A 62,462-nucleotide genomic window follows, 5' to 3' on the forward strand; every position below is an offset into this window, starting at 1 on the left:
TTTTTTTTTTTAGCTAATTTCAAGGTTTAATTTGTTACATTTAGTTAAATTAGAGCATGACCACACAATTAATTTCAACAAATCTTACTAAAACAAATTTTACTTGTTTCATTCTCATAATTGTTCACTTATAACAATGAAAGACATATTGTATTCCATTTTTAACTTAATTGAGAAGTACATTTTTTCTCTTGAAAACTTGTATCAGCATTTTATCTCATCCCAACTTTATCTTGCATGCAAATTGATAAACTCTTGAATGTAGCAGAAACATTTCAGTTTTTATGAATGAAAGTTCAATCCCAGTTGAGCCTCAGTTAAGTGTCTTTTCACAGGGAACCAGCATTTAAACTGCAATTCCCACCAAAAACATTTGCTATAGCAGCAGAAACACGCACACAAACAGCATCCTGCACACATGTCAAGGACAATAGACACCCTGCCAACAACAACACATCCGTGTTAACAGCTTTCTCAGGCAGATTCCAGTTTATGGAAAGTTGTCGTTTGATTGTTGGTGACACATTTAGTGCTATCTCCATATTTAGTCTATCTTCAGGGACATGAAAAGTTTCAAAACATATACAGAGCTGGATAAATAAAGTTAACAAAGGGGCTATAAAAGGAGAAATGCTGTAAATTTAAAAATTATTACAGAATAATAAACATCTCTTTATCAGCATAGATGGTATCGGATCTAGTGTATGTTTCTGGGGCACAGACAGGAACAAGGAGAAGGTGTGTGGGAGCATCGCTGCCGCTCAGCGCAGAGGTCGGAGGTTAAATTCCAGCGTGTGTGGGGGGCTGGGGAGGCCTGCGGGGAGGTAGGGGGGTTGTCATCACACAGGCAGGAGATACAGGAGTTGTACACTCATGGATAATTTCTGCTACTCGTCTCAGCTCTAGGTGGGGCAGGAACTTGTCCTAAACATTCCCCAAAGACAGGAAATGAGCAAGTCAACGGACCTGCTTCTTCTCAGGACCGGCGAGAGCTGCACACACCCTGCATTTAACCTTGTTATCTAATATCCACAATTATTCTGGGTCCCTTTGGATCTGACCAAACAGGGCTGCAGATGCTTTCAACTTTTCAGGAGTGGGGAAACAAACATCTGGATTTTTCTAAGAGACGCTGGCTAACTATCAGGGCCCAGAACATCAGCAGAAACCCTTCCTACACCGTTCTCCCTAAAATACAATCCACCAATCAACTTTCTTCAGAGTTATTCTTGTTTTTAATTCTTTTCTGTTTTTAGAAGTGACACAACAAGAATAATCAAACTAGAGCTAAAGCAGCCAGTTCTCCGAGCACTGGAGCCATGAACTCAGGTGCTGCCAATTAGCCCACTGATTAACAGCACCTGGGGTTACCGAAAGGTCAAACCAAGGTTGTGTCCGAAATCCCTCCCTAACCCCTAACTACTAATAAACTATGAAGTGCAGGACTATATAGTGCCCTGGATTTTAAAGGTAATTCGGACACGGTGCTCACTGCTTTTCTTTCGGTTTTTTTTTTTTTAAAAACGGGTATGACGTCATCGATATTACGAAGCGAAAATCGAATAAAAATGAACATTTTACAATGTTTATTTATGACTCCACTGTGTTCTGATGGTGAAAATGTTGATGGTTTATTCAAATATTGCATTTAAACATGTTTTTTTGTTCGAAAGTGTTCGACCGCAATGCATTGTAGTCTATATTTGCTAATCTAGTGACCATCGATGTACACTAGTTTTTCGCAGACTTCTGGGAAATTTCGAGTGCACTCAATTTGGAATTAGTAGATTCAGACAGCACTAGAAAATGGCAAACGCACTATACAGTGCACTATAAAATGAGTGGGGGGCAATTTGGACAAAGCACAAGAGTCCATATTAAAAGCAATATAAATCAATGTTTCATTGCCAAAGAAGATTGATCAACTTGTTAAGGTCACGACTAATAAATTAACTCAGCTTCTTATCCCACAAATGCAATTTTTATAAACAAATGTACTACTTCAAGGAAACTACAAAGACATCACAACAGTATACTATCTCAAGATGCATTTTTACAACAGAAAGTTCTCAAACTTATTTTTTTCATGTTCTAAAGTGTCACTTTCTGTTATCTTCTTTTAATTATTGTGTATTTGTTTCTTTATTTTGTTTCCTATTGGGTCTTTCTTCTATAATGTACATTTTTCAAGCCACTCTCTCCACCATTAAAAACAGAATTGGCCCTAGGGGATAAATAAAGTTGTTTTAATTGAATCGAATCCATCTTCAAAACATGGTGAATCCTTTTTGCTGCTAGAGCCACCCCAGCTACTGCGAGGCGAAGGTGGAGGTACAAACATCGACTGCAATGTAAAACAGAGAACTAGACAGAGTGACTGCGACGTCATCCATAGAAAATGCCTTACTACCGGTTCCAACGAAATGAAGTCAATTCAGTCGCCATTTTACCACAATACAGACTTCACCATTTTGGAGCCAGACAACGTTGGTAAGCAGGGATTGGTCCAAGTCGGTCTGAGTCAACATTTCTATGGCAACCAACATCACTGATCAGGAGTGAGCTTGTTGGAAAACCACACCCCTTTCACTGAAAGCAGGCACAGAAGAATCTGTCAATCATATGTTTGAAATGTTCTAGGTGGGGGGGCGTCACTTACTTTTATCGAGGCATCTGATTGGTTAGTTACTAACTTAAATAACTTAAAGAAAAAAAAAAAAAAAAACGATTATCAAGAACATGTTAAAAAGAGGTATAAGAGAAAGAATGGTCATTCTGACAAATGCAATGACTGAGTAATAGCTGACTACTTATTTCTCTATTGAAGTCTATGGGATTTCAATGGGACCAGTGGGTATTTCCTATTTGGAATGCAGAGGGAGGGGTTACTCAATCCAGCTCTCATATACAGTCTATGGAGAACATGCAAACTCTACACAGAAATGACCCAGCTGGGATTTGAACCAGAGCCATCAGCAAAAACACACAAAAGATCATAATTTCTAATTTTTTCCCCTAAATTTAAACCAGTCCATTCATTCAAATAGAATCAGATCTTAATCATCGTTTTCCTCTCAGAGGAACAGGAAGGGGTGACCGAGTTCCTATTTTTGTCCCTGGGGTGTAGTGGTCTTCCTTTTGTTTGATTTTTTTAAGGAGCAGGCCATTGTTCAGACCCCCCCACTCCTCCCCATGTCCCACAAGAGAAGAGGAAAAAGGTCACAGCCTTTCGACCAATCAGAGAGCAGAGATCCTTCCAGCTGAATGCGAACAGACCAATTAACTACAAGAGATTTAAATCAAACCGTTATTCATTCCAGACCATGGTGTAGGTGGAGGCACCTGTTAACTGTTGTTTACCGACGCCCACTGAAGGCTAATGCCCGGGCTGCAGACCCGCATTCACAGGTGTCCTCTCAGGATTAGATAAACCCTGACAAACGGAGGAGGTTCCTCCAGGTCAATGCTCTGCTGATGGTCGCAGGCCGTTTCCTGAACAGACCTTTCCTCCCAAAAGCCGCCACATTTCCGGCTTTTCTAACGCGCATTCCTTCACATTGACTCATTATTTTGATAAAACAAATCAAGTCCGAATATAGTATCTGTTTTTATGATGTTTGAAAAAGTCAACCATAATTTAAGGATGTTCATATCTTTTTTCTTACATTTTTTCAAATATATGCAGGTTTAATGTTATTTATTAATAAAAAAAAATATCCTTTTTTGGTCCATTCAAGTTCTTTGCTAGCTTAAAAGCTGTCCTAAAAACGTAGTAACTGAAAAATGGCTCGATATTAACACAACGCACGATACACACAGCACAAAAACAGACCAACAAAATACAAATATGAAACAAATAATTAATACATAATGATATTTATTCCTAAATTTAGACTAGAGACCAAACTCAGGCTGCTAGTAGTAGTAGCGGAGTCTTCACATCCAGCAGTCTCCGGGTGAGCTGAAGTTTATACGCTCAACCTGTTGCTGTCGAGAAAGTGGGCGAACACCTCTCAAAAATCTTCATGAAATAAATCAAACTCACCGAGTGCTCCCAGTAGAGTGGCCGCCCGGTAAAATGTCATGATACGGTCCGTTATCAGAGCGAATTCATCGGTACGTTTTTCATGTCGTAGCTCGCGAGGAACCTGCTGCCTCCGGCTGCTTCTAACGGGACTGAACCATTTCTGAGAGAGGTGAGTCCAGGCGCACGCGAAGAGGGGAGAGGCCCGCGAGCCCCGCGCCGTGCGTGGGATCAACCGGGTGTAGTAACAATGTTGTTAATAATACATTAAAGAATAAGAACGTCATCACACATGTTGCGTTTGAAAAACTTTAATAAGCGCTTTAAAAAAAAAAAGAAAGAAAGAAAGAAAAAAAACAGCATAAAACTTCTCAACAAACACATCACATTTCACAATTTCAATGATTACTTTTAGGATTTTTTTGTTATTTAGCATTAATATTTGATTATTTGAATGTTACATCCATTAACTGTATATAGAGAACTGGACAAAGTGACCCCCCCCCCCTCCCTGTATCAAGAATCCAAAATTGACAGATTCCTCCAAGCTCCTTTCAGTGGAAGAGGTGTGGACTTCGAACAGTAATCTCTGGCCTGGTTTGGCGAGAGCCGAAGGTAATGCTTTTCCTACGGGGGACCTCAATGCTTGTTATGTCCAGTTCTTATTAAATGGTCTATGATTGCAAGTTATAAACTGACCAATCAGATACCTTATTAAAACCAAGTGGTTCCAGACAGCCCCCACCTTAAACGTTTCTGCCGTGCTGCTTTTAGTGTAAGAGGTCTGGACTTCTGACAAGCTCACTCATGATTGGGGACAGTAGTTGGCATAGAAACATTGACTCAGACCGACTTGGACTAGTCACTGTCGTCTAGCTCCAACATGGCGAAAACTGTATCCCAGAAAAATGGTGATTGAATTGCCTTCATTTTGCTGGAGTTGGAGGTAAGGCATTTAGGTGGCATCACATGTGCTCAGTCCAGTTCCTATATACAGTCAATGGTATTATCTACACAACAGCATAATTATAGGCCACTCAGGGACGTAATCTCAATCACGTGACCACGTCGACTGCTTTTTAGCTAGTCAGCTTTAAAGGAGTTGAGATTACTTAACCAATGAAAGGTGAGGAAACCCTTCTTTGAAGTGACTCCGTGACCCAGAAACTGAACATGTATTCTATTAGAGTCCATTTCTATGCCATAAAGTTACAATAATGTGGCGTTAGGAGCCTGTGCACATCTCAATAAACAAACCCACACTCTCTTCTTTTTTTGCGATAAATGTAAGATATTTTGATGGATTCCATTTGCCAAACATAAGTTCAATAATTATTAAGTACTCTAGAAAATAAAATAAAAAAAGATATCAAAATGATAAGAAAAAATGAGGTCATAGTAAGGATCCTTTGAAGAACAGTGGGGTTTGTTAGAGCTTTACAGTGTTTGTTGTTTCAGAATTCACATTATTTCATTACATGTCCAATGATACGAATTCTTACTCTGTTCTTTGTCCAATCAAATCAATGCTTATGTGAAACAATCTGAGATCCTCTTGCCATCAGTGGAGTAAGTTTTAAAAAGAGTGGCTAAAACAGCGTTATTGCTACTTCAAAGATGAAAAACAAAGCAATTACCATACTCCCAAACGCCTTTCAGTAACTCAGAAATACGTATCTAATCTCTGTAGTGACGATCACTGTAATGGTCGCCACGGTCACTACCCTGGTACTGATCACTGTGATCATCAAGGCGATCACGACTACCGGCATAACGGTCTCGTCTATCATCAAGGCGATCACGGCTGCCATAGCGTTCACTACGATCATCCAAACGATCGCGACTGCCATAACGTTCACCACGATCGTCTAGACGATCGCGACTCCCATAGCGTTCACTACGGTCATCTAGACGATCCCGACTCCCATAGCGTTCACCACGATCGTCTAGACGATCACGACTGCCACCATAGCGTCCACGTTGATCATCAAGGTTATCGCGACTACCATAGCGTTGGCGATTATCAAGGGGATCCCGACTGCCGTAGTTTTCACGACGATCGTCCAGGCGATCTCGACTTCCATAGTGGTCACGTTGGTCATCAAGATGTTCCCTACTTCCACGATAGGTATTATGTTGGCTGTCCTGATAACGCACTGAGTCAAAATCACTGCCCTTGCCATCTTTGACCCCCACGCTACTGCTTTTATAACTGAACTGATCGACATCAAGCAGTTCTCCCGTTTCCCCAGTATTGTCATTTCTTTGAAGAACAGCAGTTAGAACTTCTTGATGGCTGATGGTTTTTTTCGCAGTGTTGGACTTGTCTTCCCTGTCCAACTCTTCAACTACTGGATCGTCTTTGTCAGAAAATTCAATGTCACCTGGTGAACTGAAAGACAAACAAGACAGATTTGAAAGTTTAACAAGCAAGCCTCATGATAGCAAACGTTATGTATAAATAAAAAACTAACAAAAAAAGCAACATACCCTTGAACATATTTGCCTTTTTTGTTCTTTCTCTTGCAAAAGCAAAAAATAAGAATCCCAATAACCAGTAAACCTGCAAGAACTCCTCCAATTATACCAACGGTAGCTCCAATGTTCATACTACCTACAAGGATGATAAAAAAACAATTGACTTAGTCCAAGTCCTAATTCTCTCATTGTGTTTGCTGCTTAGTTTAACATTTTCTATTATAAAACATCCTTATTCACATTTATCAGATGCTCAACTTCACACTACACTTCAACTGTAAGACAGGGTGGTAAAAAATCCAGAAAATCACATTGTATGGTTTTTAAATAATTGATTTGTATAATATTTAAGAAATTAATGAGAGGAGGAATGGAGCCACGTACAGTGAGATTTTAGATAAATCCTCCTTCTAACAGTGACAGCATTGAAGATAAAACACGTCTGGATCTTAGAGCATGACAATAATCCCAAACATATCCAATGAACAATGAAGGTGTGGCTATATAAAAAAACATTACGGGGTTCTGTGGTGTTCTAGCTAGTTTCTGGACCTCAATCCAATAGAGAATCTGTGGACGAAGTTGACAGTCTGTGTTGTCTAGCAACAGTCCCCAAAGGCCATAGCTTTTGAGAAGATCTGAATGGAAGAATGGACCAAAATAGCAAATCCAGTGTGGGAAAACCTGCTAAAGACCAAAAGGAAACAAATCCAAATCCTTATGTTCTTCTTCATTATACAAATAAATTCTTTAAAAATCAAACATTGTGATTTTCTGAATTCTGTCTTGACATCCTGTAAAAATGTCTCTATGGTAACAGTTAGACAGCTTGCAGAATTTGTGACTAACAAATACTTTTACCATGTTACAAATGGTGCTAAGCAGTGAAACCTTTTTTTTATCAGCCTTGAAAACTCTTTTTGTAAACTCTATCTGAAATCTTCCTGAAATATTTAATGGTTACCAGTAATTAGATAACATTATGCGGAACAGTGGACGGATGTGATGTCATTGGATTTATCAGTTTTGCTGCTTTAGTTAACAAGGTATGGAGAGAAAACAGTCTCACCTCAGATTTGTTTGCATAAGTGGTTTTGTGTGTGCATAACAAGCGATTCGTGTTTAATTTTTTAAGATTTGTGCATATATTAAATTTTTGTAATTTTAGTTTGTGCATGATTTGTGCACAAACAAATCCAAAGTTATGCACAAATCAAGAATTCCGCACAGACAAATCCAAAGTTATGCACATAAATCAAGAATTATGCATGTATAAATCCAAAGTTATGCACTCAAATCAAGACTTACACTTGCATAAATCGAAAGTTACCCACATATCCCAATTACACGTGCACAAATCTAAAGTTATGCACACAAATCAAGATCTATGCATGCACAAATCCAAAGGTATGCACACAAATCAAGAATTATGATCGCAAAAGTTCAAATTTACCCACAAATCATGATTATGCGCGGACAAATCTAAAGTTATGCACACAAATCAAGAATTACGCGCACACAAATCCTAAGTTATGCACGCAAATCAAGAATTACGAAGGCAGAAATTCTAAGTTATGTACACAAATCAAGAATTAGGCGCGCACAAATCCAAAGATTTGCACAAATAAAGAATCATGCATAAACTGGGTGAGTCTATTTTCTCTCCATAACAAGACCTCTATTTTGTCCCACGAGTGTCATTTATACCTCCATTCTGAGAACTCAAACAAAGATGGTTCTTATTTTCAGTTTACCAAAAATTTTAAAAACACACACAACTAGCAAACATATTTTACAAAACTGTAAAAACATTAGCCTTTTTGTGTTACACCTCAAAAAGACATCACAAATATTGGAAACCATAAATTATGTTCATTACTATCCTGTGACTGTGAATAAAACGGAGCAAACATCTTAACACAGAAAAAAATCATGATCAAACCCGCTTTAATTCCTCTATAATCCTGCATTTTGATTATTAAACTCACTAGGAACAACAGCCACTGTAACATTACAGGTGGCAACATCAATTGAATTCCTCGATGTGCAGATGAAGTACCCAGAAGTCTCTCTTGAAATATTGTAAAGAGACAGAACTCCGTCTTCTGCCAGAAAAAAGGACAATTCAAAGAATTAGAAATAATTGCCAAAAAGAAAACATCTTTTAAGTCAGTAAAAGTTGGTGCCTGCAAGTCCTACTTTGAGTTGTCTTAGGAGGGAATTGCCTGGGAATGTTTTCCACACTGAAGGTTGTCCACGTGTAGACTGGTTTTGGAGATCCCTCTTCAGACATGCAGGTGAGGTTGATGTCGTGGTAATACTCCACTTTTCCCTGAATCCTGCAGATTGGTGGAGAGGGAGGCTCTGGAAGAGAGAAGATAAATATATATATTAAAACAACTTTTAAAATGAGCTTAATTGATGCAAAGATGCAAGTTAATATCAAATTTGTGTATAGTTTGAACCGATCCTTCTACATATTTCTTTTTGTGTACATCAGTGGATGTTTAGGATTGCAAAATCCAGTCGACCTAACTTGGACTGGAGCTTGTTTCCTGCCTGGAATCCTTTTATCCCAGCGAAGAGATGAGGTTTCATGGTCAAATCTAAATGTGACTGTGTAAAGTGCTACATTTAGACAACAGCATCATCTACCTTAGATTTTATACCACTTATAATGGGCTTTAGAAATCAGATAGCAGAAGCTGTGCACACCTCCATCAGCAGCTGCAGCCAGGATCTTGATTTGCTTTAATGGACTTTATCCATCCATCATTCATCCATTTTCTGTACCTGCTTCCTGTTCAGGGTCACAGGGAGGCAGAGGCTAAGCTACTCTCAGGTGTAGGTAGGGTGCACTCAACGACCAAATTCACACGAATGGACAATTTAGAGTCAGTGATTAAACTTTGAAGCATGTTTTGAAACTGTGGGGAGAAACCCAGAGAAAATCCAAACATGCATGTTTGGGTGTGTTGCTGAGGGAAGTAAATTGATGTTGCTATGTAACAAGTGTCATGTTATGGGCAAGACTGTAGGTTTAGCATGATAACACCCTATAGTAAATAAACTTTTCCATATATAAAGTATATTAATATCGACAAAATAGCAACTCTTAAATCATATCTAAATTTATTTATGTACATAGATTTGTTTTTATCTGGTAATATGTTTAAATGGAAATAATTAAAATACTTTGAGATTTCTGCTTTGGCATTTTCATAGGTGATCTGAGAACATCAATGAACAGCTTCCTTCAGTCTGTGATTTCCAATTTAAATGGAAACTATGGAGAGAAAATAGACTCATCCTGAGCTGTGCGTGCATAATTCTTGACTTGTGCGTAACTTTGGATTTATGTGTGAGTAAATCTTGATACAAAACGTTTTGTGCATAAGTACAAACATTATGAAATAAAAAAATGCAAATTACTTATGCACAAACTAAAATTACAACAGCTTGAAACTAACTTTACACACAAATTTAAAAAAAATACGCACAATTTGCTTGTTACACACACACAAAACCAGGTTTATCTGAGGTGAGACTCTTTTCTCTCCATGGAAATCACAGTTGGAGATGTCATGAGCCTTTTTTGGTTCCTCTTAAATGGACAGAAAGTCAGCATCAGTGTGTGAATGATTACCCAGCACTAAAACAGAAGTGGTGGCAGCTGTTATTCCCTCGTCATCGCCGGATATTTTGACACTGCATTGGTAGGTGCGGCTGTCCTTCATGGTCACCCCTGTTAGTCGGAGCGTGCTGGTTCTTCTCTCGATGTTAACTTCCAAGGAGGCCCTGCCTTCATAGTTAGGCGCAATGTCCACAGGAGTGTTCAGAAAGTAGGACGCCACAGATTTCTGAGGAGGTCAACACAAACAGAAAGTGTGCTCAGCTTGGTGTGGGTTCAACGTCCAGGCGCGGTGAAACGCTGAAGGGATAATGGAGGGAGTGGCACACTGTGCAAACTGTGCAGCTACTGAGAAGCGTTTATGATTTTTTATGCTTTCAGTCTTTCACTTCAGTCAGAAGGAATAAAGAGTTGATTCCAAAAAGTTCATTTTTTTGAGTGTATAATTTAGGGTATGGATTTGTCTTTTTGAAGTAAAGTTTTACAGCCAGGGGCGGAGCTACAGGGGGGCAACTGCCCCCATGAACTAAAAGCTTTGCCCCCCCCAGTTTTTGAATCTTCAAAAACTTGTTTTAAGCATAAGAAAAAGCAATAGAGAGAAAAAAAAAACTCTTTCAATTTGTGTGTGCGTAATTCTTGATTTGAAACAATACATTTTGTATTTAACTGTGTGTACTTGCAATGGTGTATTTACATGTACGAAATTAACAAAATACAATTTACACAAACACAAAATAAAATCATCCCTACAATCTGCTCCCTGGGTGTGGAGAAGGACCTGGTGATGCCTGCTGGCTGGGGGACGGCACTCCAGGAAGAGCTCCGTGCTTTCGCTGTGTACGCGGACAGGGGTGCTGCCATCTCTAAAGTACTCAAAACTTTATTTTTTTAATCTTCCAGAGCTCATTGCTCCCTCGCGGCAGCACCCCTATCCCCTCATACAGCAAAAGAAAAAATAAAAATAAAGGAAAAAAAAACAGATCTAGCTAGAAAAGTTGCATTTTCTGCAATAATTCTAGCTTTTTACTGAAAGTAGTCGCTGAAGATGCTGAAGCTTTTTGCTGAAAATGGTGACGCAATTTACTTTAATTTCTGAAGGGATTTGCTGAAAATGCAAAAGCTATTTACAAAATGTTAAATTTGCTAAAAGACAGGAAATTTTATTAAAGAACTATGAAAAAGCGCTAAAGTTGATCTATATTTCAGAAAAACTTGTAGTAAAATTGCTTAAAAATCGATAATACATGCCAATTTTGCAAACATATTTAGTGTGTTGCCTAAATAAGAAATAAACTCTAAATTAGCCCCCCAAAAAAACCTTAGTAGATGCCAAATTAGCCCACCCAAAAAAGCTAGCTTGCTGGTTGAATACTAGCTAAACTCAAAAATAGTCTAAAATTCTCAGTAAACTAAATTAGTCTTAAACTTTAGCATGTTGCTAAAATTGAAGCTAAACTCTAAATTAGCCCAAAAAACCGCCAGTAAATAACAAATTAGCTCAAAATGTTAGCTTGTTGCTAAAATATTAGCAAAACTTCAATTTTTTAAAATTACTATAAAAGATTGAAACATAGCTCATGGATATATTTAAAGGCTTGTTGCTAATCCACTTAAAATTTTGAAATTTGAAGACTTTCTTATTCATTTCTTTTGCTCAGTATTTCAAAAATCATTAAGTTTATGAAGACCAAAAATACAATGCGTAATCTCCTGAACGAGCTGAACGTTTTGATACTGATCGCTGAAATCGCTGTAAGTGTGATTGAGGTTTTATGTGAAGAAAAAAGGTACGGAAAGGAGAAGGGGAATCACTATAGTGTGAATGCTTACTAAGCAATCACACAATTTTATTTTGTATTTTGTCACTTCTTTTTACTTGAATACACAATTGCAAGTGCACACAATTATGCACAAAATGTATTGTATGAGTAATAAACCAAGAATTTTGCACACACAAATCGGTGGAGTCTATTTTCTCTCCATAAATAGCTGATTGGCCAAAAGAACTCCTGTTTTATTAATAATATAACAATAAAACTTTCTAAAACACCATTTTTGATCCTTTCATTTGTAATGGCCGTCCACTTTGCCACCCTTTCAAAGTCTTCTGCCCCGCCCCGTGATCAAATGTTCTAGCTCCGCCCCTGTCCACACCTTTAAATATATTTTCTACATCTGTCTTAAGAAACTATTTTCAGAATTCCTGTTTCACCAAATTAAGGAGGATTTGTGTTTGTGAGTCATCAGAGAAGCAGGAGGCGGTTGATACTCATCCACCCACTGAATGATCTCGGCACAAAGGTCATTACTATCACACAAACGACGTCACATTTCAACAACGATCAGGGATGTTTCCATTTTGTTGTTAACATTAAAGGGGAAAACAACCCTTAAAAAAATATTTTTGAGCCACTTAAGCTGCAAAAACTGATCTTAAGAAAATAAAAAGTATTTTTTGAAGATAAAAATTCTTATTATCTGTATTAGTCATATTTCTTCAGCAAATTATTCTTAGTTTGAGGAAACATGTCTTAATGACTTGAATTTCTTTCTAAAACTAAGAATTCTTGGTAAAACTAATTTTCTCAGGCCATCGGCAGATTTATTTTTTTTAACTTATTTAAAGATCTACCAATGTGATAAGAAAGTTTTACTTATTTCTAAGGGGCTTGTTTTTACAGTGTACAACATTTTAGAATCTTTCAAAAATGCATTTTTTTCTAATTTTTCTCTCCTATAAGAACCTTTAATCCGTCTGACTAAACCTGAAACATGAATAAAGACATTAAGAATTATTTTCTTAATAAACATTACACTATATGCATTTCCGTCTCACCAGTGGTGTCCCAGCAACATCAGGTTGAGCATCCCAGCTGAGGAGGAAGTTGTTGGCAATAGAAACTGCTGGGATGAAATTGCAGGTCAACTCCACATCTTGTCCCTTTGCAACCTTATATTCCACCTCCGGGATGGAAACGTGCAGCCCCCAGCAGCACGAAAACGCTGGAAATCAAAGGAAAACCACACATCACCACTTAAAGTAAGGTGTTTCTCAGTCGTGGAGTCGTATAGAGCTGGTTAATGATTAACATCAGTGTTACTGCAACAAAGACAGGAGAGCAGATCTTCAGAAACTCAAAAGAATTCACCATAAAGCCTACCTGAGAGGACAAGAATCAGCGCTTTCCATTCAACAAGTGTTCTTGATGTCATTTCTGTCAGAGGAGAAGAACATCGATTAAAAGAAATGAGAGAACGAATGATCTCAGTGTGGGTGTGGAGGCCTGAATAACCTTCACTCAGCACTGAGAGGTATGGAGAAGTGGACTCTTCCAGGTAATAAGTTAACATTATGGGTCACATGTCACAGGAGATCCAATCATTGATCCGTTTTCCTTTTGAATGAGTATTTGAATCAGAAAAGTCATAAGGGACTTTCTAGGAAGCCGTACGCTTAACTAACAGATAAGAATATTAAAATGATGCAATGATATTCAACTCAGAAAAAAAATAGGGGTATGATGGTTAAGGCGTGCCAATAAAAATGGTATCTTTTGTGTTTTTAACATGTTTTTGTGGCCTGTATAAAGAAAATTAAGCTTAAAATTGCATTTCTGAGCATTTCTTTATTCAATTGAATCAAGAGCAGAAGAAAAACTTCAGTTTAAAAAAGATTATAGCTCTCTGCTCTATTCTGATTAATCCACTTGTAGACAACTAGATCCATGTGCATCTTTGTTTTGCTGCGCTAATAAATGAAATATATCCTTTTATTTTAAGTTCACATTTTTTATAAAAAAAAAAAACATTTGTTGTTATGGTAGTATTTTTCTTCAAAATTGTATCTGAGAGCATGAACTTTACCTTTCAGATGACACTAAATTGATGTCATCTCTGGATTTGGGAGGAAGTCTAGTTTTATAGGTTGACTGGTTCTTTATTTGAGTGAACGTGTCAGCACAGTTTTGAACCATCAAACATCTGAGCGACTTAACTTATTTTCTGTTTCGGACAATTTTTGGTCTAAACTTTTAAACTATTGAGAGAAATCTGTTGTTTTAAGGTGTGTTTACCTCAGTTCAAAAACCTAATTTCACCTTTGCTCATTCCTTAACCCTAAAACAATTAGCCCAACCAAGACAAATTCCATTAAAAATAGATTTTTGTGCTGCTTTTATCCTTACACTGTCATTTTTTAATAATGTGGATCCTTTCCAAAAATGAGAATATAATTGAAAACTGTTTTCATTTCCATAATAATATTCAAAAAATTAAACGTTCATAGAATACAGACTCAGAGTCCACTGGTTAATACATTTTAAGTATTTGTTTCTTTATTTTTACATAAATTGGGGTTCAAACTCATAAAATTCACAGACTTTAAAAATCAGAATACCCTGCAGAAAACTGCCCACATTTTTCAGGATGTGAATGTTTTAAACTGAATTTCAACAATTAATCATCTACATTCTAAGCACATGTCCCCAGATTATATTTCATTAAATTGGTTCAGTTTGGTTCCATAAAGAGAGGAATTCAGACTTCTATCCAGAAGAGCATCACTGATCCTCTCCATAGTCTGGGTAAAGACACCAAAGACTAAATGAGTTCTGCTGTTCACAGAGTGCTGCTGTGAAGTAGATCAACAGAAAGTCTAACGGAAGGACAAAAGCAGAAGACGCAGCAGCAAAAGAGACGACTGTGGACTTCAGGACATTATTAAAAGATTCAAGAACCTGCAGACGCCCAGAAAGAGTGGAATGAGGAGGAGAGCAGCTTTTAAAAACATCCACATTCAGGAGATGGACCACAACTGTCGGGTTCCTCGTTCAGGACTCTTCTGAGCCTGAACCAACGGAGGAAACGTCTCGACTGTTGTCCAGTGATCCCAGATCCTGTTTTCTGATGAGAGGTTTTCATTTGGGAATCAAATTCCAAAGATGAAGAAGACTAGTGAGGAGCAGAACCCAATGGAATGGTTAATGTTTGAAAAGTTATAGATTTTGTGTTTAAGCGTCACCAGTGAACCCTCAGACATGAAAGGGTTAATACCACAGACCATCACTTTTTATATCAGTGATATTTGAAGATAATTTGGTGTCAAATCTTTGAGAACATTATTTAAAATGAGGTGCAAGCTGCAATCTTTTCTCCTGTTTCATCAGTTTAAGACCCAATTGACTATTTTTAAGCAAATTGACGCTTTAAATTCAATAAAAGTGTATTTAAGATGCCTTGCAAAACTGTTTTCTGCTACCTAAATACAAACATACCACCAACATTTCTTTTCTGAAATATTTTCCTTATTCTCACACATGGAGTGTGATATCATCACAGTCCACAACTTCTACAAAGTGAAATAGAAAAATATCTACTTCTGCAACAGGAGAAGTAGAATTACTCCTCTTCTCAAATTTGCGAAGATGACTAAATGTGAATTAGTCTTTCAGAGAGCTTCAACATTCCTGGAAGGTGAGTGTGTTCTGCAGTGAGTCAGCTGCTGGTGTTGTGTCTTTAGTGCTTCCTGCAGGCTGCAGCATTGCACCGACAATCACACCGGACACTCACACACATGAGCGCCGTGTGTTCCACACCCTGTTCAAAGAACACACAGTTCACAGCGTGAACAAAACCTAATAAACCTTTATTACCTTTCGTCTTTTATCTAGAGAGGAAGAGTTTCAGGTGAAGGGTCATGCATTTCTCAAAGGATACTGAATAAAAAAGGATTTAATACCATTATTAGGTTTGGTGGAGCCTCTTTGGAGGATACAGGTGGATGAGCTTCATCACCACCTTGGTTTTTTGTACTGTAAACTCAAATTTTAAATTCTTGGGGAGAGTCCAATAAAACCATTAAATTCAGAACAGATTCCAAAATATATATTTTCTTTAACTCTTTAACAAGACTAATACAGCAAAAAAAGTCAGAGACTCTTGTGCTATATTTATTAAATGAGAAATCTGGATCAGGACACTGATTATTATTCTCAAGGTTCCCTCAATTGCATGTTTTCCCAAGGCATTTTTTATTTTCCCACCTGGGATAGTTCTATGTCGCACCAAATTATTATTTTTTCCATGTGTGTTTTTAAGTCCCATGAAGAGAACAAGCAGGAAACAATTCTTCACAGCTTTTCTCACGCTGAGGGAAATGATGCATTCTAGAAGTTTCTCATAACCAGTCTGCTGTCATCACTTTCTCTACTAAAAAATAAACAAGCTGAAAACGAAAACAAAAGCTCCGTGAGACAGTTGGTTGGACAATCCAAAACATAACCGAGGAGTAACGGTGAGACGCTGTGAGAAAGACCGGTAAGTTAAAGCCGAGTCTGGTGCACAAAGCCTGAGGCAACGAGTGACTGACAATGCTGTGGAGAAGACCTGGAACACTTGAACTGCATGAGACAGCTCCACCACATCAGATTAGAAAGTATGGCAAGCCAAGTGGGACAAAAAAAAAAAAAAAACTTTGACCAGAACAAACTCACATGCAATAATGTCTCCTAAATGATTTATTTATGCGACACACCCCTAAAAATAGCATGAAAAGATATTTTCAAAATAAAATAAAACAAAAAATATATGAAACGGATCAATCACTTGCATATGAGTTTTGTCCTGTGTAATTTATTTAGTGGTATTAACAATAAACCTAATAACAATAAAGATTATGTACGAAGGGTGTGAGATAAAGTTCACTTTCACTCTTTCCAACTGTTCATCTAAACATTAACTCACACATCAGTAAAACATTTGTTGTCAGTTAAATATGGAATCATGAAAAAGTCCCTTAAACTTTTAGAGGTGTGAGCTTAAACAAAGAAAACACAATTTCCTTTGTTTCATAGCTTATAATCATTCATTAGTTTATTATATGTTCTTGTGTTGAGCTTTTCATCTTCTAAAACAAATATTATTATTAATAGAGATGTTGAAAGATAGAGTTGGAATAAGTAAAAAATTAAATTTTATTAAATTGCACCTACAACTTAAAAGACTGATGAAAATAGTGTTTTTAATATATTCTTGTTTCATTTTTCTGATTATGGACGACATATATTAAAACAGATTTTTCACCTACACAATATAGCTGGGATCAAAAACTCTTTATCTAAAAGTGATGCTGTAAAACTCCTCCATGCATTTGTGATGTCTAGACTGGATTACTGTAACTCTTTATTAGCAGTGTGCCCTAAAAAAAAGTTTTCAGCTTGTCCAGAATGCAGCAGTGAGATTGTTAGCAGGAACTAGCAGAAGAGAACACATCTCTGCAGAAACTATGTCCTAGAAAACAACCGTTGATTTTTCCTTTTGGCTAAAAACGTCAATATCACAAAAAATAAATAAATAAATTAAAAAAAACACTGGAAACACTTTTCCATAGCTCAAACGATGATCGTAATGGAACATATAGTTATTTTTAATTAAATTTCATGATTTAATAGAACAAAATAAGTGCTGGACGTCAATGGAAAAAATTCTGATTTTATCCAACTTCATTACACAAGTTTAGACTTTAATTCAATTTCATGCAGTATTAAATTGCTTGTTTTAAACTACTTTTAATTCATTCATTTATTCATTTATTCATGAATGAATACTTTAATTATTGTTTTAATTTTGGCATGACATAACAAGAAATACAAACTAATCAAAGGCTAAACTGTCAATAAGGAAATTAGAAATTCATACATCAAACTAGAAGTTAAAGTAACTAATTTAATTAAAATTGAGCAAAGATTTATTGAAAATATTATTATTATTATTAATAGTCTATTAAAAAGGAACAGTTTAATTTGTAAAAACTCATGATTACATATTGTTTAAAAAACAAGAATAAGCTAATATTGCCTAGCACAATTACCTTTGGGTAATCCTATCCGGTCCGCCAGATCATTTTATAAATGGTAAATGGCGTTTACTTGTATAGCGCTTTCTACCCTCCTTTGAGGGCCCAAAGCGCTTCACAGTCACAGACCCATTCACCCATTCACACACACACTGGTGGTTTCTCCGCTGCCGAACACTGGCGCCAACCTCCCACCAGAGGCAATTTGGGGTTCAATGTCTTGCCCAAGGACACTTCGACACATGGGCGGGCAAGGCGGGAGTCGAACCCGCTCACTTCTGATCAGGAGTCGACCGCCCTACCGCTGCACCACAGTCGCCCCAATTATTATTATTATTATTAACAGCCTGATGATATCTTGTAACATCCCAGAATATATATTTTATGGAGAGCAAGATATTGAAAGTTATTTAAGGTTTAGGTTGATTTATTCTGGAATAATATTCCTGCCTTTTTACATTTCTATTTATGTTAAAAAAGTTAAAATTTTAAAGTTTTTGACATTTTTTTTTTATGTATTCAATAAATGTTTGTTCTGTTTGGCCCACAACCTGCTGTGTGTTTTGGTTTTTGCCCCCCTGTGTGATTGAGTTTGACACCCCTGAATTAAAGCATCAAAGCAGACTTTTCTTTTAGTGTTTGGCAGCTGTAGGTGTTTCAATTTTAATTTTATTCGTAAAGAACTTGAATTTTGTTGGCAGTTCAATACTTTTACAGACCTTTAAATCAAGTATTTTCTGTAAAAAATATTGTGATTAAGATTTTTTTTTTATTAATTTGTTCATATTTTTAACCTAACTCTATTGGTGAGATATAATTGCATTTTTTTAATGCAATTTGTCAGGAAAAACTGCAGTTTGGGATGTGAAAGTAATAAAACAAACTATAAGATAAACATGCAATAAATGTGTTTTTAATTTTAAAAAACTTTACAAAAATAAAATGAATAATTAGAATTTTTATCCTAAAGTCTCTTTTTTGGTTGATGATTAATTGTAAGCTATACTATTGCACTGTATTCTTTTGAAGCCCTTTGTTTCCCACATTGACAAAACCCTGGAAGTCTGCAGTTCTTTTCTTCTGCTCCAGGGAAATAGAACTTCTGTTTGACACCAAAATTTATTAGGGGATTTTTTAAGAAACAGTTAGCTTCTGGAAAAACCAGTAAGTCAGTTGAGCCCCCATAAACCAGTTCTCACCCTGTGTACCGTGTCTGATAATTGTCATCTTTGTTTTGCAGATCCATCTGAGGCCTCCTCAGCTGTGTTGTGCCTCAGGACGAACTTTATCAGGAGATGCATTCCTTGCAGATGTGAACATGTTTGGCTGAGAATCACTGAATTTGAAGAGTATTTTATTTTATTTTAAATATACTCGGTAATAAAGTCTTATAAACCTCATCCCAGAAAACAGCCCCTAAAGGTTGTGACGCATGACCTACTCTAGCTGTCACAGAATCATCCCAGTCACACTTGGAATTAGTCAAACTATCAAAACCTGGCTAACATGCAACACACGAGGGATTTTCCCAGCATGCCGTTAACTGTCTTCATGCTGTTTAATGATCTGGAAAAGAAATAAAAACTGTATTACTTGGCAGAAACACAAAAATGTCGTCTAAATGAAATGTTTCAACAACATTGAGAACACTAATGATTCATATTGTGTGGGTGATTTCAGTATGTGTGACAGGTAAACAACCAGTTGTTGATGTAACAAAGAATACATTTCAGGTACGGGTAGTTTTATAGGTGGTTTTCTACATAATATTAGTGGTGTTTCTGTAGAAACCAGCAGTTAGTTATGATGCAGACATGACATAGTGTTGTTTTAATGAAATGATTGATAAGTGGGTCCAAACATGTTTGTCGTAAAGTGAACAGTAGGGGTGGAACGGTTAATCGGTTAACCGATTTTCATTCCTGTGGTTCAACCAGGTGGATTTATCTGAGGGAAGCTGATAATCAAATTGAAAAAAAATGTTTAAAAGGGAGATAAATCATTAATCAAAGATGGAAAATGCCATTTGGATTGAAGCACAGTAGGTTTATTTTACTAAAGCTTAAAAATGAGCATCACATCAGTGAGTAAAAACACTTTGAATTTAGCACAGACATGTGACCATACTCTGTGATAGAATGTTCTAATCATTTATTATTTTGATGTGCAAAAACAACATTGGGCTGAACTTTATGAAATGTGAATGGATTTGACATTATTTCGTCTTTACACTTGATTATGTTGCAACAGGAATCTGGAAAACTTCACTGTTCAGTATCAGGTATTTATCTTTGAGTCTTAATGGTTGAAGTTTTTGCTAAAGATGTCCTGGATCCATATTAGATCATTGAATCCGGTAATTAAAATAAAAAAAAATATCAACTATGAATCGTATCATCAACTAAAAACCACAAAATAAATCAAATCGTTGTTGAAATTAATGGATTGAACAGAATTGTCTATTATGTATGATGAGACTCTTATTTTTTTTAAGATTATAAGAGGGTAAGACTGTCTTTTGTTGAGCAAATTTAAAAATTACACTGGCTAATTCTAGGTGCTTAAAGTCCCACTCTAGATCTTTTGATCTATTGTAAAGTGATTTTTAAAATTATGATTTTGACATTTTCTGCCAAAATAAAAAATAATTAAATTCACTTGCGCCACCGTGCAGCCCAGCCACAGTGGCTCATTAGAAATTTGTCTTGAGCTGTGGCCGGAGCTGTTGGCACAGAATAAGCCCGCCTCCACTTCCCATCACCGATCTATAGCTTACAACCCCTAACAATGACATCCTAACATTACAGGTGCAAAAAAACAGCAGTGAGCTCGAGGCTTCCCAATTATTACTTCTGTGTCACAACAGCAAACATTTTCCTCAAACAGCATTTTTTTATCTGCTCCTGATTCACAACAATTAGAATAAATATATACTCAGAAATACAATGTTAAGCTTAATTTTCTTTATAGATGTCCTCCATCATGAGAAAAATGCCACATGTTAAAAACACCAAAACACCATTTTATCAGAGTGGATCTTTAACTGAGAATATAAATGAGCATTGATATAATGGTTGTTAATTATCTTTATTTATTTTACCAGGAAATTCCATTAAGGTGAAATCTCTTTTTCAAGGGTGAAATAAAAAATGATAGTGAAATAATATAATTATAATTGCATAATAGTAAAATAATACAACTTTTTCTTTGATTATAATAAAAAATATAGTGTTTGAGAAACAATGGAGCACTTGATGGTCTGCAGTGCAATCTGTGACTTTTTTACAGCACATTTAAGATGAAAGTAGAGAAGGATAGTAGGCTGGAAGTTATGAGAGAAAAAACATTCCTGGAAAGTGCAGAATAGTCTTGGTAGCCAATGATTTAGCACTTTGAGTAGCGAAAAGATGACTAAGATGACGATGCTCCTCAGCCAATCATTCTTAAAGTGTTTTAGTGATTTATATAAAATTTTGGCTCAATAATTTAATTTCTGGAACTGGTACCAGTTATTATGGCCAATGCAAAAGTAACAAACCAGACAAGCCCAAACAAGAATGAGTCTTGTAGACTTTGTTGAAATGGAAAGGCAGGCGGTGCTGCAAAGTTTGACGTCTTCGTTGGGTGTGGTTGGATTTTAAACATTCTCCGTTATCCGAGAAAACCCAAAGACTGAAGAAAAAAAGTCACTTAGTTACATTGGATGCCAGTTTGGAGGTAATGGTGTCTAACATGAACTCTGACCGTGAAAACAGTATAAGGAAGAACATTAGCGAGGATGTGTGGCAGGTTATCAAGGACAGAGGTGGAAATGAATGAACAGGTTCCACAAGTGTTTGATTTATTTGATTTACCGATTTATTTCAAGCTTAAAAAATAGTTTAATACTGCAATGAAAATTTAAGATATCAAGTAACACTTTGAAAAAAAGAAATAAATATAGAGAGAAAATAGACTCACTCTGAATTGTGGGTGTGTAATTCTTGTTTGTGCATGAATTAGGATTTGTTTGTGCCTATTATGCACAAATCAAGAATTACGCACCCCCAAACCGGAGTGAGTCTATTTTCTCTCCATAATTTTCTCTCTAAATAAACAAGTGCAAGAAAATTATTCCATCTTCGTAATAGTGTAATTGCTAGTGGTCATAAATGGGTGTTTTTGCAGTTCTTAACATGGCACACACAAGTCACATGACTTTTACTGTATAATGATTCTCTAATAAAGTGGAAAATCTAGTGGGAAGAAACAACTGTATAATATAATCCCACCTGTATTGTGGTATTTATTTTATAAAAATATTTATTTATGTAGCTACCATAATCTAGACTTATTTATTGTCCTCAGAAAACATTCTTACCTGATTTTAGTGAACATTAATATGAATAACACTTCATGTAACATGTGTAATGCTTTTAGGTTTTCATCAAAATACATTTTCACGTTAATCCAATAATCATCACTACACATTGCTGATCAAGTCAAGAAAATTTGTATCTTATTGATTATCATCATAAAACACTTTCACAACATTTCGGTAAACATTGATACGGAACAGAAATGTAGTTCTCACTGATGATCATAGAAATACATTATCAGTGCAATGGAAGATGGAAGGAAAACTTTGAAGAGTTTAAAAGCAAAGAACAGAATTGGTGGCTGTTGTGGAGCAGTAAGCAGCAAAGATCAGTCAGGATGAAATGAGGAAGACAATGGAGAGGATGAGGAATAGAAAGGGAAGCAGGTGAAGGATGGACACATTGGAAGGTGAAAAGTTGGTGAAAGGATCTCGAAGTTGGAGCGACTTGAAAGGAGGTCAAGAGGAAGACCAAAGATGAGGAGGAGAAGTGGCGACTCCTAAAAGGAGCAGCTGAAAGTCAAAAAACAAGATGGTTTATTCCAACAAGATATGTAACTAGAGATGACATGCTAGCTTGTTGTGTAAGCAAAGTTGGACGCCATATTGGAATGGTGTGGATACCTGTTTACTGCTGTGTTACAATTGTTCAGACAGATCTGCAAAAACAATAAAAATTAGTCTGTGTGTAGATTTAAATAAAATCAAACCATGCATTGGTATGCATTCCTATATAATAACATTTATTTTTTTAAAGTTCGAAATGATGTTCATTTGTTGCACTTTGTATAAAAACATTACCATGACTTAGGAATCATTTTTCTGATAAACAGAGGTTTTTCCTTTTTAATACCAGACCAAAATTAAGCATTTTATGGTCATTTTACTGTGTCTGCTAAGCCATGTCTCATTGATTTTACACCATTCCAATATGGCGTCGCTCTTTACGTGTCTTGGACAAAAGTAAAAGGCCTGCGTGTGTTCTCTGGTGATATATCTCGTTGGTTTATTTATGCATGATTGATTCAGGTCAACATGTTAAGAAAAAAATAGTTTATTTACTTATGCACAAAATACTGTGACACACATGTTGAAAGGATAGATCCACCAAGTGACATGTGCCTCAAAAATCCAAGAGGGTCGAAAGTTTGAGCCCTAAGGGACAGCACACATCAGACATGAAGCTTTTTATAGATTCAACTCATTAAATCCATTAAATTCCCTCTCCGATCATCTTTTGATCTATTTTCAAATCACTCCCAGTGGTCTTTTAATTAGGATTATGCTGCTTTTAGCAGAGCTGTTGTAGTTCATTAGAAATCTGGATCGGAGTTGTGGGTGAGACTGTTGACAAATAGTGAGGTTACCCCCATTTCCCATCATCCACCTGTTTACGATACCTCCAAACTTACAGCCCCTCACAACCCTAACATAACATTACCGGTATGACTAGAATGGCTAGCAAAATTTGAACTATCCAGTCTTACAATTTTGACCAAGAAGAGGAAAGTAAAGAGGAAAATGGATCTATTTGTCTCCAAGTGGATGGATAAGAATTGAGCAGAGCAAGAGCCTTACGGCTTGCCGTAGTAACTTGTAGGTCCCATCTACAAGCTCTTTCCAACAACATTTTGCATCTGTTTCTGATTCAAGACCATTATAATAAATACATACTCAAAAATGTCATTTTAAACATCATTTTCTACACATGTATGTCCTCCTTCATGAGAAAAATGCTACAAGAACACTTTAAATACACAAAGAAAGCAGTTTTCATCCTTTAATTTGGGCTATATCTTATAAAATACTTGTATAATTTCAATTGTAACACCCATTTCAATTTATTGTTAAGCAAAAACTTTAATTGAGTATTTTTTTATGTTTATTTACAGCTACAAAACGTGTTATTACAAACCTTTGCTACATACAATGACTATACATATCTATATTTGAAGTATTTAAATCACCCAGAGGGTAAAAATGTCCAAATTCTGTTCTGTGAACAGGTTTCTGTGCGCGCGCGCGTTTGTTTGTGCGCTCGCGCGCGTGTGCCTGACTCAGGGCTGGAATTTCGGGTTAAATATTCAAAATGGCGGACGGAGGAGCAGCGAGTCAAGATGAGAGTTCAGGACCAGGTAATGATTACAGCATTTTACATATTCATACTCGTATTCAAAGGTTCTTACTCAGAATTTATTATCACAGAATACTGGGGAGACGAAAAGCGAGGCGCAGATAAAGCTTTGGCGCAGCGGTGTTTTAGTTTTGCACACAGCTGGCCATCTGTAATTTGACAGAGGAGGAAACGGGCTATTGCAGTGCGACGGCAAATTACATGGAAACATGCCTCCCCCCTTTGTGTGATTAGACGGCTGTACGCCGCTACATATTCATATGTCTGTCGACAAATACAATTTAGCATATTTTATTAGTAATCAGCGTCGTGGCTCCGGTTCATAAGGAACGCATATGGCTGTATTTGTATTTGACGGACGCAGTTTGATGGGACTGGGGATGCTAGCTGGCTAGCTGTAGCGCCCGTGCTAACGCTCGGCTTTGTGTTGATGTACACTGAGGCTTTTGAGAAACGTTTGCATATTCATTTATTTTTTACCAGCCGGGCAGTGACCGCGCGCACGTCTTTACAAACATTTATTCTGGGTATTTCAATCTTAACGTCGTCTTTGGGGCCGTGGTTTACCCCACGGCGTCAGCTCACTGTCCCTCAGCTCTACATCATTTTTTTCCTCCTTTTTTTTAATAGCAGAGCCTTTTCCCCCCTGCCTTTTGTGCTTGGCGCAGCGGAGCCACAGCAGCCTGTTGTGTTATTCATGCAGGCCTTCCTCTACAGGAGTGCGGAGTTCAGCATATTCCATCCACGGCTGACAACGCGTTCGCCTTGCGCGGCACAACTTGTCAACATTTTAAAACGCGATTTTGCCGTCTGTTTACGTTGAACGCGACTCTAATCTGTGCGGCGGTAGCTTGTAGCTAACACTGTGTTTGTTTTGTGGACTCTACTTGAGCTATTTTTGGTTTTTGTACTATCTTGATGGTTCAAACATGGCTGTTTTCTCGGTGTTTTTGAGTGTGCGGTGTTTCATGGTGGAAGTTGGGACCGGCATTGTTTTCCTTTACTTGAGGTGGGATTCGCCTGAGAGTTGGTAGAACCGTTCTGTTTTGGCTTCACTTTAATATGCAGCGCCGTCGTGGGTCTTTTTTAAAAACGTTTTCACACCTGTTGGGCCTCTCTTTGTGGTTGGCGCTTTGATTTGTTCGAGCTGTGCTGAATTTGGACTGTACCTGTACCCCCCTCGGGCGGAGGAAGGGGTGGTGAGGCCCACTTCCGGAAGGCCACAGTAATAACGGGCAGGACTCTTATTATTCTTCCTGCTGCTGCTTACATGACTCTTCAAGACACAGCTGGATGGCACTGTTTTGCATTTTCTTTTCAACATTATAGCCAAGCCAATAGGGTTGTTCCACCTTAACTTTAACAAAATATTCATTGTATTTATGAAAATTTTTATACAAAAATACGTTCCTATTAACCGATTTCTATTTTTTTTATATTCACTTTTTAAAATATTGTATCTACTGAGTTGCCTTTCCACAATAAAAGCATACGATAAAATATAAAAAAATGTGAAAAATGAAATAGAAAAACTAATAGAAGCAAAAGTAAAGTGTCAAGTTGAAAACATTAATTTTGATAGGAAAAAATAAAAGTCTAATCTTGATAAGAGTCTAATTAATCGTGCTTGACTTTATAATGATGATTTGTCTTCCCAAAATGTCCCACAGAGGTGACATGTTTAAGTTCAATTGTAAAAAAAATTATTTGTGTTTCTTTCAGATTGTTAATCTACATTTTACTGTTTTGGAATAAAAAAATAATAAAGTAAGGGATTGTGTAAATATGTGTTGGGTTTAGTTTAATTTAAAAATATACTTTCAAATATGTGATTTTTAAATTTAACCTCCATAACATGTTGTTGCATGTTAGTTGAATTAAAATCCTAAAACTCATCACATAACGTGTATGAATGGCTGAAGACATATTTAATTTTGGTTTATTTGGTTTGTATTTCAACTCTCAATATGCTGGTTTGTGTGGTTTCTTAGTTTTTTCTTCGTTTCTTGTAATATCCTTATTCTTTTTCCAAACTAGCCAGGCATATTAAATAATGCTTCCCATAGAAATGTTTCCATCATCACACTGAAGCTACTTTTCTCATTTTATCAGTTTTCCAGTTCCCCTCACGCCAGCCTTGTAGTTCCATCATGAATATTCATTGATGTAAACACAGTTGCTATGAATAATTCATCACTCGCTGTAATAAATTCAGGACATGCCACCTCAAAGTACCGAGAAGGCCTCGATGAAGGCTCCAGTCAGACGAGCCTGTTCACTCTGGAGAAAGGAAAAATTTTAGATAATAGGAGTTTTGTGTATCCTTAGGAAAGAACTAGTTGTTTTCTGGTGATTTTCTGCTGAAATGAATGATTCATGACTGCATAATGCCAAACAGAAAATGCGTATACAAAAAGAGGTCATTTGGCAAAATAATGCAGTTTTTTAAGTATTTTTTTCTTTATAACTAAGCAATTATTGCAACTTTATTCTTGAATTAAAAAAAACAAAAGCTCTTTAAATGTATTCAGAGAAAGACGAGGATAAAAAGGCTATTTATGTGCAGATGATCCATCATAAGAGAGCATGAGACACAAAGATGTCAGGTTATGACTTTCTCTGTTTACCTGTTGTCTAACACAGTTGAGGTCATAAATAAACATAGCCAAAAACTCGTGAAGCTATTTATTAGGCCAATATAAACAAGAAGTATACTGTTTTTAGGATTGGAATGATAAAATACACCTGTAAGTGGTGAGTTTTTATAATCAACACATGGTTTAAGTAACTAGATATTATTGCAAATACAGCCTACCCTAATTGGTAAATATGAGTTACAGTGGATCATGTGGCTAACCTTTGCATGTGTTGGATGAAAGCTTGTTGAATGTTCCGTCCCTCAGAAACGAAGTCTTAATTTTGTTAGATTGAAAATTCAATCTGGTTTTTATACAGTTACTTAATGACTACCCGGGAGAGCTGCTGCATTATCCTACAGAGGTGTTGGCCTGATTACTGCTTATCAAATTACATCTCTTCCTGTCTTTTATTCATTCTTGGGTTGTTGTTTCCGCTGTCTGTCAAAAAAAAAAAAAGAGTTTATAGGTTGTTCCAATGTTTGTGTTTAAGCTTTATTCATTTGTATAAGCTGAAAGTGTTCAGGTAATGGCTTCAAATTTGAGGTTATTCTCTTTTGAACAGATATCCTGACCGTGAAAAACTGTTTTGTGCTCAGACTCATCCATCTGTGGAAAGCAGTCTTCTTTTTTTTCTTTACTTCGGATTTTACAAATACAGAATAAAGGTTCTAACGCAGAATGGGAGCTAATTATATTTTGCTCTGTCTCTCTTGAATCTGTCTGCTCACATTAACATCTCTGCAGCATTACAGTGTTAATGAGATAGGAGTTTAAAATTCTCTACACTGGTTATTTGTATAATACATTGTTCCACTGTGAGATATTTGCAAGCCATTCAACAAAGTAGCTGCACATGTTCATCTCTTTTCTCATCTCCTGTTTTGAAGTTTTTGAGGTAAAGTTAGTTGTCTTATCTAAAAAAGTATTTTTTTTCTTGAGTTTTTTGTGTGTAATCTGCCATCCAGCATTGTCAAAATGTACATAGAGTATTTTGATTTGTGTATTACATTAATAATTCATATTTCAGGAAAGCTATTTACTGTAGTTTATTAGAAGACCACACTAAAATACTCATTTGCATGAGTAAAGTTGGTGGAAAATTCATGCATAATTTAGAATACAAAAGTCCAATAATATATTCAAAAAAATGCCATCTACAATGCGAACATGCGAAACAGCAAAATATTCATTACAAGTAATAAAAAAAACTATGCTTTGTAAGGAGATTATAAATTATCTGAATTTTCAGCTCAAGCAAAAATACTTTGCTGATTTAATTAACCAACAAAGATTTCCTGGTAGCTGATTGGTTGATCGGAGAGGTAAAAACAGTTAAAATGAGTAGCTGCAGGTTTTAGGAAATGTTGCAGCCAAGGTTGATAGTTTTCCATTTTATTTTGGTTCTGAAAACTAAAGCTCTTCACTTTGCAGCTTAGAAGAGAAAACACAGGATAAATAAATGTATTCAGATTAGATTAACACAATCGAATCCATTCCAATTCAGTAAAGTTGTTCGGTGTAAAAGGAAACTTTTAAATAGATTTGTGTTAATATATAAAGTGTCTCTGCACTACATACATTTGAGTAGGAATTACTTCTTTTAACAGAGGGAAGCATCCAACTAATAATTCTGGATGCCCACTTTCTTTAATGGATCAGGAAGAATACCAATAAAAGCCTTGCTATGATCATCAAGGACATAGTTTATTTAATGACTGCTGCAATTACACCAACATGTGTGGAAAATAAACATTAGTCAGATATAGAAAGGCGTGGCTCAGAGTCGCCCCGGCTTGTCTTAACTATTGAAATACTTTGATCATCTTTGAATCCATTTTTGAAGCGTTAGATTACAGGGATGTGAAAAAAATATTGATTCATTGAAATATCGCGTTACTTTTATCTATTTAAAAATACTGCCAGCAGAACTAATTGACAAATAAATAATAAAGAATCGAGGAGAGGAGAAGTAGATGAAAATAGAGGACAGAGCCCAGTGCACCATACTTTACCCAGCTTCTAACTTCTAGCAGCCTTCGATGTAAATATGTAGAGAATCTACATATTTTTAGCATATCAAGACAGCATATGAGACACAGTTGTGGTGCTTATTGTTGTGATTATTAAATAAAATGTATTTTACAAATTTTCTTTTGTGAAAAACGTATTAATATTCAGATAATTATTAATTCATAATAAAAAATAGTAAAATATTGCTTGCCATTTTGTTGCACTGGTAATGTCTTGGGATATATCGGGATATCGTATCATGGCACGTGTATTGCGATACGAATCGTATCGCCAGATTCTTGCCAACACACATGCCTATTAGATTATGTTGTTTTCAGCCACAATTAAAAAAAAAGCTGATTTCACAACAGAGGAGAGCGAAGACTCGTTGCTCTGCTATCACTTTTAGTTTTGTTAACTCTGGGGACAACAATGAGTCTGCCTCAGATCGAATTACCCTGCATTGAAAATTAAGAATTTCTTTGGAAATCTGCAGTTCAAAGTTTAACTTTTGATTTTAAGTTCTTGGCTGATTTCAGCAGGCAGCGGTTTGAACTAACATTCTACTCACTGTGATCTCCCTTGCCAGTTCTTATCTGAACTCTGGTGGGGGTGTTTTGGATCAGCTGGAGACTTTCAAAGAGGTTCTTAGGCCAGCCTCATTACAAAGGAATCCACTGTAAGATATGCAAAGACTACTTTCTTTCAGATCCTTCTGCAACAGTTCCTGATTTAAACAATAGTTAACAGGCAAATGAAGACCATTCTACATCTGTGATTTAAACATCTCATCCAAATTACTTCAGGCAACACCTGAAGTGCAGGAGTTGATGAGAGCTTTGGTAATGGGAGCGGCTGTTGTGGACTTAGTTTGTAAGCTCCTTCCCCTGCAGACTAAAGTACATGCATTTCACTTGACTCGTATTCACTGGACACCTGTGCAGCCTTATAGCAGTGCTGTCTCCCTGCTGCATTAGCTCTTCAGCACAGGCTGAAAATGAATTTAAGAGGGGACCCAAAAGGAAACACTAATGGAATGTAAAGCTAATCTAAATATGTTAATCCCCCCAAACTTCATAGACGATGTCGGCAACAGCCTGCCACCCAGTCTCTGCTGCGGAATGCTTTAGCCACAGGGGTTCTGGCTGTAATGACAGGCTTGTGGTGGATTAATGTGGATTTATTTATTTCAAATTAAGCTCCCCCTCCCCTCACACATGGACCCCCTCCTTGTTTTGGCTCCTTGAGATGTTCTGAGCGAGCAGCCACGGACACTAATGCAGCGACAGGCCTGGACCTCTGCTGACAGACCTCAGACTGCATTGTGGGGGATCTTGGGTCCTTTACCTGCTCTCAGCTAATTACTTTTTAGGCCTGCATTCACGCAGTAATTGGTCTTGTGCTGCCTCCGCTCCCTCTGCTGCGCCAAGTGCTAGTTTGAGCACTTTTTCTCCTCTGTCATCCTTATTCCCCTGTTTTTTATCGTCCTCCAAAAGCTATCCAATTAATATGCTAATGAGCTGATAAATATTTATAGGGGTTTAAATTATGCAGAAAGCTTTCAGAGCCCAGTGTGAAATGCGTTGCTCGCAGGACTTCAAAGCCTTGCATTGCTAACGAGGCAGGGGCAGATTTGCATACGACTTTAATCAGCTGAATACTGATTATGCTTCATTATAGGACTGAGGGAGGAAGAGGAGGGCAGTGTTGGAAAAGTGGGGGGGTGCCAGCTGCACTTGTCGTTTGTTTCATTCCAGCAAGAGGGAGAGGAGGACCAAGTTTTTCAGAAGTACAGACAATCTCCAGGAGAGAAAGGGGGGAAAAAAGTAGCGGCAGTACAAAAAGGGGGGCAGAGTCGGGAGAAAAGACGGACACCAGGAGAGCTGGTTGCCCGAATCCCATCGGCTTCCCCGGTGTGCGTATCCTAGTGTTGTGCAGCAGTTGCATTGTGCGGCGCTCGCGGGTGACCAGCAGAGAGTGAAGGCTGGGAGGAGTGAGAGGAGGGAGTGAAAGCCTGTCAGTGGGTTTGAGGCTGAGGGGTTCAGTAGCCATGCTGGAAAGGGCAGGTGGAATGAGAGCAGGTGAGTTTTGGATGACTCTGTGCCGTATGTGCCTGTCACTCTTTAGCAAGGATATTTGCTCTTTTTTTTGTCTTTTATTACTCTTAATTATGCATTTGATGCTTTTTTTTAAAGCTGGAATGTTGTGCAAAAAAATAAATGATTAGGTGAGAACCTGAGTTCCTTCTAATTATTTATTTATTTGATTTGGCTTTTGCAGATACTAAAGTGAATAATCGGTCAGAATCTGCTAAATGTGCAATGGAAAGCGGTGACGGAAACACCGGTAAGCAAACCTGCAAGTTTCTTTTTTTTTCTTTCTTTGCTTTTTTAGCATTCAACAGGTTTTATCATTGTAACTCGCTCAAACCACAGACGTCACTTCTGTCAACACGTCTAAAAAAAGAGCTTGTTGTGCTCTGTTGGTCATGTTCACTTCTTATTCTGTGTCTGTGTCCTCATCAGGGATTTAAAGCAGATAATCAAATTCACTCTGAATGCTAACGGTTTGCTTGCACAGCTTTGTGGCACTTTTCATCTTAGTTTTTTGGCCAAAATGATAAATACTTGCTCAATTTAGCAATGCATTTTCCTATATTTACTATAAAAAATATGTTTTAATTTATTGCTCTTGTACCTGTTAGCTGACAGTGTTTTGTCTCAAAAATATATTTTGTTGTCTGTTAATTCACATTTTTTCTCCTGTTTCTGTCTTCAGGAATTCAAACCAATGGGTTGGACTTTCATAGGCAGACGGTGCCAACAACAGTCACCAATGCACACACACAAGCCCTCCTCCAACAGGTACAGCTCATCAGTTTTGACACCATTTGGTCTGTTTTTATGAAAAAGGAAAAATCCACATTCTAATTGCAGCCTCAAATGTAAATAAGGTATGAAGTTTGAAAAGAGGTGTGCTAATCTGCACTAAAACATTCACAAGCGGAGAGATCATTTAAATGAGCCAGGCTTTTTGCCCTGTTGCCTGGCAACTGGGCAGATTAATCAACCCTGTATGCTAATTAGGTGCTCTGCAGTTGCTCGGAAACAGATGGCTGAGAGTATGCAAATCTATGCAGAATTTACATATACTGCATAACAGTTATTTTAATTAGCATCTCGACTCTCCCCTCCTGTCACTTTGCCTGCCTGGTCTCTGAAGGCACATTTTAAATACCCATTTTTATCACTCCCTGCTTAATTCAAATTCCTCTCGCAGCTTAAACACTAAAGGCTCTTCCTGACAAAGCCACTCAAGGAGGACAAAACGGATTCCAGTTTTAGGTTGTGCTTTTTTTACATTTAGAAGGTGCTTTATCTCCTAATTAAATTGGAAGAAAAAAGCTTTTAATTAAAGAGCATCTTAAGACTGTCATACCTCTTGGAAGATTTCTTCTAAGCCCCCCCATGTCTGCTTCACCTCCACTAGTCTAAGTCAGAGGACTCTGGTGCTCTACCGACCTCCGTCCAGCAGAGCGTTTTGCCTCAAACCCAGCTAATGTTGACCGGGGGACAGATTGCTGGAGTAAGTGGTCTCCTTAAAACTCAACGCAGCTTTTTTTTTTTTTTGTCTGCAAGACAGAGTTGGTGCAAATAGTTTGATTCTGAGGTTGAAGCCGACGCCTCCTCCGCTGCCTGTCTGCTTGCTCATCTTTTCATTATGAAACCGTCGGAGGTGTTTGGACATCTGAGTCTGAACATTCATCATGGAGACACATCTTCTCTCAGACCATGCTGTAGCTGCAGACCGGACGGTCTGAATGTGTGGCGCGCATGTTTGAATGTGGCACCAACATGCTCATTTGCACACGTGCTTGGCTCTGCTGCATTAGTCGCTCTCCATTTGCTTGTGAAGAAAGACTCGTATGTGTTGTTGAGATAAAGTTTTACAAACTCTTCGATACCTTTGGGAAACGTTGAATTTGGCTAAACTATGAACTAATTCGGAATTTTTCACACTATAAGTCACAGCAGCCTAAAAAGAATGTATATCTAAGTTGCACTGGAGTATAAGTCACACTTTTGGGAGAAATGTATTAAACAAAATACGGGATTAAGAACGTACATTTCATCTTTAAAAAGGTCAATCATAATAACAGAATAGATAACATATATAGACTGAAAATATACTTGCTTCACTACCGATTATGCTATTTAGCTTTGTGAAACATAGGAGGGATCTTGGCGCAACGTATGAGCAATTATTCAGATAACCACAGCGTAAAGAACATGCTGATAAGTCACCTAAACTCTTTAGATCTCTTCAAATCTATTCATTTATTTAAACATAAGATGCAACATCTGGTTTTCAATAGGATCTTCTGTATCAGATGTTTACAAAAGTAGATGAGAAAATAAAAAGAAGCAAATAAACAGCATCACTCATACCAGCTCTGGATTCACCACTCCTTTGAATGGCATCGCTCAAACGATCACTAATGTGCGTTTCAGGACATTCAAAACTCGCACATTTACATTTTTAAGACTGTTTTCTGGTTCTGCATATAAAACGCGTGTTGAAAGTAAAACCAGGTCAAACTTTTCAAGGATTTTATGATTGGTGCCCCTTTTTAATTCATGAGAAAAGACAAATTTTTGAAAAGTAATCATGATGGAAATGGACATAATTCTATGACGCCAAAGCCAAATCCAAATTCTTTCCTTACCCCTTCTCTCTACTCCTACAATTAGCCCTCCAAACGGAGAATTATGGAAAAATAGTGAATTCAGACAACACTCCCTCTCAGTGATGACATAAATAGTTGCCAGTCAGCTTTATCAGTGCTTAGCTGCCAGCATTCAGAAATACATAACATCAGTTCTATAACTTTTAAAAGATCATACTATACCAATAACTCATGACTTACATTCAAATGTAAACTTCTGTGCTTCACAGTGCACCCACATGAAGAAAAGCGCCTCTCCTCCGCGGCGAACCGCGATGTGGTTCACCCTCGTAACAGAGGGCTCTACATCCTTCTGCTTGGAGGAGAGGATCTTAAAAAATAATAAATGCTCCTTAAAATGGAGGGATAGGGAGAAGGGAAGAATTCGGATTGGCCAAACACAGAGTTGTGGAAAATTGTGTCTTTGAATGTGGACGGCACTTCCACTCGATTATGTCATCAACAGTCGCCGGTAGCCACGAGCACTTAAATACGTAACATCAGTTTAAAAACGTAAAAAAAAATGTTGTGTTAAAAGAAAAAGTCATTACTTGTATTTAAATGTAAACTTCTGCGCATCCACATGAATAAATGGGAGTCCCGTCCTTGGCACAGTGTGACACGGATCCCCCTGACCGCTGAGGGCTTGGCATCCTTCCACTGCAAGAGCTGGTCCGTAATAAAACCATTTCGGACACGCCTACACCCCCAAATGCCCCTGCAATTGGAGGGGTAAGGAGAAGCTGTAGGAGAAGAATTTGTGTTAGGCCCATGTCTCTCATAAATCAGAATGGAGGTGTTAAAGAAATGGATTTGGACCGCTTTAGCATTTCGTATCAATCCTCCTCCAACTGTCGGTGATGGACATGAGCTAGTAAACAGTAGGAAGAGGAAAAGGCAACACCCCCTCCCTGCTTGTCCAGTGTGAACATGATGCTCTAAATGCGCGTTCAAGAATCAGTTTTTAGCATGTTGTGAACATCTTCTTCTGGGTTGCTGGGAGTAGTAAATACTGATTCACACCTACAGTGCTCTCCAACGGTTGTTATTTTTTTTTAATAAATCACATACAAGTTACACCTGAGTGTAAGTCACACCCAACAAAGCAAAAAGCTGTGACCTATACTCTGAAAAATATGATACTCTACTAATATTTTCCTCCTCTGGAAATTTGTGCTGAACTAACTGAAGCAGCTTTTTTTTTCCAGAAGTTTTTGGTTAATCATGAATCAGTCGTTTGGTGTGAAAACTGATCAATAATAAAACTGATCCGTTTTTCTGCAAAGTTACTAAAGCTAACGCTTCAAATGTTTGCAAAGGTATCGAAGCTATAACTGATTCACTGTCTACATGTTTGTGCGTTTTCTTCACCACATATTAACCCGTCTTGTACCCCTCTCCTGCCGCGCCTCCTAAAGTTGACCCTGACCCCAACACAGCAGCAGCTGCTAATCCAACAGGCCCAGGCTCAGATCCTGGCTGCAGCTGTGCAGCAGCACACAGCCAACCAGCAGAACAGCACCACTGGGGCCAACATCTCAGCCACTGCAGCCACCCCCATCACCCAGTTGCCCCTCTCACAGCCCATTCAGATCACCCCGGTAAGTCGTCTGCCTCTGAGGTTCTTCAAATCCAGTCAGAAGTGTGTACACTCATGATGCTCTGTTCCCCAGCAGCTACAGCAGCAGAGTTTGGGCCTGCCTCAGTTTGTTCTGGTTCAGCCCGGCCACCACATTGCTACTTCACTGCAACCTGCTCAGTTCATCATCTCACAGACACCGCAGGCCCAGCAGGGTGAGTAAGGATGCCGAGGAGTATCAGGAGGAGACATTCAAGCTTTATAGGCACATTTGGATGTTCTTTCTGTGTCTTTCCTTCAGGTATATTGCAAACCCAGAGTCTTCTAACTCAACTACCTCAAAGCCAAGCTAACCTCCTGCCAACTCAACCAAGCATCAACCTTGCAACTCAGGTTAGTAATGCAGCCGCTTCTTCAGACGGCCAAGAATGAGTTGGAGTTGTCATGTTTTTCACGTTTTGGTTGTGTTCCGTGTAGCCTTCAACTCCAACCCGAACTACAGCGGCCACGCCCATTCAGCTGCCCCAGAGTCAGACACCACCCAAGCGGTTGGACACCCCCACGCTGGAGGAACCAAGTGATCTTGAGGAGTTGGAGCAGTTTGCCAAGACTTTCAAACAGAGACGAATTAAACTGGGCTTCACGCAGGTGTGAGATCAGTGAAATTTAGATTTACAGAAATGTCTTTACGTTTTCCAGTGTGTTTTTGAGAATTGCTGTAGATTTAGAAGATTTCACGTTAGATCCCCTTCATGACATGACCCTCCGTATTTACCCGGGCTCGGGACTGGAACAATGAGACCCTGACTTTAGCCCCTCGTGGTTACATTAATCCCTATAGATGAAACCATATATGTTCATTTTAAAATCTATGTTATTGGGGGCGGAGTTTACATTCATCATGGCTTTTGTGTCGTAAGAAAACAGAATTACTTCTAGGATTTTTAAAACAAGTGGTAAAAAAAAGCATCGCATGTGTAGTTTTGATTAACAGAGATTTATTTCAAGGGTTTTAATCAAACCCAGGAGATGAGGGGAGCGTTAATAATTAATGCTGCTCATACTTCACTGTCTGCTTCTCATAGGGGGACGTCGGCCTGGCCATGGGCAAGCTGTATGGAAACGACTTCAGTCAAACTACCATTTCTCGCTTCGAGGCCTTGAACCTGAGCTTTAAGAACATGTGCAAACTTAAGCCTTTGCTGGAGAAGTGGCTTAATGATGCAGGTTTGTCCCTAAACCTACAATCATTTTCTTTCATCTACCCTCTTAGATATCAGTTCTTCACCTTTAACTCTATTGATCAAAGAGGTACCTTTAAAGAAAGTGAAAATTGTGTTTATAGCATGTATTTGTGGCTTTTTTCTGATGATACATATAGAAAGGAAATTAAGTTCAAATTGCATTTCTGTGTATTTCTTTAACCAAATGACTGAGAATCAGGAAGAGACAAAAATGTCATCGTAAAATGCTTGTTACTATGACATAGAAGCTACAATCGTTGGCCACAGGCTGCTTTCTCAGCTCCATTCTGATGAATCCACTTGCAGACAAATAGATCCATATGGTTTGAAGTTTAATATGGTTGGTTGTATAAATGTAATATTTCACAACCTTTAATGATGATATCCGTCTTTTTTTTCCTTGTCTGAGTTGGCATCTTGCTCAAAACTGTTCGACTGATTAGCTCCAATATGTCTTGCCATTTTTGTTGCACCGGATACGTTAGGTTGGGGTTTTGAAGTTTTTAAGAATTCCAAAAACCCACTTTAAAACCAAAGGAGATCTCTTTTTAAGCCGTTGCTCCTCGTCTTTAGAACTCCCTCTCACTGTCGCTGCTCCAGATTGACTCCGTTGAGTGTTTTAAACCCCAGGTCAACACGTTTTTATTCAGGAGAGCTTTTAGTTGATTTCAGTCCGTGTTTTAGTATGTTTTACTGTGTTTTAATATGTTTTGATTTGTTTTTATTCTCTTTTTGTAAATCACTTTGATTCTTTCGGGGAAAAATGCTACAGAAATAAATAAATTCTATCCTATGAGGGGCTGAAAGCTAGTGAGAGAGGGTGTAAACTGATGGGCGATGGGAAAGGGGGCGGAGTTGCTCTTCATCAACAGTCCCGCCCAAAATTCGGAGGTGAATTTTCAATGAAATACTACCGCTCTGCAGAAACTATGTCCTAGAAAACTATACAAGTTTTGGATTTTGCCTAAAAACAGCAAAATCGTAATTTAACGTCCCACTCAAATCATCTTTTGATCTACTTTCAAACCGTTCTCCGTGGTCTTTTAAGCAGTATGCTTTGTAACCCTGTGGATCTCCTTGGGAACATATTTTTGTCTTTACCTTGTTTTCTCTTTGTATGGCTGCTGTTTGTGCAGAGAACCTGACATCTGATCAGGCCCTGTCCAGCCCCAGTGCTCTGGGCTCCCCGGGCATGGGCATGGAGGGGATCAACCGCAGACGGAAGAAAAGGACCAGTATCGAGACCAACATCCGAGTGGCCTTAGAAAAGAGCTTTGTGGAGGTGAGAAACTTGATCTGGGTGGAGGAGCGGGCTGTTCCTGCCTCCTGCGTGGTGTTGGTCAAACCTAGGGGCTGGGGTCGATGCGCCAGTGCTCACAGGGAAACCCCGGCGTCTTTGCCCTCTTCAAGCAGAACCAAAAACCTACCTCTGAAGAGATCACCATGATCGCTGACCAGCTCAACATGGAGAAGGAGGTGATCCGGGTCTGGTTCTGCAATCGCCGTCAGAAGGAGAAGAGGATCAACCCCCCCAGCAGTGGCAACGGTGTAGGAGGCAACACCCCCCTCAAAGCCATCTTTACACCCAGCAGCCCTTTGGTAAGCTCTACCTGACTCTGAAATTTCCGGGGTGGGATGTTTTGAACTCATTAGGCTCCTCCCTTCTCTCTGCCGTCCAGGTGGCCAGCACTGCGAGCCTTGTTAGCAGCCCGACCATTAACACGTCAACCACTCTGACTGTAAACCCAGTGATGCCTCTCACCAGCACCAGCGTGTCCACTTTGTCTTTCACAGGTACGCTTCCCCTTGTATCCCTCGCAGGCTTTGTCTGTAACCCTACACCCTCCACTCACTCGGTATGCGCACTTCCATGAATACGCAAATCCCCACACCCACACACACATCCCCACAGCTCGACATGAGCAGGAACTCGCTTTTGCTGTTTGATCTCTTTAAAACACAGGCGCATGCTGTAATAAATAAAATATGTGTGTCCGGTTGCTCCAAGTAACGGGCGTGAGGCGTGTTAGAGCTTGAGATTCTAATCAGTTTATATCTAACGTGAGCTTCATCTTATTGAGATCCAGCAGGCTGTTTTTCCACTTCCTTTAACACGTCAGAAATAACTCGCCGCAGAAAACAGCCCGACTGTTTACGAGGTCAAATTTATACGACCATATGCAGCTTTTGAACAAAAACAGGAAAGTGAGAAAATGTGTCCCTTCATTTGTATTGTCTGAAATGTTTAAATTAATAAAGTGTAACCTGTGAGTATGAAACACATCAACAGTAAGATAAGAAGAACTCTAAGGACTTTTATGTCTGCAGTATTACTCCAACAAAACAGAGATGCTGACATAAGAAACAAACATTGTGTTCTTTAAATTGTCCGGGTGAATACTCGATTCTGATTGGCTGCTGAGTGTGGATCCAAGACTAAAAAAGAAATTCCGCTCACAATGTTTAAAACAAACTTTTCCTTCATGATCTGGAAAAAAACAAGCAGTAAGAACTGATGCTTATTTAACCAATCATGACGATCAGCATATGTATCGCTTTCCTTTGATGCTGCAGCCGAGGCTCAGCGACGCGTTATCGTGTAACCATGACAACAGGACGCATTTTCTGTCAAATAGTCTGCCTTTTAGTGATATAAACCACAAAAATAACAATAATACAGTCCTAAAAATCAATTGAATATTTACTTATGTTGTAAGTGACCAAGGTACAAGTGGGGTAATGCCAGATGAAGTGGGAATTATCAACGCCGTGGAAACCTCAACCGGTTGCTTCACAGTGTTGTTAATTGGCGTTAATAAATATCAACATGTTAATTTTTTTTAAATGAATCACGTACGAACGTTAAAGTGTTAACGTTGAATGCCCTAATATATATATATATATATATATATATATATAAAGTATATGTTTGTACTGAAACTCACAGACTTGTTATGAAAGTGACTCAGACACTCTAAAGATACTCTAAATTAAATGAATAAATGTAGATGAATATGTAGGATTACGACTTGATAAAAACTTGCTTTATTTTCTTTATCATCCTGCAGAATTAGACCCGCGTGTTCATACTTTTCATGTCAACAGCGACGCACGTGTGTTCTGTTCAAGGTTCTTTTTGAGTGACTGACCTCAGGCCAGTCGAGAAAAATAAGGCACATTAGCCGCTACATCCACGGTTTAGAGTTAGATGCTGAATGCTCACACTTTTCTGAAGATGAAGAGGAAGAACTCCACATCCGTTAGCGGAGCGGAGAGCTAAGCTGAACATGAATGTGCAGAGATGTTTGGATCTGAGGATGCCTGATTGGCTGTTCTGCTCATCAGTAAAGTAACATACTTCAGGATGAGATTGATGATTGGAAAATAATTGAAAAATTAGATATGTATTTATCTCACTCTTCCTTTGATGGACAGATTGAGCCCGCCTCCTCCAGCACACGTTTGACACTGAATGCTGCGGTGCAACAGCTGAGCTCAAACATGTAAATAAGAATGTAAATGATGTAATAAGCAGGAGTCATTTTAGATGGGATGCAAGAGGAGGATGAAGAAATGTTGGATTTGTTCGGTTTTTATCTGCCGCTCCCTAACAGGCCCCGCCCCTAAAGCAAACATCGCTCTTTTCATTTCCCTTTTGATGGGAGCAGAACAGACATTCAGTTAAACAGAGAGGTTATTAAAGTTGGAAACTCATTTGGTAAATAGTTTGCAAATAGGGTAAAAGCACTCTTTTTTGTTATTATTAATGGTGCCGCCTTCTGCTGCTCATGAAACCCTATAACACTGGAGACTTCTTCAAACTTTCCTTAATTTAACATACCTTAAAGCAAAAACATGTTTTTTTTTTTGCTTGAAGTTCATTCAGGCATCAAAGTGTTAAAGAACTGTTGATGTTAAATGGTTTGGCACCCTTTCTTCCTTATTTTCATATCTGAAAACGGAGAAGAACTGTGGGTTTGCATACTTCCTGTAACACGTCTCAACAGCTGCGTGAAGGAAATATTCATTCAACACTGATTTGTGTTTGAAATTGTTCCCGTGCTTCTGCCAATCAGATCATAATGGAAGTTAAACAAACTCTGAAATATATTTTTTTCTTCCTCTCCTCTCAGGAACGACAGTTGGAGCAACAAACACTGCATCCGTCATCTCTACCACACCTTTGGTTACCACGGCGACCAGCTCTCCATCTCTAAGCCCTTCTCCAACAACCATTCAGTCCACATCCACAGACAGCAAACCCGTCGTTTCGTCCCACACCATCATGACGCAGGCGGCCACACCTGTACCTTCCACCTTGGGGACGGGGCAGGTGATGGTGACCGCTTCGGGGCTGTCGGCTGCCCTCCAGGGGGCGGCCCAGATGCCCAGTGCGAGCTTTGCAGCCATGGCTGCAGCTGCGGGCCTCAATCCGGGGCTGATGGCCTCCTCTCAGTTCGCTCCAGGGTCAGTACACGCCACGTTTAGGCAGGAGCACTGCTGGGTTTTCGTTTCCTGTTGACTCAAACATTTGCATGTGTGTGTTCAGGGGGGCTCTTCTCAGCTTGGCTCCCGGGGGGCTCGGCGCGCTCAGTCCTGCTCTGATGAGCAACAGTACCCTGGCTACCATTCAAGGTATGTTCAACTGTCATGGACGACAAGTCTGTGATTTTACAAAACAAATGGTCTTTGGTCTTTTGTAGTTTTCAGAAACTGTTCCCCATAAAGGAAAAAAAGAACTAATTTGTTTTTTGTTGCATCAAGACTGCCAAAAAAAAATACTTAAACTGCTGCAGTGTTTTTGTAGACAATGAACTTTATCAGAAAACTTCCTAACCACATTTAGAAAGATCTAAATACTCACTCATATAACATTTGGATTTCTCACATGTTCCCGGAGGACTTATATTAAGACAGTTCGGCTAAAAATTGCATTTCTGAGTATTTCCTTCTTCACATTGTTGTGAATCGGATCAGAAGAAAACATGCAGTTTAAAAAAGATCATATTTGTGACTTAGAGATGCATTGGGGAAGGCCTCAAGCTCCCTAAATCCCTTAAACAGACAGCTTTTAGGAACAAGGGGGCGGGGTGGCCAAAAGCCACGCCCACAACTACTAGACAACTTTCTGATGAACTCCTGATGAAACTAAATCCTAGAAAACAATGAGTGTTTTGATTTTGCCTAACATTTGCAATAGATTAAAAAATACTGGAGTGGTTCTTTAATTGTTGCTCTGACTATATTACTAAAAGGATAAAAAGTGAAAGAATTAAATAATCAAAAGGGGCTAAAAGACAAAGTGATTCTTAAAAAGCTGTGAAAAGTTAAAAAAAAAGTGTAAGAAAATATGTTTAAAGGGTAACCAAACCCTAAATCAATTGTGTTTGTGTCTGTTGACCTCTATAAACGAGGCTTTAAAGTGCTGTCTGTTGGTTCTTGACACATTTTGGACAAATTAAAATAAAATTGTTTCATTCTTAAAAATACAGTCAAAAACAGTCTGTGTGCTGCCCCCTATAGGTTGAAATGAGGTATTACAGGTGAATTTCATGATTGGTCAAACCATTTAAGTCCCACATCATGATCTGTAGCTCCGGTAATGATAACGGTCCTGTTCCCCAGCTCCGCCCCTCTGACTGGATTTTCACATTTGACTGCGGGTGGAGTCGGCCTGTTAAGTTACCCTTTAATGTTCATCAGGCTGTACTTTCATTTACTAGAAGATACTTTCTCAGAAAACTTTTGTAAATTTGAAAAAGAGCCAAAAGTAGAAAAAAAGTGTTTAAATGACATCATTAAAAACAATAGGAATGGTTTGACTCTAAAGTAAATGAGAAATAGTTAAATGTTTTGTTAAACGTATTTTCCATCTAGGTTCTCAAACATGTAGATTATGAAAAAGCAGAAATGTATTTTTCTTTTACTTACTTAAATAGGCATTAATTAGTTGTTGATTATTTAAAAAAAAAAACAATGTCACAGAAATTAATTAAAAAGGAGATATAATCCTAGAAAACAGAACTTTGAAGCAAAACTTTTGCAAAACGAAAATTCCCCAGGAATTTATAATAAATTTAGCGATTTATAATCCCACTGCAATCATCTTTTGATTCAATGTAAACGTGTTCCCAGTAGTCTTTTAATTATAATTGTCTTTTTTAGCCAAAACCACTTTTTCCTCACCCATATGATTGCATGTTCTCCCTCTAGCTTACAGCCCCTCACACCCTTAACCTAACTGTACCGATTCAACAAAAATGGTGAGCAATATCGGAGCTATCCAGCTTCTCAGACGAGGAAAACAAAGACGTTCATGGATCTATTTCTCTACAAGTGGGTGTATCAGAATGGAGTTTGTGGCTCATTCATTTCTATGTAACATATAAGCTTTTTTTTCAATTTTTTCTCTTTCGCTTCACAACAATTTGAATAAAAACATCAAAGCTACTGCAACTTTAATGCAGTTTTAATCTGAATTTTCTTTACATATATCCGCCATCATCAGATTTTATCGGAATAATACTTTAGTCTTGACTCTTTTTGTCTTCTTTTGTCTCCTCTGCAGCACTGGCGTCCAGCGGCACCATCCCCATCACCTCTCTGGAAGGCGGCAACCTGTTGTTCGCCAACACGTCGTCCGCCAGCACGCCCAACCTGGTGACCACGCCGCTCTTCCTGAACCCCCAGAACCTGTCGCTGCTCACCAGCAACCCCGTCAGCCTGGTGTCGGCCAGCGCCGGGGGGCTCCAGGTCACCACCGACGCCAACCACCAGGCCTCCACCATCACCACTGCCTCCAAGGCTCAGTGAGGCGGCGCGGATCTAAGCCCGTTTCCGAGCACTATTCCTGTGGCGCCTCGTAGGGAGGGGGGGTTGCTCCGTGGATTCTGGCCTCACTAAACAGCTGTCGTTCTTCTCATTGTATCTACCATTTTTTTAATCCTTTTGCTGCCACCAAAAAGAAAAAATGACCTCCAATAAGATTGGGACTCTTTTTGTTGTTTTTTATATATTTTGACTTCTCCTTAAGGATAGTTCTAACCAAAAACACATTTCACTTTGACAAACTTCAACACGTTTACTAATTCCATTCATCACTAACAGTTTATTTTTGACTTTTGGGCCTTGATTTAAATCATGTAGATTTTTAGACTCTTCTTTATCCTCACTTTATATATTGTCGCGTTTTCAGAACTTTGTAAGTCTGATATTAAGTTAAGAATTAAGTATCACTTTTGAATTGTGGTTAAAAGGCTTTAAAAACAAGTAATAAGTGGCCGATCTAAAGGTTATCATTGCTTTAAGGGCTCGGAGAGTCGGCCGGCGTGCGGATCTCCGAGCCTCTCTTCTGGAAACACTGACTTTTACATTTTGCTGCAGCTGCGACGGCGCCGCTCGGCTTTTGGCGGCCTCGTAGACACTGACAGAAAATGACTGAAAGGTGGCGAGGAAAGCTTTAGCGAGCTGCAGAGCTGCAGCAGGGCGGTGAAATCTATAGGATTACTGTATATTCTGGGTGTTTCGGCGGCGATTGCCTGGTGGGGGTTGTTGTATTGTGGTTTTTATGTTCTTTTTAACAGTAGTACGATCTACTTGTGCACAGTATCTGTACCAAAAAAAAAAAAAAAACTGGATTGATGAGCTGCAGTCTGCCTGTTTTGGGAGGAATGAAATTCTGTCTTTTTATTCTGTCTGCTGACGGGCTTTCGTACTTTAAGATATACCAAAAATATTTGTTCAAATACTTGGTGTGTGTAGTTGGTGTAGCTTAGTTTAGTCGATATATTTATGAGTACAGAATCTCTTCAAAAAATATAGAAATGCAATATTTTGATTACCATTTTCCAAAGATGACTTTTGTTTATAAAGTGTCTCATAGCTCCGTTTTTAATTGGCAGCACAACGAACCAAAAATGCGAGGAATTGGTGGGTTTGGGTGTGAGGAAGTCGTTTTTATTGTTGATCTTTTTACAGTTTCAGTGTTTAATCCAGTTTCGAGGCTCCTTTCACTATTTATTGTAGCAGTTTTGGACTTTTCTAAACAAAAGACAAAGATTTTTTTTGCTTTTTGTGGTAATCTTCAGCCATACGACGACAGCTTGAACCAAAGTGGTTTTTCCTCGGCGGTTGCTGTGCCTGCCCGAGCACACCAGCCCCTGTTCACACCGTCTCTGCTCTCCCAACAGTCTTTTCCTCCTCTCTCTTTTTCACCCACCACAGTCAGCACCAGGATTTGGTGCCGCTGGATCCAAACCACAGAAACTGAGCTTTAAAGACTCGCTGCGAGGGCGGCGAGGGGCCTGCATGCTTCCTGATGGCTTTACGGCTTCATCCTGTGTAAATCAGGGTTGTTGTTGTTTTTTAACCCTTCTGTTGTAGGGCTCACACGTGTAAATTCATCCAATTCTGCCCCATTACCGAGCCCCCACTTTGAACAGACTAATGCTGCTCCAGAATCCCTCCTAAAACCTGCCAAACGTTCTGTCCCTGTGCAGCAGGGGGGCCACGACATGTTCAGCTAAAGCCCACACAGACGTAGCATTGTTCTGCAGAAAAATGACTCAATGAATTCTAGAGGGATTACCGTGTTGCTGGAAACAGTTTCCACGTCCTCCCTTTTGTGCTTTTTATTTTTTCTCTTGAATTACTGAATATACCTCAGCAGCACTTCAATATGAGGCTCACCTTTAGACATTTATGTGTATAGAACTTTGTAGAATGTATAAGAACTGTCCGGCTCCGCCGCTCAGACTTTATACCTTTGAACCATGCATAGAAAGAAACCAGAAAAAGGACAACCTACTACTGCTATTTTCTAGTACTACTATTTATGGGCTGTTTCCAGGTTTGTGTTGTTTTGAGGTCCACTTTGCCAAAGTTGAAAGCCTTCGTGTCTGGTCCCGGACGAGCCCCCAGAACCGGGTCCGTGCTGTTTCTAGAGGCTAGCATGATGAAGCAGTTGGCACCATAGGATGTTACTGAGATATTTATGAGGAAAGACTTAAGAATTAGATAAACAATCTTTTCTTAACTCTATACATATAAATATATATATATAAACACGTGTAAGATATTCATATTTTATATTTGATCCAGTACGTTATCAAGTCTGAATGTAGTGTTTATCATGCTAACTCAAAACTCCCCTTTTTTAATTCTTTTTTTTTCTAATGAACTGATAAGACCAAAAAGAAAAGAGGCGAGGGGGCGTGTCCCGCCATAGCGTTACTCCTGTGTCAGGTTTGAAAGCGCCAGATCTACTTAATTTTCTGTTAAATAACTGTGTACTTGATTTGCTGTGCTGTCTTTAACAATCATTTATTTTGTTTTTGAACGATTACTTTATGCCTTTAATTGTTTTGTATAGTGCGAGGGCGAGATCACTGGCTTTCTTAGTGGGACAGAAAAGAAACTTATCATTTATGCCTTATTGTTATGTAGAAGACATGAGCATTGTAGCATTGTGAGTGTGTGTGTGATTGTGTGTGTGTGAGGGAGGGAGGGAGCGCTCACCCAGTGCTTAGTTTTAACTGAAATAAGAACAGTTCTGCTTTCTGGGCTCCGATTTTCGAATAAAGCTTTATGAATATTTCCAGCAGGCAGGTTGGAAGAGAGAGGACAGTCTGCAGAGCATGATGGTGCATTTTCTCCATCTTCCAAAGAGCGAGGTGCTTGTTGTTCGGGCTTTGGGGTTGTTTGGTGAATTGAAAGTTTGGCGATCAGGTTTGGGTTTGAGGCTGCGTGGAGCATCGGAGAGGCCAGAGAAGCTGTTGTATACCTCATTTCTAACTCTAGGCTGAGTTGAACCTGCTTTTATGAAATATAAAAAAAAAAGTTTTTAAAATTATTTTGAAAAATGATTTAAAAAAAAGTTACTTTTTGTCGGTGGGAAGGCCTGCTCGTACCTGTGCTGCCACAAGAGGGCGACATTACACAGCTTGAATGTCTGCCTCTTTCTGATACAAATTCTCCTCCTTTTTTTGCTTGATTTTGTTTGGTAAACCTTCCCGTTCTGTTCCAAATCTTCTTTTCCAATTTGACAATCCTGTTTTAGTTTCTCTCAGGCACAGGTGTGGGCTCGTCTTCCCGCCTGACCACTCAGCCCGCTCTCGGTTTCCCAGTTTTACCGACGTTAACCAAAGATTCAGAACTTGATTGTAAAACACAGATGTCTCGCCCGTCCCCGCCCCACTGCTCGGCATCAAACGCCCGAGTCCTGGAGTTCTGCGTCTGATCGCATGAGGCGGTGCAGTGGTTTCAGTGCCTGAGGGGCGGGGATGGCAGGGGGCTCAGTGGGCGGGGTCACGCCTGGCTTTCAAACACTGTACCCCTTCAGGACTTTGAATGCTCGCCTGTCTGGAGCCCCACGCCCTCAATTCCTCCCACTGTCTCTCCTCTGAAGGTGAAAATGTCTCTGTGTCCTCCTCATCATCTGTACACTGTAACCCCCTGGACATCTCCTCCCCCTCCTCCAATGTAGTCCCTTCACAACAGACTGGTCAGCTGTGACACTATGCATCATGGTCCTTCTCTCCGCATGGACTGTGTCCCTCCAGCGACACTTTGTCTAAGGCTTTACTCCGAGTGTGGCCGTCGGGCCTCACAAGCTCAATTCCAAAGCAAAAATCCAAATATTTAACTTTTGACAAACGCAGATACCAAAGATATCTTTCTGTCCTGTGTCTGTTTTCTGTCCCTCCTGCCCTGCAGCATGTACCAGAGACAAACCCAGCACTGGCTTTAGTCGTAGTCTCAGTAATTCCAAAGCTTAGATGTATATTTTGGTATATTTCTGAGAAAAACCTGTTTGAAAAGCGTCTGTTTGTTTGAGGTAACCTGTTTGTTTTTTTTCTGTCACAGCATGGAGTAATTGCAGAACTGTCTTACTCTTCGTAGGTTCAAGATATAGTATTTTTGTATGTTTGGGGGCGTGTCGTGTGCGGTTATTAGTTCACAGCCCAAGCGACCATCTCAAGAAAACACAAAAAAAAATTAGGGGGGAAAGTAACCACCAAACATGTACATAAAGCGTCTGTGTATCTGAAGAAATGCTCTGTCAAACATTTCACATCGGGAGCTTGGGCTCATCGCAAGGAATGTGTTCCGCTTTTAGTTCCTTCTTTCTTACTCTGCAGTTTTCCTGGGACTCGAATGTAAAGAGTTTTGGATTTCAACACTGAGAGGAACACTGATTGCAAAAGAAAAAAAAAAAGACTGAAAAACCGGCCTCCAATCATGGCGGCACAGAGCTGAACGATTGTGTAGGACTACAAGTATGTGAATCAGGATACCTAGATTTTTTTTTTTTGCATTTGTCTGCTGTATTTTTGTTTTTATACACATTCAAAGATAATCTTTTACTGTAAATGTACAGTTCTCTTTTGTTGTAAACATCATTAAACCATTTTCCAAGTGTTTGGACACTTCCTGTATTTTCTTAGATCACATTGTTTTTATGTTTTGAGTTAAAAATATGAATTTCAGTACAAGCAGAATAAAAGTTGTGCAGCTCCTTGGCGCTCCAGCAGTTTATAAAAGAAAATAAAAACACAAAACTGCATTAAAATGTGTTGTAGGAAAGCCACACAAAGTAAAGAAATAATATTGTTGCTTCTTTTCCTTGATGCCACTTCACTGGACAGCAGGAGGGGCTGGGTGGGCGTTGGGGACGAGGGATTCGTACAGATCTTTCTCCCTCGGCGGGGGTCTGTTCTGCTGTGGACAGAAGAGAGGGAGTCAAACCTTCATCTCATCACGCCACGAGGAGCTTGAAGAGTCGGACATTCAGGAAAACCTTTATTCTGAAAAGTTTGACTTCCACCTTCAGATTAGGTAAAGTCTGTTATTTACTTTAGTAGTTTTTTAATTTAAAATATCAGCAAAAAATATGTACATTGCAGTATTTTATCTAGTTATCAGTCGAACTTTAATAAAGAAATTATACATTTCAAAACCTAAAGTTGTGAAAAGGCTTAGTTTTAAAGAATGTTCTTTCTGATTTGTACTCAAGTTAAACTATGAATACATTGAAAAAACTAAAACTGAATGTGAGAAGATTTAACGGTTTGTAAAATCAAAATAGTCTATACAGTTAGGTGTTCCTTATGGAAGCATATTGAGAAAAAAGAGAATCAGATGTTTTTCTATCTAATTTTTCGTGTATTTTGTGCTAATTTTTGAAATCTACAAAAACAAAATATGTATTACAGCTGGAGTTTTTCAATAGATAGGATTGAAGTTGATGTTTGTGACAGATACGTCAATGAAGAACACAAAAACACCCAAGACAAACATTTCAATTTCTCGGTAACTCACTGCAATAAACTAAAAATCATGTTCTTAAAGTTAAAACAAACTCCACATAAATCCTTGATGTCATTACTCTTTTTCCCAGAATGAACCGGTGTGTTGAGTTATGGAACTTGTAGACGTGTCCTTCTCTTCCTGCTTTTGGACTACAACAGCTCTAGTTCATAAAAATAGAAAACTTAACACAAAACAAAATCTTGATAAAAAAAATTCTCAAAAATCCTTTTTCAACTATCTTGAAAAATGAAAAAAACATGTAAAAAATAATTACAAATACAATTGAAAACAAAGATTATCTTGAAAATTTTAAAAATCTTGAAAAATGTGTCAAAACTTATTTTAGAATATTTCAAAAGCATGAAAATTATCTTTAAAATCATTTAAACAACAATTTTGATTAAAAAACATGTACTCTCTAAAACCAAAAAATGTCTTGAAAATAATCTTAAAAATAATCGTAAATTATCTTGAAAAATGAAATATAATTATTAAAAAAAAACAAAAATTACATTGAAAAATCTATAAAAATTCTCGATAAACAAAAAATTATCTAAAAAAATATTTTGAAAAACTATCTTGAAAAATGAAAATGCATGTAAAACAATCAGTTAATTAAAAAAAAACATAAAAAAATATATTGTAAAATTACAAAACTGAATTCCAAAATCAAAGTAATGGACTCTCAAAATCTTGAAAAACAATGTCTTGAAAAATGATTCTAAAAATGATTTTGAAAACCTTGAAAAAAACATGAACAATTATATTGAAAGTTTAGAAAAAACTCTAAAAAAGCAAAAAAATAAAAATATAGACTGGCATTATTGTGATGATGGCATAAATGAAACGGCTCACGTCTGACATAAACATGTTCAGGCTCTTCAACTCCTAATTTCAGGTCATCTTATACTTTAATGAGCAGATGTTTGTAGTTAAATACTCCTATAACTCTTAAAAATTTGATTAAAGAAACACACAGTACACTTTTGTAGCTCCTCGAGGTTTGATTTTGGGACCGTTATCATTTGTTCTACATCAATGGTGTTTGTGAAGTTACTGGTCTGTTGAAAACTTATTTTTTGTGGCCGATTCAAATTTTTTTATGTTATGGAGATAATTTTAAAGAACTTTTAGATGCAGCTGGAAAAAATGACTAAGTTTAAGGGTCGGTTTGATCTAAATAAGTTCTCATTAGTTGAATTCATAATCATTCAAATCACGTGAAAAGTAAAAACCTTTGAGAGGATCAAATATGTCTACGTATATATATATATCTTCAGTGAACTTCCTCAAGTGTCTTAAATATGGAAAAACTGCAGGGAAGACATTAGAAATGGTAATTTATAGCAATTATAAAGGGTGATATATTATCGGTAACTTCAGAAACATTTTAAATCTGAATTCTTGTCTATAATTGATTATTTTTAGTGTTTATTTCTTGCTATTCTGTGAAAATACAGTTTGTATAAATTTGAATTTGCACTGAATAAAAAAAAAGCTTGGACCACTATGAAGAATCGAGAGAAAAAATGATTTCTTTGGAATATAGATGTTTTCTAAACACTTAGATTGTTTTTTTACAAATTGTGATTTTATTTTTAGAATATTTAGCATTAATTTAGATTTTTTGAGTGATTTGTCTTTTTTTTGTTCTCAACAATGTAAGTCTAAGATGCAAAAATATTGACATGAGTATTCAGGCTGAAAAACTCACATTATTGACCCACTGTCTCAAATTTGACACACACATTTTCAACATAGTGTAGGCTAAGGATCAGCTTACAGTGAACGAAAAAAATAGATTAAAAACTTCAAAAATAGACATTGTAACTAAAACATTTTTTTTAATTTGAAAACAAGACATTGCAAATTTGGAAAAAAAAAGTTTTGGAAATTAAAACAAAGCTGAAGACTTGAAATAAATCTTGAAAATTGGAAAAAAAAAGCATAATTTGATTTTTTTTTTTAATTTGAAGAAAAAAAACAGAAAGATTGAAATAAATCTAGAAAATTGGAAAAAAATACAGAAAACTATAATTAAAAAAAATGTTAATGTAAAAAAGACCAATTACAATTTTTTTCAAATTTTCTTTTTTTTTTATTTACAATGTCTTGTTTTCAAATAAAATAAATTGTTCACGATGTCCATTTTTTTGTCTTTTTTGTCTTTTCTTTACAAGTTTTCAATCTGTTTTTTTTTCATTCACTTTAAGCTGATCCTAATTTGACCCCATATCAGTATTGTAAAAAAAAATAATTATCAACAAATGTTTACATTTTTTCAATACAGAAAGAAGTCATTTAAAAAAAATAAATAACAGTATGAGCCATTCTGGCCATAAAGATGTTAAAATTAACTAAACCCTTTTCCCGCCAAAAGCGTTTTTGAGCTTTCACGGAAGCAGCCATTTTGAAACGAACAGGAAAAGTCCTTCTACTGCCCCTAGTGGAGTGACGATGAACTACACGGAAACAGAATCAAGTGTGATACAAATGCCTCTTTTCGAATGATCTCACTCATCATATCTATGTTTATGATGTTTATTTTTATATTTTATCAGTTCAAAATAAATAAATTAATAAATGGTGTATTTCCATAAATAATTTGTCTTACCCCTGCTTTCTTTTTCTTGCCTCTTTTTTTCTATAAAGACACAAACCAAACAAATGCAATGAGAACATGTGAGACCGACAGCACTGAGAGAATCTCTGATCCGAGAGGCGCCACCTTGATGTTGATCATCTCGTAGTCGTCGGGCTCCCTCTCCAGGTTCAGCTCCTACAAGCAAAAACAGTGTTATCCAGTCGGCAGCAGACGGAGCCTGGTGTCCTCCAGATCTTCTTACCTGATAAAGACCTTTCGTTTCATCCTGTTCAGAGAAAAATAAAAACAAAGAAAGACTTTTAATGGAAACTGACGTATAAACAAACAGGTGCGGCCATCGGTTTGATGACTTACATTTGGTTCTGTGGCTTGTATGGTGGAAAACTGAGACATGAAAAAAAAACAAAGCACCAGCAAATGAGTCACTAAATGTTAAAAAAATAAATGCTTCATTTTACTAATATTTCAAAATCTGAATTAAAGCATTTAGTAAAAAGTAGAGAAGCTTTAGTTTAAAAAACGGTTTTGCTTAAACTCACCTTTTCTTTGAAAAACAAAGTCGTGGCAACGAGGCAGTAAAGCATCAGGAACGTATCCAGAAAGTAGCAGATGACGGGGTGGCTGAATAAAGCCGCTGCCGCAGAAAATCAGCAAAAACAAAATAGAGTTAATAAAAACAATATATATGAGTTTATGGTTCAATAAAGATGAAAATAAAGACCTGCTGGGATGTTTTTGCTAAAAGTCTTCTGTAAAATCTGCCAGAGCTTCACTGTTCAGATTATTTTATGTTTGACATGTTTGGTTTCTTCAGGCCTTCTTATGGAAAAACCTGCAGACGTGCCCTTTGACCTTTCACGGGTCCAGGAGAAATGCAGTTCAGCCACAATCAGTTTACTGCAAAGCAAATGTTTCCTAAATACTGAATTTATCCTCATAACAAAAACACATGTTCTGAGGAAAAAATTACATCTTTAAAAAAATACTTCTCTATTTTTTTCCTTTTGTTTGCCGTTAGAAAATAATAAAAATACTAAAGAAAATAAAAAAGCGGAACTTTTATTCCTTAAATCTGGACGAAATGTTCTAAATTTTAAAAAAGCAGAAAAACATGAGGATTTGAAGTCAACTTTTATGTTTTTAGGATTATAATTTGATTCTAATTATATTTGAAGGTCTTTTTAAAACTAGATGTTAGGAAAAAATGCACAAATAAAAATAAATACTGAAATTAGAAAGAAGAAACTTCAGAGAAAAAAGTTCAAGGATAAATGTAAAAATATTTCCTCAAATGTCAAAAGTAAAGTCAAAGGATTTAAGAATGATTTTGTAATTTAGAAAAAAAACTAAATATATTGAATAAAGTTAGTTTTATTTTTCTAAATCTGCTAAAAAAAAGTCAAAATAATCCAAGATCTAGAAGGAAAAATTAAGAATCCTCAGTTAAAGTTGGAATTTTGAAGAGAAACATAAAATTTGAAACAAAGTTTTAAAAAATTCTGCAAATTTATTTAGAATTTAGGGGTAAGAAATAATAAAAGCTGGCTATTTCAGTTCAAATTTTCAACAAAAAGGGAGAATTTAGAGAAACAATTGTAATAAAACAATCAAAACAGCTGCTTTTCTTTTCTTTAATCTCTTTCTGTTTCAATCTCTGTTTTGTTTTTCATTTTTTTAAATAATTCGACTCCAGATTCTTGCTCATAAAGTGAGCATCCTCTTAACTTTTTGAATGCTTTAATATTTCTGTTCAGCAGAAGCTGCTAAAATCATTTTTATCTTAGTGTTTTCCAAACAGAAATGTTGATGAAATGTGATGGAAACAGAGAAGAAAGAGATGCAAAGGTGTCAGATTCTGGGTGGAGGAAGTTCTGTGGTGAAGCTCAAGAGAAAACAGACTGAGACCCTCCAAACAGGAAATAAGAAACTAGATGCCTGCAGCTCCGGCCCTCGACTTCCTGTCAGCGCTGTGAGGTTTTGGGTCATCCTCCGTTACGGGAACTCTTGCTGGCTGAGGCCCGAACATCCTCCTGACCTTCAGAGGGAAGGATGCAACCACCCACCAAGTCCTTGATCAGTTTTACTTAAGAAGATTGCGCAAAATGTCATTTAAAAATACATTTCCCCCCCTTATCTACTCTGATCAAAACTGTTACTGCAAATCAAAAAAAAACAAAAAAAAAACTGAAGCTCGGCGTGTGGCTTGCTGGCTGGAAAGCTGCTTGCAGCTGACCCGGTTCTCCTGCAGCTGTTTGTCTGCAGAAAAGTTTCCATGCCACATGTCTGCCCACCTGGATGCCTCAAAAAAACCTCAGATGATGCAAACACGAGTTTTTATTTTTTACGTTTTGGCTGAAAAAGGAAAAACATAAAACGTCCATCTGCTTTAAGAGAAAAAAGGGGCTCACTCTATTGTGTTTTTTGTCTTAAAGGTTCAGAAAATTTCACAAAATGAGCTAAAATTTTTAGACAACATTATTCTGATTTAATTTTTGTCCCTTAAGCCTTCTTCCAAAATAAAAGCTTCTAGGATTTTAAGAAAAGTCACATTGTTTTTGATAGAAAATTGTGATTCAATCAAGTTACATTTCAATTTTACATAATTATTTTTTTATTTTGAATTTTGTGGTCACTTTTTAAAATTACACCTAAAAAAACTTTTAAAAAAAGAACAGATTTGATCAAAAACAAGAGGGTTAAATTAAAATTTGTGAGTTTTTAGTCAGCCTAATAGGCATTCACATTGAATATCTTGATTTTTAGACAATATTTTTCCTCTCAAATCTCCATGTGTAAATTAATCTAAATGAAATACACAAAGAATCTTTGGTGTAATCCTCAAAAACAACAATAAAACTGCAAAAATGTGTTTTAAATTTACAACAATAATATGGAGGAAAAATAAATGATCATAATTTATTTCACTGTTACATAAAAATGTGCACTCTGTTATAGTTTATACAGGTTTACGAGAAAAAATAGGATTTTTTTCTCAGAATATTTTGATTTAATAAAGACCAGGATATTATTATGTAAAAAGGAAAAGCTTTTATTTTTTAAAATATGTTAAATTTGATTTTTTTATTGTGTGTTTGTGAGAATATTGACTGAAATATGATCAAATTTTTTTGTAAAACAAAAAGCCTAAATTAAACTTTTAATCCTCCTGTTTTAATTATATAATTTTGTGTTCCAGTAATCAGAAAATAAAAGTTTAAAAATCTCCCTTTAGTTTGTGTGATCCTGTCTGACAAGCTTTTTATTTTCTGAGATGCTCCACAAAAGTAACTCCTTTTTGGCTGCATAAAGGTGCATGATGGTGTGAGGAAAGTCTGCAGAAACCAAAGTAAATGCACAGAGGATGGGATGATCTTCTCTTACCTGTACTCATGGCTGGTCTCCTCTGTGATGGCGTCGCTCTGACTTTGGGTCGCTCTGATCAGAGGAAGTGGCTGAACCTGTCGGTGGACTGAGACGGGGGGGTGGCGCCTTGTAACCTTCTCACGGTTCAACAGGTTTCTGCAGAATCCGTTTGTTTTTTAGCAGCTCCAAATGTTTCATGCTTTTGGACACTAAGCTATTTATTCTTCATTTTCACCTATTAATCGTCCCCTTATTTAGGAGACGAGAAAATAAAGTTAACTAAATCTTCAAGTTGTTTCAAAGTTATCTGCACAATTTTTGAGACATTTTTTTCTCATCACACTTAAATTCATGGAGCAATTCTTTCATTTTTAATTCTTGTACCCATTACCTCCTATGTACAGATTATTCTTTAATCCCAATATAAATTTAAATCATTTTCATCATCCAGGAGAGAGATATTTCTGTTCTTGGAGAGTCATGCTGACTTTATTAAAAGATGCTGAATTTATTTAAGATAATTTGGGTGTTTGAGGTTAAATTGACATCAATTTAGATTTTGGTTTGATTTAATCTGAATTTGTGTTTTAATCTGACTGTCTGCTTTGCTGCAGCTCATTGAATCAAGATGGCTGATTTTCTGTGAGAAACTCTGAAATATGGTTTGGATTATGCAGCACATCCAAAATAAAATCTGTTTTTTAAGCCTGAAAAGCATCGAAGAGTGGACAGAAGACTCCATTTTTTTTATTTAAGATTCTTATTTAAGATTTTGATAAAAGATTTTGATAAAATCCATAAAAGCGTTTGCAATATCGTTGTTTTTATGTGACATGGATAGTATCAAATATGATACGTTGGGTGATTTGGTCATTTTTTGTTCACAATAACATTTGTTTAAAATGCAAAAATATTGACATGATTGTTCAGGAAAACAAAATTATTTACCCACTGACTCAAATACATTTATAAACATGATGTAACTGTGTTATAAAATAAACAATTATCAGCAAACCCCGTATTCTTTTGATACAGTAAAAAGATTACAGTTATTCTCTATGGAGTATTCGAGCCGCTAAAACAACAACAAAAAAAAGTATATTGTGAAATATAAAGTCGTAAATGTATTACTTTAAATCTAATACATTGATGATACTTAAAGTTGTAAATCCAGGAGATTAAAGTTGAAGTGAACATACAGTGTTTCTTTTACGTGTGAAACTCCATATTACTGACACTGAACCCCAGAAGGACGGCTGCACTAAAGACAATTTATTTTGAGTCGCCAAAAGGCTCCAAATTTCTTAGTTTTTGAAACCTATCCAGAAATAAAACTTCACAAACTTTTTGAAAAACAGGCAACTTTTGTGTTTTTTTTCTCGTAATTGCCTGTGTCGTAGATTTACTCATTTTAAAGTAATACATTTATTACTTTAAAACGCGTACATTTAAGAGAAAGAGATTTAGAAATTTAGCCTCTGACTTTTAAAGTCATAAATATACGACATTATGCTCGTAACAGTCACAACTATTTCTTTCTTGTAAATTTGCGACTTTAAAGTCATAACTAAAAAAATTTTTTTTCGCTCGTAAAATGGTCCTAATACTCTGTCGTAATTTACATCAAAGTCCTGAAAATTAGCAAAACTTTTCCCATCAAAAAGTGTTTTTGCGGTTTGATGGAAGCAGCCATTGTGAGATGAGAAGGAAAAGCCGTTCTACTGCCCCTGGTGGAGTAAGGATGAACTGCAGTATACAGGGAAGAAAACAAGAACACTTGGGTTTAAAGAAAGATTGTTTATTTTAGTGAGATATGGGTCACATAAATGCATGTAAGAAACATGACACGAATGGTTAAAAAAGGGTTTGGATTTGTGTCAAATTCAGAAGTTTTAATTTGGGGTTTGGTCACAGAATGACAAAGATCTAACCCACAGGATGAGTTCAGTCTAAGAAATAATTAATATTCACGTTTGTGAGTCACTTGGATGACCACTTACCCTTTTTATACTGATTATCTTATCAAAATGTCATGAAATTAAACTAAACTATGAGTTGGTCCACTGATATGAGCATATTGCATTTTTTTTAGAATATAAAACATAAATTTAAATGACAAAAAGTGTCAGAAAAAGGTGGTAAAGGACCCATCATGCAGGAGACTTGGCTTTTTCAAACTGTATTTTTTTGCCTGCTCCTATTTTAGCCCAACTTGAATAAATAAATACTCAGAAATGCAGATTTAATCTTTAAACATGCCCTCTATCATGAGAAAAATGCAATAAGAACATGGAAAAAACACCAAAAATACAATTTTCATTGGAGTGAGGACGATTAACAAATTGAAAACAGCTGTGGGTGATTAGCATAAACTGCAGTGACTGATGAGCGATAAATCAGAGCACTACAAGAACCTGACCACCACATCCCAGAGGAGTGCAATCCTCAAAAAAAGGAGCAAATTAGAATAACACGGAGAAACAGAAACCTGCCTCCAGATCAGCTCAAAACAGGAAGATAGAAGGAACAAATATTAGTTTGAGTTTTTGTGCTGTGACAAAGCAAATGGATTTTTCAGATAAGAGCAGGTATATCAGCAGCTCTATTGAATTACTATTGTTTATCCTGGGAGTTCATCCTGGTTGCTTAGCAGCCGCCTTATCTTAAGCAGGGTTCTGCAACCTTTAACGCAATAAGGTCCACTTTCTTACAGATCAAAATCCAGCAAAAGCTGCAAACTCCCACTTCACCATTTAAAAAAAAAAAACATTTTATTATGTTTTTTGTGACCATGAAACCATTCATTTATAAAATGTAGCCTTTAAATATTTGCAATAAGTGATTTATGGCATAGCAGTATCGTATTTTTTATTTGCAACAAATTTAACTTACTTTGACAGAACATGCAACTTTTTTCAAAATAAAATGCAGCCCGGTCAGATTTTGTGTTATTGTAATATTATTGAATTAAACAAGATTGTCATTAAAATAGATTGAAAAATACACATTGTAGGCCTAAATGAAATTTGTTTTGAAAATTTGAAACAAGACATAAATTTGGAAAAAAAAAATTGGTAATTGGTCATTTTTACATTTATAGTTTTTTTTTTAAATTTATATTCAGTTTCTAGCTTTTTTTCCAAGATTTTTTCAAGTTTTCATGTTTTTTGTTCAAATTTTCAAAAACACTTCTTCAAAAATATGATTTTTTTTTCAAATTGTCAAGATTGATTTCAAGTTTTCAGGGTTTTATTCTTTTCAAAATATTTTCTCAAATGTTCTTTTTGTTTAAAAAAAATACGATGTCTTGTTTTCAAATGTTAAAAAAATAATTTTTAGTCATAATGTCTATTTTTCACGTTTTCAACCTGTTTTTTCCTTCATTTTAAGCTGATCCGGATATGACCCCATACACATGACCCCAGAAGCCTCTGGTTGCAGACCCCTGTGTGTCTCACAGTTATTTTTCATTTTATGTTGTTCAATGTTTAAACTATGTTGTGTGAACAAACAAAAGAAAAAACATACATAACAAAAAAGAGTCAGACTGGCAACCCCAGAAAAGGATACAATTGTTAAGAAAATAGATGGATGTATGGATAAATGTAAATTTTAAAAAATGCATTTTTTGCAATAACTTTAATAAAAATGTATAAGTGGAAAAATGAAGGTAAACTTGGAGGATGCACCTCAGAAACATGCTGCAATGGAAATCAGATTAGGTCATTTCAGTGGTGTTCTCCACTTAAGGATGTTCTCCACTGAAACAGGCTCCAGTGGTAGAATAAACTATATTTTGTTTAAAAAAACCCCGCTGAAAATCAGTTTCTCGTGGTGGTAGTGCTGCCGCGCTGTGTCAACAACATTCTGATGATTTGTTGTTCATAAGCTGAAGGGGGAAAAAAATCAGCACTGGCCCTTTAATTTTTGCAAATGCGCATATAATGAATTCTAATTGGCTGTTGGACACCATGTGACTTTCTAGGCGTTTCAGAGTCACATGACCCCTGTGTCAGGCTTTGCTGTATTGTTTTTGGTGCGACAGGCAGACAAAATTGTCCTCGTAGCTTGATTCTAAACATTCAAAAAGTTTAGACTCGCTTTAGCTTTTAGAGAATTTTGTTAGAGTGTGAGTCGATAAGACATTTAGGCACATTTGTCGCTTTTGAATTTTATTTTTGAATGTTCGGAGGCTAACGTTAGCCGCGCTAGCCGGGAGCTGCTAAAAGTAGCTAACTCACTGCGTTCCGTCCTCTGCCGCTGAGATTTTAGAGCCACAACATGACCCGCCTCGCCGCTGCTCGCTGTTTGTGTCTGGGAGTCTTCTTATCGCTGATGCTGGGTGAGTATGGATCGAAAAGAAAAAGGTAGCAAGCTTCACATTTGACCGGGTTTCGGACAGTATTTAGGCTAAAAAGGGAACGTAAACACGCCGTTTTAACAAACAACAAAAATAGTGTTTAGTCGATTTTTCTTTGTTTTTTTAATCCTTAGAGTTCCAGTTTAGCTCCAGACTCCATTGTTTTAAGAGTTTCTTATATATTTTTTATTTTAATTCCTAAAATTGCTAATTATATTTTTTGTATGGAAGCTTGTCGCGTTTCAGACATAATTTTCTATTTTTTTTAGAAATATATTTCTGTAGTACAATATGATACGCTTGTTAACGTTAGAAGTATAATTAACAAATAAATTAATAAACAACAAATAAAAACCAAGATCAAAACGTAAAAAAATATGGATGTAACTAGCCCAAATGATTCCTAGAAATTGAACGTTTTTTCAGGCTTTGTATTTTCTGAAGATGAGATTGTTTTAACTATTCTTGCAGTTCCATCTTCAGTGAAAAAGGGTCAGGCTTTTTATTAATACATTTACCTTTGTGAATGTGAAATTTAGTTTTAAATAAAAACATAAACAACAGCATCACCATTGATTAAAACTTTGAAAAAAAAAATGAAATTTTTATGATAAAGTTGAAAGTCAGTAAAACAGAATCTGTGATGAAGTTATAGGTAAATTTATATGACCAAAATAACACGTTTCAGGTTACTTCTGGCAGAAAGTACAAGGCCCAATGCCATGATATTTTAGGTCTTTCAGAGTAAACTATTTTCATATGATAATATATTACATTTGGCACACTAAAGAACTTTTTTTTTTTTTTATTAAATATTTTTTTTCTTGGCTTCTTTTCCTATCAAGAAGTAAGACAACTATTTCGCTCCGTCTGGGTGCCGCCCATTTCATCCCGTCATCCGGCCTCAGGAGCGTCATCCGGCCTCAGGAGCGTGTCTGTGTTTCACCCACAAAAACAAGATGATTATATAGACACTTCAAGTTTTGTGTGATACAATTTCTGTTTTAGTTTGAATGAGATCTTTGACCTTTTTTGCTGAGAATAATTTTTGTGGTAAAGACATTTTTCCATTCAACGTTGGTTCCAAAATTGGCCCAAATAAAGGTAGCTGATGGAACTGAAACACGATCATCCTGGAACAAAGCTCTTATCTTTGGGTTTGAATGTTTAGCAGAAGACAAGCAAAAACTACCAAGAAGAGATTGTGACACGTCAGAGGATGAGTGTCAAAGGAGGAAACGCTGAATAACATGCAAAGGCCAGAAGGAACGGCATCAACGGCCGGTTCTGTGGGGTTTTTACAGGACTGTTATTTTAAAACAAACATCAGTCACAATGATCTGGATGGCAGCTTTTTGTTTTTAAAGAGTGCTGGATTTATTAAAAAATCTTAATTAGTCTTCTCTAATTTGTTAAATTAATTTGATACTATTTATCTGGTTCTCAGAGGTGTTCTAACCTTGACTGCACTAAAATACCACCCCTACAACGCTCGCCCCCCTCTGTTAAAGTGAACCACCACTCTGTGACTTCTGACAGCTTTTATTTTCTGCCACGCTTGTTTATGCAGACACAGAGCGATGGCGGGGTGGGGGGGCAATTCAGGGCATAACATCAGACCACAACCTGATGGGGAAGTGGAGTGATGGCTAGAGACTTTGCTGACAACACAGATATTTGCAGCTTTCGTCAGTATTATCGTAATGTAGACCCACTGAAATGAGAACTGTGTTTTTAACATGTTCTTGTGGCATTTTTCTGATGATGGAGGACAAATGATCTCAAAATAAAATTTTGTGAATCGGGAGCAAACGAAAAAAATGCTGTTTGAAAAAGACCTTATTTGTGGTGTAGAAATGGTAGTCAGGACGGGCTCCAGCAACCCCAGCAGGGGCATGTTAAGAAAATGAAATATGAAAATAAATTTAACACTTTAATGGCATAAATTATATTTGGGCTTCTATCAGAAAGTGCATTTGCTAGTTTAACACAACTTTTTTAAAGGAATATTTAGGAAAGTAGTTGCAGAAAAATGTAACTTCCATCAGTTTTATGACAAAAGCTGACAAACTGTTGAGCCTTTTTTTTGTTTTTTGCACACTTTTGATAAAGGTGAACTCAGATAGTCGAATGGAGCAAAATCAATGATATGCTTTTATCTAAATGTTTACACATACGATGAATATATTGATAGCATTCTCCAACTATTGGCTTGCTAATGACAGTTGAGTATTGTTGAAAACTTTTCAGCTAATTTAGCTTTTGGCCAAGAATTTTCTTAAGTCTGCATTCCTATAATAATTCACCTTTCTTACAAATTTGAAAAAACTTTTCAGGTTTCATTTCATCTAGTCAAACAACTATTATGAATCAAACAGTTTTTATAGACTACATTTTCTGAGATTTTTTGGTGTAAATGTTGTCTTAAAATGGTCAAATCCACGAGTTAAATCCAAATCACATTGTCTGTGAAGTGAAGTTTTAAAAAAGAAAGTTTCAAAAGGACTTCCTAATTTCTCTTCAAACTGTAACTTCTTTTTCTCATTGTTCCAGGTTGTTTTCATGTAATTCTTTACTTCTCTTTGGGATTTTCTTGCTCATAGCTTTGATGAATTGAAGTCGGCTTTTTGTTTGGTCATGTGATCTTTAGCGTGTTTTCCCAAAAAGTGTCATGTCATCAGGATGTGAAGCAGCTCAATGCTTTTGAGGCTTCACTAAATCTCATGATCCACCTTTTTAGTGTTTTTGAACAAACCAGTTTAGCACAGCAAAGCGTCACACCTGCATGAACATGTCATGCTCCATGCTCTGACCTGCTGATTTTTGCTGGTGAAAAGTAGCTTGTAGAGTAGGGTTCTTCATCTCTGTGGTGTGTTTGGGACTTGATGAATAAGCAGCTTTCTGTTTCAGCTGCAGTCCTGCATCTGGCTCATGCTGCTGACCCGACACCCGCTACCCAAACCACTCCTGCCCCCCACACAGACCCGGGAAGGCCGGACAGAGGAACGTACCGGCTCACCGACAGCAACGGCACGGCCTGTTTGATGGCGTACATGGGCCTGCAGCTCAACGTCTCCTTCACCTCCGCCTCAGAGAATAAGGTGCCTGAATAAAATATGTTTCAGGAGAGTTAAAACCATGGAAAAATTGG

At 37.3% G+C, this 62,462-nt stretch overlaps 4 protein-coding genes across 12 annotated transcripts in view; 2 read left to right on the forward strand and 2 right to left on the reverse strand.

Annotated features, from left to right (window-relative positions):
• LOC112155483 (immunoglobulin-like domain-containing receptor 2) overlaps positions 1-4,576 on the reverse strand; it is a 27,312-nt gene extending 22,736 nt beyond the window's left edge. For 2 of the 4 annotated variants that reach the window (XM_024287130.2, XM_024287128.2), the window contains exon 1: positions 4,046-4,576. In XM_024287130.2, coding sequence (XP_024142898.1) covers positions 4,046-4,085 — 40 coding nt within the window. In that variant the 5' untranslated portion in view covers positions 4,086-4,576. The remainder of the gene's footprint in view (positions 1-4,045) is intronic. The other 2 variants (XM_024287129.2, XM_024287131.2) reach the window with 2 other exon arrangements.
• A 29-nt stretch (positions 4,577-4,605) lies between these two features.
• On the reverse strand, positions 4,606-13,451 carry LOC112155223 (cell surface A33 antigen). The gene is made up of 7 exons (XM_024286739.2): positions 13,295-13,451; positions 12,970-13,136; positions 10,149-10,362; positions 8,702-8,866; positions 8,491-8,607; positions 6,515-6,638; positions 4,606-6,416 (listed from the first exon to the last, which is right to left on the reverse strand). Exons 1-7 carry the CDS (start codon positions 13,344-13,346, stop codon positions 5,702-5,704), a joined length of 1,554 nt encoding a protein of 517 aa, XP_024142507.2. The 5' UTR covers positions 13,347-13,451; the 3' UTR covers positions 4,606-5,701.
• Positions 13,452-24,391: 10,940 nt separating this feature from the next.
• Positions 24,392-48,092, forward strand: pou2f1b (POU class 2 homeobox 1b). Of its 6 annotated transcripts, none has more exons than XM_024286037.2 (15): positions 24,392-24,477; positions 31,406-31,471; positions 31,904-31,989; positions 32,615-32,710; positions 35,270-35,452; positions 35,525-35,645; positions 35,732-35,823; positions 35,908-36,078; positions 36,516-36,657; positions 37,802-37,956; positions 38,085-38,273; positions 38,354-38,468; positions 40,808-41,141; positions 41,224-41,309; positions 43,243-48,092. In XM_024286037.2, the coding sequence occupies exons 1-15, from the start codon at positions 24,432-24,434 to the stop codon at positions 43,485-43,487; spliced, it is 2,127 nt and encodes a 708-aa protein (XP_024141805.1). In that variant the 5' UTR covers positions 24,392-24,431; the 3' UTR covers positions 43,488-48,092. The 6 variants fall into 6 exon arrangements, with proteins under 6 accessions (XP_024141805.1, XP_024141807.1, XP_024141806.1 ...); XM_024286039.2 differs by having other exon boundaries at positions 37,811-37,956; XM_024286038.2 differs by having other exon boundaries at positions 35,528-35,645.
• A 10,820-nt stretch (positions 48,093-58,912) lies between these two features.
• Positions 58,913-62,462, forward strand: part of lamp1b (lysosomal associated membrane protein 1b) — a 6,819-nt gene continuing 3,269 nt past the window's right edge. Inside the window, exons 1-2 of the mRNA XM_036209830.1 lie at positions 58,913-59,293; positions 62,222-62,421. Of these exons, the coding sequence (XP_036065723.1) occupies positions 59,233-59,293; positions 62,222-62,421 (261 nt within the window). The 5' untranslated portion in view covers positions 58,913-59,232. The remainder of the gene's footprint in view (positions 59,294-62,221; positions 62,422-62,462) is intronic.

The sequence above is a fragment of the Oryzias melastigma genome, linkage group LG21 (assembly GCF_002922805.2).
Source record: "Oryzias melastigma strain HK-1 linkage group LG21, ASM292280v2, whole genome shotgun sequence".
NCBI classification, from domain to species: domain Eukaryota; kingdom Metazoa; phylum Chordata; class Actinopteri; order Beloniformes; family Adrianichthyidae; genus Oryzias; species Oryzias melastigma.

Bases quoted from the DNA above. Each gene is read 5' to 3' on its own strand.
- pou2f1b (XM_024286037.2), top strand. From the start codon at position 24,432: ATGGCGGACGGAGGAGCAGCGAGTCAAGATGAGAGTTCAGGACCAG. The intron at 36,658-37,801 runs GTTTGTCCCTAA...GTATGGCTGCTG, and splicing joins GAAGTGGCTTAATGATGCAG to TTTGTGCAGAGAACCTGACA. The intron at 37,957-38,084 runs GTGAGAAACTTG...GCCCTCTTCAAG, and splicing joins TAGAAAAGAGCTTTGTGGAG to CAGAACCAAAAACCTACCTC.
- LOC112155223 (XM_024286739.2), bottom strand. From the start codon at position 13,346: ATGACATCAAGAACACTTGTTGAATGGAAAGCGCTGATTCTTGTCCTC. The intron at 10,363-12,969 runs GTGAGACGGAAA...TGACCTCCTCAG, and splicing joins ATGTTGCTGGGACACCACTG to AAATCTGTGGCGTCCTACTT. The intron at 6,417-6,514 runs GTATGTTGCTTT...TTTGTCTTTCAG, and splicing joins AAAGGCAAATATGTTCAAGG to TTCACCAGGTGACATTGAAT.